A 72,089-nucleotide genomic window follows, 5' to 3' on the forward strand; every position below is an offset into this window, starting at 1 on the left:
TGGGAGACTTAAGGGAGGGTGCAGATGCACCTCTCAGTTAACAATTGTGTTGGATCCTGGTGGTGTAAGAAGAGATAAGGATGTTTTAGAAGCTCCTGTGATTTTAATTGATGTTTCCATAGTTAATTAGGCAGATTCTTTCTGGACTCTAGAAGGAACAACCTTATGCTAAACACTTATTTTCTCTTTTACAAGACTTCCGCAGAGGTCTATGCTATGTTCACACCTTCTATGCTTACTAAATAGAAATCATAGTTAGTCCATTTTGTAGTCAATCTATGTTTAGAAGAGAGAACTGAAGTTTTGGAACACTTCGTTGTGACACTTTGTTTTATCATTGTTATGGCTGTTTTTTTTTGTACCCCACATTATTACAGCTTAACCTATTGAGACATTTCAATCGACATACTGCTATATCTTGTGAACTTACTCTTATTTTGCTTACATACTGGATTGGTTAATCTCTTACAATAAAATTCCTTAAATCATAATTAGTGAATCTTGGCCCTTATTGTGGAGTCACATTGGCTTCACCAGTTGGAAATTTGGAAATGTATTTCTGATGTCTTCTAATTTACAGCACTTCAAGTCAACTAACAAATGTCCATACAACTAATGATAAAAATCTTTGATAACTTTAATAATAGATTAAGGTGTGAGTATCACACTCCATAGGATGATAACACATCAAGTCGTTGGTTAGTGAAGCAAAGGGAGCTTGAATATTCCTGTGGGAACCCCTGTCTGGCCCAAGCCCAATCCTAGAATTAAAGCCCATATCTCGGTTCCGAGGCTCAGCAGCATTCCAGTGGCTTGTAATAGATTTGTAAAGGCAGAGGAGAGTGACTATTAATAGGGTGAGACATTGCAATTGTGTATGTTAAGATTGTGGTATTTTGCTAATATTGTGTGGAGTGGTAAGATGGTGTTTTAGTTGTTGTTAGATGTAAGTGTGCTTAATGCTGAGCAGTTGAAGTTGATTTCCAATGGTTGAGATTTCATGTATGTGTGTGTGAGAAGGTTGAAGTAGGTTGCAAAATGTTACTCTAGGCCACTTCTTTTGTGATTGAATACTTTGAATTCTTTAGTGGAGCAGAGAAAAAGTTGTTTATTGAAATTATATAGTGTGTTGTTTAATATGCTTACTTAGTGTTGTAGAAAAGGGTGCATCTTTGAAAATTGAAAAGGCGGGTGAACTGCTGCAAGAACTGAGTAGTAGTCATAGGGTGCCACTCTGGGATTGAGTGGTTGATGTCAGTGCCAAGCTGCTATTGGCCGATTCCATCATAGTGAGCCATGCTGTGATAGCTGTGAACAAGAGGTGGCGTGCTGAGTTTGGCTATTAGTGCTAAATGAGAGTTGCTGTTAAAAAATATTTTCTGATTTGAAATGCAATTTCCTCTTTGCAATCGTTGATACTGTTGTTGAAAATTAAACTTTTTAATACTATCAGAGATTTGAAAAGGGGAGATGTGAGGGTGTCTGTTTGAGAAGGTGAAGAGGCAACACCAAAAGGTACAGCCAGTCATAATGTGACTATATATTTGGGGCTCAACACATGTACTTGGCTCCACCAGTAGCATAAAATCCCTGAAAATGAAGGTGCTTTCAAGGTTTTCTCACTATGGCACATTCCATTTGAGAGTAATTGAAGATATGAGAAGGGTATTGAATGAAATGAAGCCACCCCCTAGTCCCACACCATACGAGGAACTTCATGCTTGGGAATATGCAGCCCATCCTAAAGAAAAGGGCATTGCGCAACTGTGTTGAAGCCTAATTGGATGTGAAAAAACAAAAATGTCAAACAGAAATAATTGAAAGAACAAATAATACCCGGTATTGGTGAGTGAGGAACCTTAGAAAGAGAAGAAGAAAAAAAGAGGACAACACTGAGAATAAAGAGGGCGCAGGCAAAGATAGTGATTCCAGTGGTGACTTTTTTAATATGCTGTTGTCAACCCATCTGTCACCTTCTAAAGAGATGGGTAGAGCTGTTACATGTGAAAACTCAGAGGAAGCTGCATTAACTGTAATTGTAAATCAGATCCCCAGGGTAGAGACTTTGGGGTTTTGTGCTCCTATGAACTCCCCTGTTCTCAACACAGAAGACTCAATATCCATCCATGTTACTATTGGTCCAGCAGTTCCTTTATAGAAACCTGAGTCGCTTGGGGCCATGACAAATGCCTTTCCAGGTTCCTACTGCAGTAAATACATCAACCACTCTTCCTGCTTCCCCAGGATGGGGGGGAATGGGAAGACCTCCTTTGGTCCCAAATATTGGCAATTATAAGTAGCTTAATTTGCATATCTACTTTACACAGCGCAGTGGCCCTGGGACTGGTAGGCAATACCCAGGGCATAGCAAAGAGTCAGTAACCACCAGCATCTGTCCAAAATGTTTGTGGGTGACCAGGGGAAAAAGGAAGACTTTCCTACAGGTACTTACCGCTACATTTCTGCTGGCCCATAATGAACAAGTTACATTTCCTCCCCATTATCTCCTTCAGAATGCCCTGCTGTTTCATTGGAGTAATCCCATCTATTGTTCTGGGTGTTAAATTGTACTGAGGCATTCTTGGATACACAGCAATAGGTTTAACATTTAAGCAGACTGGTTCAGAACTCCTTTTATGAGACCTGTGTCCTTCTCTGAAAAGTCCCAGAATTCAAGCTTTACCCTATTCTTATGATTTAGTGGCAAAAATTGGTTGTCATCAAAGGGTGTGATCCAATGGCTGATCCTTGACTCACCAATTTGAAATCAACACCCTCATCATGGGTTTGAAACACCACACCTTTTGAGGGGCTGTAAATGGTGCAATTTGACTTATGCAGTAAATCTCGGCCTAAAAGATTTCACAGAACTAGAATCACACAATACAAACTGATTTCTTTCTTCAAAGGACCCTATTTTAAATGGGACCTCTTGTGTAACAGGGATTGTCATTTGCATATTTACAACTCCTACAACTTGGATTCTTTTCCCTGAAAGGGATAGGTTTGTAAATTCTGCTGTAGTAGTGTGGGTAGACCTTGTGTTGATCTCAAAAATCACATGGGATGGCCATTCACCTCACCTCCCACAAATGGACCATCTAGTCTTCCTCTAAGATTGTACAATGCTTTTTCTCCCTCAGGCACCGTCCTTGTGACAGGTCAGAGCTATAACACTCAATTGAGTCAAATACTGCAATTCTTTCAAATAGATTTTGGTTTTGGAAACAATTCTGATTTTAATTTGGAAGGTGGTTGTTATTAAATCATAGACCATTTTTGTTGTTGTTGTGGCACAGGGGCTTGAGGGACCTGCATCACTGGAGCTTATGGCATACAAATACCTTAGATCCTTGGCCTTGGCACATTCTGTGGCTGTACAGGTTTACCAATCTGAGTATGCACAACCCCTGAATTATAGACTTGATTCTCAAGCATTCCCCTATTAGAATGTAGGGAGCATTCCATTTTCCAATGCCCCAGCCTATTACAATAATGACAAGAATTAGATTTCTTCAACTTTGCCACATCAACCCCGGTGGTCAGGTTTATTAAAACACCATGACCTCAACCTTGTGGAACACTATTTCCGCTCTGCATTATAGATGTTCCTTACTGTTACACACCACATTGCACACCACCAGCATTTCCTGCATATTTTTGACTCTGACTTCCCCTTTGTGCTGCCTTGATCTGGGCCAGCATAAAAATGTAATTCATCACTGCAATGCTAAGCGTACCTCAGGATCTCATCAATTGACTGATTTTGCCAACAAATGAAATGCTGCCAGATTACTAAGCTATTCTCACCCTCAGTTCTGTCATAAACTGAGACACAACTTCCCATGCCCTTGGTTTCAGGATTTTCCTTCCCAATGTGCTGCTTAAACACTTGCAACAATCGCTCATAAACCACATGCAGTTTCTTTAGGTTTTTCAGTTGTTCAATTGACCTTAACCCAATCAATGTCCTTTGCTGACACCTTTCCTTTCAAAAAGGTAATCACCTGTTGATACTTTTACATCACTATGGTTGACAGGGCATGAGATATTAGGCCCCATATTTATACTTTTTGACGCAAAACTGCGCCATCGCAGTTTTGCGTAAAAAAAATTTGCGCCGTCTAACGCCATTTGGATGCGCCATTCGGGCGTCAAATTTATACTTTGACGTACGGCGGCGCAACCAACAGGTGGGAGTCATTATTTCGTGACGTAAACAGCGTCGGTCTGTCGTAAGGCAAACCCACGTAAAAGTGACGCAAATCACTGTGGGTCGATTTACGACAGCGCTATCGTGAATACGCCGTTTTTTTTCACGCTATTGCGTGACATTTTTGCGCGAAAACTGCACTTACAGGAGAGGAGACCCAAAATGGATCCCAGATGCCCCAACAGACCCCAGGAGGATGAGAGCAGACCAGGACCCAGCCAGGAGGAAGCACACAGGAACCAGGACATGTTAAAGAAAAAAAGAAAGTGTCGCTTCAGTGCAGAGGAGCAGGAAATCCTGGTGAAAGAGGTGACGGAACACCAGCACCAACTTTTCATATCCTCAAAATTGCCACTCAGTAGGAGAGAGGCCATCTGGAAAGAAATTGTGGACAAGATAAACAGTGTGGCTGAAGAACGCCGGACAGTCACCGAGTGTAAGAAACGCTGGCATGACTGTAAACGTAGGACCAAAGAGAAAATGGCCAGGAACAGGAAGGCAGCAATGCAGACTGGAGGGGGGAGTCCAGCACAACAGGAGGCTCTGGACCACATGGAGGAGATGGTCGCAGCCGTCATCCCAGAGGAGATCGTCACAGGGATACAAGGACTGGACAGCGCAGACTACCACGACACTACGCACATGCAGGGTAAGTCGCATGGGGAATTACAATGCAATAATGGGGACTGTAAGCAGGGGGGGGATACCTACTACACAATGCATGTAACTTAGCACATATATGAAGTGGCATGGGGAAAGGGGCACGGCAGGGGGGAATGCCCAGTACTGACCATAGCCGGGGCACGACAAAATACTGCCACCACTACAGTCCCATGGGGACATCCTGTAATTACAACAAGAGAGCCAAGGGAAACCAGTGACAGGTGGGAAGGACACTACCCTGAATCCATATCCAGGCACTTGTTTTGCACAAACTATTCCCCATCAACTAGGTCCCTACCTGTAATGCAGTAGCAAATACAACAACTGCAACTTAACTGCCACCACAGTTGACAATAACACCTCTCATCTCTGGGCAGCTATAGTACCAAATGGCAGGAACCCCACCCTGGAACATACATTCCTAAATTAGGGGGTGAGGATGACATCTGCAACTACTCCTAGAAATAAGACAAAGCTACCAGTACACTTAAATGCCGAATGTCCATAACTGACACATACATAAGCCTAAGTAAACAGCAATAGGAGCCACACAGCACTAACGACACACACATGCTGCATACGTCAGGGTCCCTCACGTGCCTGCCTAACAATGCTACATCACAAATGTCATACTGCTCAGACAACAACATTGACGAGGGGACACAGGCAACTGGTCAATGAAACACATCTGCACAGTCTAACCAAAAAATAGGACATTCATACGATAAACAGGCCAATCCAGTAAGACACACATGAGACCCCATCAGATACAAACATCAACAATGTTTACATCCATACCACATCCTAACATTGACATACATAGGTCATGCCACCTAACATGTACAGATCATGCAATGTGAATAAAAAGTGTATGGTGCAGGGCCTGTGAGGCAAGTGTGCTGGCAGGGCAGTCACAACACCCACAGTCAGTCAAAGTGTAGCGTGGCAAGTGAAACGTATACTTTGCGCAATAGCCTCAGGCTGGAGGCCTTTGTGCATCTTACTCTGAATGTACTTATACTCATTTGCTCACATCTAAGTGCCTCAGAGCACTTTGCACTAAATGAATCTCATTGCCCTTCCTATCAGTTAATGTAGCAAATAGTCAGTCCTAAGGTGTTGGCAATTAGTCAAATCACCCTGTTTTGCCTACTTCTGCACTGGAGTTTGCCAGAACATATTCACTCTGTGGCCCAGTCAAGGATACCGTCTGGTTCGCTGATGATAGATGTGGTAGGGGTTAAGGTTTGCCATTCCTGCGTAGGGAAACTTTGTCATCACAATGACATATGTCTTTTAAATTCACTTCCTCGTCCCAAGACACGCATGGGGGAGTTTACAAACAGAAAATCACATCTAGATGCTGCCTGCCTTGCTGCTGATGCACAACCAGATCCCAGCCCATTCCTCTGATATGAGGGATGATGTCTCCCCTGTGATTCAGACAGCCAAGCTCCAAACTTAACATGCAGTGCTATATATAGAACAAGCAGAGGGAGAGTAGAAACTGTTAGGCACCATGATAGCTGTGTACCAATGTATTACTCTCCTGCGGACTATTTCAGTTCTAACTGTGTGTATTGTTTTGGTTATTGGGGCTCACACCGAAATTCCTACAAGTCAGTTGTACAATGAAACTTCATATCCAACAAATACTGTCTGTGTCATTTGTGTATGGGAACATACCGGAAAAGATAGAAATGTGTAGGACCTGAGTGACCACCACTTCCCTGAGAAGTCCCAAAGATGTCATGGGCATGGACTTCTAAACATTCCTCTGTTGTGGGAGACCAGAGGCACTGCTAGTCTGTCTGAGCTAAATACAATATCTGGGTGACAGAGTTATTTACAAGTGGGTCAAACTTAGTCCCCCACACCATTAGCTATCCTGCTGCCTAGAAAGCCAAGAATCACATGTAGGATAATGAGAGCCCACCCAAACAAATGTCCCTCCATAACAATAGCGAAACACCGAGGGAGGAGTAGGACAAAAAAATGCATATTCCAAAATAATTACAAATCAACACCTAGATATGTCCTGGCAGGCATGTCTGATAGCTCCATATCATATATGTGACACACAGGTGGGCCATAGGCCTACAACAATGCCCTATGACAGACAGCAGATACCAAGACAAAATCAGAGTACAAAGTAAAGGCATCCAAAGGCTTGTATCTTAGTGCTAAATGATCTCAACACAGACACACTAATTGTACCCTGTTTCTTTGCAGAGGAACACGGATCTCCTGCCGATATGCCTGTCCATGAGTTCCCTGATGACATGGATGACGAGAACATCAACCTCACACAAGAGACCATTGACATGGTCCTCGAAAGCCTCCAAACCCCCCCTTCAGTAACAAGGAGGAGCCAAGATGAAGCAGCCACCACAGTAGAACCACCCGCCACCCCAATTGTAAGACCTGCCAGCTCCAACACAGCTGAGGACTCTGACGACACTGGCACCAGCTTCGAAAGAACAGTTGTTGGGGTCCAGCGGGAGCTGGCCAAGGAGGTGCGGGTGGGGATGCAAACTATGGCAGCCAGCCTTGAGGGGGTGCGTTCGTGCATGCTGTCAACTGCTGATCAGGCAGCTGCAATGCAAGCCAGAACATCGCTGTTGGAGGAACTTTTAGTAACACAGAAGGCAATCTGCACAGCTGTCATACAGTTGACCAAACAACTCCAACAGCAAGCCAGTCAGCGTGTGCACGAATGCAACATCGAACCCCTCAGGGCAGACCTGGCTGCCTACCATCGGGATGTGGCTGCCATTCTGAAAAACCAGCACGCTCTCCTTGCTGCAGTACTGCCCTTCATAACTGGACAGGGATCAGCCCCCGGGATGTCTGCCTCCATGTCTTCTGACACTGAGGTGTGTGTTGCCCCTTCAAAACCAACAACAACAAGGACACACCAGGCAACACACACATCAGAAGAAGAAGACATGGAACAGATAACATTCACACGCAAGAGTACCCGGAAGCCCTAGTCCCTGCACCATGCCCCACTCTGACCAAGGTCCTACGTTTTGACACATGCCAGCCTCACTCCAACTACCCTCAATGACTGTTCGGCAATCTACTGTTTAACTTGTCCACATTGGCTGTAAATGTTTCTCTCCTACCATTTGGCAATTCCTGTTCCTCTGCACCGTCTGTGACATCACCCCAGCATGTCAGGAGCATCATCCACACCCTGTAAATAGGATCACCATTTAAGAATGCACCAGAACGGACTCACCTAACATTGTTAATGGACTTTTTGCACTACTCCACCTAAAAATAAATATCACTTGCACACCAATTGTGTCTCTGTGTCATTTCACACTTCAACTGTGCAGTACATAACTCCAAAGTGGCTGTGTGGCAACCATGTTGATTCTCTAGACTACTGTCCTGATTTCATGTCTACTGAAACATCTGTGCAGTGGCCAGGATTGCATCATAGCTTTACGAGACTGAGGAAAATAACTGATGTAGGGACTAAGCACACACAATCATGCTGTGTTGGACAGAATGAGGCCCCATCCATAGCTATTCTAGACAACTAATGGTGGATGAGAAATGTAGGCACCTTGCGATACTAACACAATACATTATGCTGTAAAATGAAAGGAATGATAACCAAATTACACTGCATCAATCACCCTTACAGCGTATACTACCATGAAGGAAAGTCATGCTCAAGCAGTACACACATGATGTAGGTCAGCAATGACAGCAACAAGACAAGAGTGTGAACAAATACTCATCTACAAAGCTCTCCCTGAACTTCACAATGCTGTCCGACCTATCTATTTACCTACAAAATCAACTCTGGAAGCACTCTTTGTGAAGTAGGATACATACCAACCCCAAATCTTGATGATCTATGCACACTACCAATGGTGGCTCTCCCACACGGTGGATACTTACCAAGTTAGCACACGGGTAGCTGGCATGTTAAACCTCAATAGCCTGGGGATAGCGAGCATAGGACACAAATGTCATACTAAAACTTTCTGCTACACTGATGTCAAGGCCATGAAAAGGTAGCACCTAACGCATCTGGTAAAGGGTTAACAATTTTTTTATTTCCAATAAGTAAGAAAAGAGGCAACTAAGGGAAAGATAAACCTACACTAATCTAACCTGACTACTACTAACCCACAACTGTCCCTAACTAACCTAAGCTAAACTTACTCTACACATGTAACGAAACGATCTAAACATCAACCCCCCACCCACCATTATGAGACAAGACACATGCAGGACAACACTTACTAACCTACACACATACTATACTATCCTAAACAAACATATATATATATATATATATTTTTTTTTTTTATCAAACAGGAATCCCAACATTGCCCACCACCCACCCACCCACACAAAAATATTAGATAGAAAGTATAAGGACCCCCCACCCTCTTACCTAACACTAACTAAGCTAATTACCTATACTTATCCTACAACTAACCCCCCAAACCCAACTAACAGTATGAAAAGAGGAAAGAGGGGAGAGGGGAGGGGTAAAAGTTCAGGAGGGCAAAATAACTAAGGATTTGCCCTCTGAAGTGTGCGCCGGATGGAGCGCACCTTCTTTTTAACCTCCGCCATGTCCTCCGTCAGGTTGTCAACCTTTTGAATTAACCTGTCCAGTTTCCTAGACAATGCCTGGAAGGCTGCAGGGTCAATTGGAGGGTCACTGCTGGTCTGCGTGCCGGTGGAGGTGGAGATTGTTGCTGGAGTGGAGTGGCCACGGGACAGCCCTGCTCCCAACACACGGCTGGGTCCAGGTCTTGAGGAAGATGGCTGGTCCGTCGCTGGGTCCCCTTGGGCAGACCTGGTGGTTGTAGGTGGCACCGTTGGTGGAGCCTGTGGTGTGGCATACCACGCCCCGGAGGCCCGTTCCGAATTGTATCTGCGGGCCATCCTCCGATACCCACACTGCACCTGCAGGATGTGCCTGTACCTCATTGCACGGCGCTCAAACTGGTTGCGAGCTGCGGCACTCAGGTTTGCAGCTGTGAAGGGAAAAGGCAAATATTGAGCATAGAATTTACAGTGGGTTGAATACCACAATGGGTAATTTGACCATTACTAGCAATGTTTTGGTTGCAGCAATTGTTACAACATATGTCACGGGAAGGCTCAGAGGAAGTACATGTGAATCATGCATACTGAAGGGCATATCACATATAGCATATCCATGTCTCTACATGATGGATAACATCACCCTAAACTACTCCTACAATTCATACCTAAGCCATTATACATTATGGCACCAGCTCGTCCGCATACTGACTTCACTACATATGTCATTCTATGTGATAAGAATCACACTCCTCACTCAATGGCATTTCGAAATAGTTGTGTGCTAAGATTGAACCCCTGGCCATGAATCATATGTCGACACTATGGGCCAGATGTAGGAATTGATGGGAAATCAACTAGCAAATTGCAAAGCTGAACGGTGTCTCTGACACCGTCTGCGAGTCACTATGGGGTCCCTAAATCCCACCTCATGAACATCAATGATGTGGGTTCCAACTTGCACCACCTTAGCAACTATGGGCACTCACGGGGATGGAGGCCTGCTGGGAACAGCAGAACTCCATAGACGTGACTGCTTTTAAATGAAGCAAGTTATTTTTCACCAAGTGTAGGCCCTTTATCTGAAAGGAAAATGAGCTGCGATTTGTTTAAATTCACAACAATTGATTGTTCGTAATTTACACAATAATTATTGCTCCCCTAGACCACTGGCTGTTTTGTGCAGGAGTATTTTGGTCCACTCACAAAGGTGAAGGTTCACAATGAGGACCCCTTCCAGTCAGCAAGTTGGTTAGCAGCCACTTCAAGTGGATGATAACAGCTACTCACTTTGCAACCACGTACTCGTTAGCAAATGGGATTGCCTAACACTGTGATTTGCAAGTAGGGCTGGTAAACTCCTTTATTTTTTTACTTTAGAAAAGCATTTTGCGAATATGTACATGACCACCAAAAACATTTCGGATTAGGAAACAGACGTTTGCAACTCACTAACATCAAATTATGCTATTTGCAATGTGGAGACATTTTGCTACATCTGGACCTAGGTACAAACTCAAGTCACAAAAGGTGTTAAGTACGTGTAATATACTGGTTGCTACAGTCCTAGGTACCCTGTTTCACAGTAACATCCCAGTCTTTGTGGGTGGTGTGGGAAGAACAAACAACAATCCCATGATCAATGCACAACCAGGAGTGTACAGAAAGTGCAACAAGCATGTGCCTTCACACACAACACCTATGAAGGGCTAGCAACACGTTGGAGTCAGCCCAACCTTGTCACATCCCAGGTCCACACATGTCAAAATGATATGACTTAGCCAAACATAACATACTATTAGTGAGGCATGTTTTACAACACACACAGAGGAGGTAAAACACCCATTCACATGATTCAACAGAACACCTAGGCCATTGCACTCAAGTCACACACACTTCGAGGTCACCTTGTGGAAGTACATGCCCCCGGAAGATCCGACCTACAGTGTACACAGTCCATCCTCAACTAGGAAGAAGCACTTGTCATCGAAGCCATGTGCCTAAGCTATCTGGGAGACTGTCAGTCTGATATGCTGACTCAGTTAATGGCAAGTTCCTGACCAAGTCTAACATTGACCAGTGTGTTCAAAATGAGTCATGCTATTCCCAATAGTCGCACTAATTGAATGACCTACTGCCCCTCAATCTGAGAGATGACTAGGGATTGCTTTACCGAAACATTATTCCAATTTGATATCACACCAAAACAACAAAGCCAATGAACGGCCAGCACATCATATCATGAATTGTCCTGAACACACAGTAATCCATCATGCTTCATTTCCAAACAATGTAAATAGCACTTAGGCAACACTCACTGTAGGTATCGGGGTCGTCAAAATGGGCTACCTCACCAACGGTGTACGGGGCTGGTCCACCTGTAAAGCATGAAAGGAAGATTATACTCAGACTGGGTGAACAGACAAATAATTTCTGTTACAATGACAGTGTGTGAATATTACATGGTAATGATACACTTTCACACATGCTCATCCTGCCTGGCTGACTTTGTATTCTAGATTATCATTGGATGAGTCTCCTGTTCCAGTGACACACCCTACTACACTCATGCAGTGGCCAGGACAGTCATGTGTCGTCCAAGTTACTCCTCCATTAGTAGGCCCGAACAATCATGTGATCCATACATCTCAGCATGTGCATCCCAGAGAGAAACATTTCACAACTGGTTCCATGAGGACTGCATGACCACTCACAATCAAACAGGCTATGGGGACAGGTTCAACACACAGCAACCAGACACACATGTGACATATGTGTGGACAACATGACTAACTTCATGTGACGTGAAGGCAACACACAGGTGTTGCATCATCATGTGTTTGCAATTTTCGGTCTAGCTATGGCGTCTACATATGTAGGTATGTTGTTTCTACATGACGTACTCACTGGCCATTATGACCAGTAGAGTACAAATTGAGCAGTTCACGTGTTGCTTTTCAGACACAAATGCAACACTACATTCCATGCAGCTACAGCCATCTGGTATGTGTTGCAAAGATAAGGCATCGGCCTGGTAGCATAGGTCTTCATACACACCCGGCAACAAATACACATTTGGACACATATGTATACCTTTGTAGCGCAGCATTTGCATCATTTTGTGACGCAGAGAGGGGGCTACTTAGCAAAATACAAATAGATGTTGCATTTTACTGCTGTTATTGGGTGTACATGTGTAGCAAAAATGGGGATTTATGTGTATGCCCATGGGCCTAGGTTTCCCTAGTATAACACGCCGTCAGCTACTTATTTTGCAGATTGGCTACCAATCATCACATGTTCACGCACACATTCCTATTATTCCCATGTAATTGATTATTACTCACCAACATAGCCACCAATCCGGAGTCCCAGGTGGTCCAGCAGGTCCTGTTCCCTGCTGATCAGATCTGCCCAGCGGTGCTTGAGTTGATGGACATTCCTCATACTCCCGTAGACCCGGACCATGTGATGGCGCACCTTCTCCCAACGTATTTTCCTCGCCTCCGTGTGATACCCCTGTATCACACGGCCCCCAGCCTCCAGCATCAGTGGGAGGAAATGGCTTACGAGCCATATGAAGCCCCCAATTCGTCCTCACCCATCCTGGACAGGCGAGGCCTACCTGACATGATGCGAGGTGTAAAAAAGTACCAAAGAAAAATGAAAGAAAAAGTGGGAAATGGGGAAAGGTAGAAGTGTGAAAGAAAAAGAAGAAGGAGAAAAATAGCCCAACTAACACCCCAAACTATGCTACCCACAACAGACTCCCACAGACAATACAAACTATCACAGGTATAGACAAAACAACACTAAACAGACTGAGACAATGTTTGACAACAATAAAAGATTGACACAAAGACAAAATACAAGGCACACAGGACACTAAAGCAGTAAAACACAGGACAACACCTTTCACACAACTCCCAGTACAGATTTGGTAAACAGGATATCCTATTACATCACTTCCTGCATAAAATGGCCGCCGTTTTTATTTTCGCGTAATGCGTCATATTTTCACGCATACACAGATGTGCGTCATATTTTTTTGACGCATTACAGTGCACATGATGCGGAGTGTAAAAATATGCTATGAATATTAATATTTCAAATTGTACATGAGATGACCAACATATTGTGCATGTAGCGTCAATTACACCACGCATACATCATGGGCGTCGTTTTTTTTACACGTACAGTGGTGCACATGATGCGGAGTCAAAAAATATGATATGAATATTAATAATTGATAATGTACATGAGATGACCAACATATTGTCCATGTAGCGTCATTTTGACCACGCATACATCATGTGCGTGGTTTTTATTACACGTACAGTGGTGCACATGATGCGGAGTCAAAAAATATGATATGAATATTAATAATTGATAATGTACATGAGATGACCAACATATTGTGCATATAGCGTCATTTTGACCACGCATACATCATGTGCGTGGTTTTTATTACACGTACAGTGGTGCACATGATGCGGAGTCAAAAAAAATGCTATTAATATTAATAATTAATACTGTACATGAAATGAGCAATATATTGTGCATATAGCGTCATTTTGACCACGCATACATCATGTGCGTGGTTTTTATTACACGTACAGTGGTGCACATGATGCGGAGTCAAAAAAAAGGCTATTAATATTAATAATTAATACTGTACATGAAATGAGCAATATATTGTGCATATAGCGTCATTTTGACCACGCATACATCATGTGCGTGGTTTTTATTACACGTACAGTGGTGCACATGATGCGGAGTAAAAAAAAATGCTATTAATATTAATAATTAATACTGTACATGAAATGAGCAATATATTGTGCATATAGCGTCATTTTGACCACGCATACATCATGTGCGTGGTTTTTATTACACGTACAGTAGTGCACATGATGCAGAGTCAAAAATATTGTGGATGTAAATAATAATTTGAAGGTGAAATATCAAGACACTTTTGGATACATTTGTATCTGACTCTGCATTGTGTGCACTCATGTACATGAACAAATTATGACGGCCATGCTGTATGCGTAGAATATGGAGCAAATTGATCCAAATGTCTTCATGTGTTTAGCTTTGGAAAGGTGATTTGTCATGGTAAAACGGTGCGATGTGAGACACATTTGTGTTTGTATCTGACAAATGTCCGTACTTTTATGTATAGACGGCCTTCACACTTCACACTGTGATGTTTGGGATACGTTAACTAATGTATTGACCATATTTGACAACATATTTGGTGTAATTGCTGATGGCTATTTTGAAATGAGGTTTTTGATACCATTATGTATTCCGTCTCCAAAATGTCCCCACCTTTATGATGGGGATGCTTTTATCTGTAGTCCTAACAGGGAGTGGGAGAGTCACTTTCAGTTTTTAGGGGGCTGACCATGTCCCATTATGATTTTGTGTTTCATATTTGTGTAGGACTTGTGACATTGAGGCCACATATGTGCCTTATGCATGTGTTTAGTTCACAAGTACATGATTCCTGTATGTTTTGGGGGTGGTAGAGGTGGAGTTAGTCCCCCAGCACCCTAGGATTTGACCATCCAGAATAGCTACTGTATCCATGGAGTATTTTTATCATATCCTGGCAAACCTGCAGCAGCGGGCGAATGTAAGGCCATATGGTATGAATGACTGTTGACCATTCATTCATCTCATTAGCCCATTTGACGTTTGCAGTATTGATGATTTGGAGCTAAGTTGCATACCATTTTCATATGACTAAGGGGGTCATTCTGACCGCGGCGGGCGGCGGTCGCCGCCCGCCAAGCGGTTCCCGCCGAAAGACCGCGGCGGTCATTCTGGCTTTCCCACTGGGCTGGCGGGCAATCGCCAAAAGTCGGCCCGCCCGCCCAGCGGGAAACATCCTTCCCACGAGGACGCCGGCTCAGAATGGAGCCGGCGGAGTGGGAAGGTGCGACGGGTGCAGTTGCACCCGTGGTGAATTTCTGTGTCTGCAAAGCAGACACTGAAATTCTTTGTGGGTCCCTCTTACGGGGGCCCCTGCAGTGCCCATGCCATTGGCATGGGCACTGCAGGGGCCACCAGGGGCCCCGCGGCACCCCCTACCGCCATCCTGTTCCTGGCGGAAGACCTGCCAGGAACAGGATGGCGGTAGGGGGTGTCAGAATCCCCATGGCGGCGGAGCGCGCTCTGCCGCCATGGCGGATTCTGAAGGGCAGCGGGAAGTCCGTTTCTGGCCGCGGCTGAACCGCCGCGGTCAGAATGCCCATCGGTGCACCGCCAGCCTGTTGGCGGTGCTACCGCCGACCTCCGCCAGGGCGGTAATTACCGCCAGGGTCCGAATGACCCCCTAAGTTTGCAAGACTCTCAGCGTTCACGATGTGATAATGCGAAGATTTTTTTGCTTGTCTGTGTCCCTTTCTGCATAAACTGGTTTAGTGTCATGTTACAATCTTCCTGCTAGGTTCAAACTGGGACACAACTGTGATGGTCTACTTTCAAATATTAGGTTGGTTGTATGACATATGTGTACATGTGTGTGGGAATGTGGATCCAGTATGACCTGTCTGTGTGTATGTTGTCACTGTAACTTCAAGGTCTCCTCCTGAGTTAGTGGCAGCTGATGGTGTTGCAATTGTGTATTGCTCACATCATACACTTGAGAGAAGCCATTGATGACATGTTCACGTACACATGGATGGTCCCACCCTGTCTCTGAACCCGTGTGATGTGACTTTCAAATGATCTCCAATTTTGGGCTGGATGAGAGACTGTTTCAGTTGTTTGGATCCGGCATGTCTAATTGTCACATTTGTACTCTTGTTGGGCTCTGTGTATGGTAATGTAACATGTCACATCCTACCCTCTGTGCATACAGTTGTGATGTTTATTTTTGGTGTGATGATTTTTAATGGCATTCTTGATCAATGAGACGACATTCATCTTCAGCTATTTCAAACTAAAGGTGGTCAGAAATGAATAGGCCAAAGCATGATGTGGTGTTTGTGATCTGTGTTTATTTACAAGTGTGGAATACAAGTGATTATAATGACTTAAGTAAAAAAATTGTTCACAAGCTGTTGGCGCCTACGCACTCCTGCTGCGGTGTTAGGTTGTTCCCCCTCCTGTTGCAGGCCAGCATCCTCCTCATCATCATCCTCAGGCATGTCTGGGTCCGGTTCAAGGAGGGGAATGTTCCTTTGTACACAAATATTGTGTAATATGGCACAAGTGAGTATAATTTTGCATACCATCTCTGGGGAGTATAGTAGGCTTCCGCCAGTGATGTCAAGGCAGCGGAACCTTGACTTTAGGATCCCAAAGGTCCTCTCCACAATGCTGCGTGTCCTCTTGTGGGCGTCATTGTATGCCCGCTCAGCAGCAGTATTTGGGTTCCCATATGGTGTCATTATCCAAGGCTGGATGCCATACCCCTGATCAGCTGAAAGAGAAACACAGAATGGTATCAATTAGATGTAGGAGGCACTGTTGTACGTATCTTTGATGGCAGTAGTTGTGTTGTGTTGTCTGTGACTATTTTGTGTACTAATGTGACAACCTATGGTTGTTGGTGGAAACTTTGGCATTGTTTTTTTTCCTTGGCTGAGCAAGTGTTTGTTGTCTAACTGTTTGTCAGCAGGATGTATTGGTTTCTCAAGTACAGTGTGCCCTCCCTTGCATTGTGACTTGTGACACAGGTGTCCGTGTGTCCTCACTGGGGGTGTGATGATAGTTCCATGCAGAGTTGAAACATGAAAGGGTATTAGAAACGTCCATATGAACATAGCCAGGTCATACCATCCCTTAAAAGTTATGCATTGTATTAGTGTACAGGTTATTGTGAGACTTCCAATTTGCAAGGTGACATTTAGGCAACCACAGTCATGAATGTCTTCACACTAAGCTGTGGAGTAAATTCAAATGTGTGAGAGGTTCAATGGTGACTTGTGACACATGGCTAGTGATGTGAGTACCTCAGTGTGTTCCTGTCTAGGTGTTGCTATTGTGGTGTATGTGTTGTTTATCCTAGAGGGTTTCTGTGCAGTGAGTATATAAGTAGATTTTTGTCCTTACCAACAAGTAGTCCATTGCCATACCGTCCATCCTGGAAGTGTTGGTTGATGGTGCAGTGACGGAAGATGAATGCATCATGTACACTCCCAGGATATTTAGCCACGATGTTGCTGATCAGTCCTTGGTGATCGACTATGGCCTGCACGTTGATGGAATGTGTGTGCTTCCTGTTGCGGTACAGGTGTTCACTCGCAGCAGGTGGCACAAGGCGTACGTGTGTGCAGTCGATTGCACCAAGGACGTGCGGAAAGCCACTGATGGCGTAGAACCCCTGTTTTGTTTCCTGCTGCTTCTGCAGTGTGTTAGGGAAGCAGATGTGGCGGGGTGTCAGTCCAATGATGGCATCCAGTACTTTAGGCAGGAATGCGGAGAAAGATGGTTGTGAGATTCCACCAACCAGGGCACCAGTTGTCTGAAAGGAGCCACTTGCCAGCAGGTGAAGTACGGCAAGCAGCTTTGTTTCTGTTGGGATAGTGCGTGGAGTCACTAAAGTGGGGGCCAATTGCTGTTCAATATTTGTCAGCAGCTGCTGAATGGCCTGCCAGTTCAACCGGTACCTCTGGATGATGTCTCGTTCCCTGAGGCCATGCAGGGTTGTTCTTGGGCGGAATATCCTCTCCTGCCTTCTGCGCTGTCTTTGGGGTCCCTGCTGTTGTTGTTGTGGCTGCTGTTGTTGCTGCAGGGCTCTGCGTCTACGTGCACGTTGAAGAAAAAGCACCTCCATGTCTCCCTGTTGCTGCTCTGCTGCTCTGTTGTTTGTTCTGTGTGTTCTGATTAAGTACAGGTGTGTTTGCCCCATTTTAACGCCTGCCCTGACCCAGGCGTTAAAATGTCACGCTATTCATGCTTTGCGCCATTTTTTTGCGCCGCCTGCCGCGCGGGAGTGATTTTTGCCCTGGAGCATAAATACCACGCACCGCTATGACGCTATTTGCCAATACTTTGGCGCTAGACGCGTCTAACGCCAAAGTATAAATATGGCGTTAGTTTTGCGCCGAATTTGCGTCGAAAAAAACGACGCAAATTCGGCGCAAACGGAGTATAAATACGGGCCTAGGTTTATTCAAGGCTCCTTCTCTGGCCACTGTATAGCCACTTTTCACTGTGCCCAAAGTCACTCTGTACCAAAATGTCAAGGAGAGTATTCAAATCCACCCACAGCACCTGAACATTTTTAAAAAATCTGTCAACCTGAGTGTTCAAAAACACTGGATTCTCTCTCAACTTGGGAAAATAGTTTGCACAAGCAGCAAGATCACCTGTACTCCAAAGGTACGTGGATATAACCACCAATTGGCACTTCCCTCATTGGGGAATTTGAGACCCCATCTTCGCTCAGCGAAGAAGGAGGTGGCTCGCCTTTGCTCTCTGTTGGAGATATTACCTTAAACTTCTTCTGATCTTTCTTTTTAGCCCACCTGCCTTCCCACTTACTTAACTCACTCCACTTCCATATACTAACAATCGGTTCCTTAATTTGTAACTTCTTCCCTGACGCCCTCATACTGGTTAGATCACTTTCATCAAAACATACACAATAGCTCTGCTATCAGGATTTTTGCTTGTTTAACTCTATGTTAAACATGTGGGCTAAATCATAAAGCTTATCATGTGCTTCTCCTGCACTCCTAGTATTGTTGTTGCACATGTATATAAGATAATTTTCTATACGTCCCTAGTATATGGCAGGTGTTGGACTTTTGCTTATGCAGGGTCATCCCCAGTCTTTTTGCCTCCTGCCTCCTATTTTTTTCTGACCTGTTGCTGTTGGCTTTTCAACTCTGAGCACTTTACCACTGCTAACCAGTGCTAAAGTGCATATGCTCTCCGTGTAAATTGTATGTAATTGGTTTATCCATGATTGGCATATTTGATTTACTAGTAAGTCCCTAGTAAGGTGCACTAGAGGTGCCAGGGCCTGTAAATCAAATGCTACTAGTGGGCCTGCAGCACTGGTTGTGCCACCCACATAAGTAGCTCTGTAATCAAGTCTCAGACCTGCCACTGCAGTGTCTGTGTGTGTATTTTTACACTGTAAATTCGACTTGGCAAGTGTACCCACTTGCCAGGCCTAAACCTTCCCTTTTCTTACATGTAAGGCACCCCTAAGGTAGGCCCTAGGTAGCCCCATGGGCAGGGTGCAGTGTATGGATAAGGTAGGACATATAGTAATGTGGTTTATATGTCCTGACAGTGAAATACTGCTAAATTCGTTTTTCACTGTTGCAAGGACTGTCTCTCTCATAGGATAATATGGGGGCTACCTTTAAATATGATTAAAGCGTAGATTCCCCTAGAGAGTAGATGGACATGTGGAGTTTGGGGTCCCTGAGCTCACAATTTAAAAATACATCTTTTAGTAAAGTTGATTTTAAGATTGTGCGTTTGAAAATGCCACTTTTAGAAAGTGAGCATTTTCTTGCTTAAACCATTCTGTGACTCTGCCTTGTTTGTGGATTCCCTGTCTGGGTCAGTTTGACAGTTGGGTTGTTTTTCACCTCACACCAGACAGTGACACAAAGGGAGCTGGGGTGTAACCTGCATTTCCTGATTAGCCATCTCTGCTAGGAGGGAGGGGTGGAGTGGTCACTCTCATCTGAAAGGACTGTGCCTGCCTCTAACAATGCCGGCTCCAACCCCCTGGTGTGTGTCTGAGGCCTTGCCTGGGCAAGGCAGGATTTCACAAGTAGGTGTAAGTCCCCTTTGAAGAAAGGTGACTTCAAAGACTAAAATGGGTATAAGAAGGGCATCCAAATCTACAGACTTTAGAAACACTTCTGGAACCAAGAGGAACCCCTGCCTGGAGAAGAGCTGATAGCTGAGGAAAACGTGCTGCCCTGCCTGTGACTGTGCTTTGTGGAGCTTTCCTGCAGTGCTGCTTCTGCCAGAGTAAGAGGGCAAAGACTGGACTTTGTGTGCCTTCCATCTTGAAGAAGAAATCTCCAAGGGCTTGATGTAGAGCTTGCCTCCTGTTGTTGAAGTCTCAGGGATAGCAAAGACTTCTTCCTGCCAGCACCTGGAGTCTCTGGAGAGACCCCTACTCTGCTCTGTGGTGCCCTTCCAGTTCCTGGGACCCTGAAAGGAGAGGCTGGCAGCCTAAGGACAAAAATACACGCACCGAGCGCCGTGCGGAGAAAAGATCGACGCGAATCCGATCGCGGCTGAGAAAACGACGCGACGCCGGTTCCGCAGCTGAGAAACGACGCCGCAGGAAACGCGACCGAAAAACCGACGCCCGGAGCAGGAGAAACGACGCGCAGCATCGCTGACGGAGGCTGAGAGATCGCACCCTGCGCCGCGGGACTTTCGGATCGTCGTGTGGTTGGCTTTTTCAACGCGCACCGCCGTGCCGAGTTGTTTTCGACGCACACAGCCGTGCAGGGTTACTTTCGACGCACACCGCCCGTGCGGGGTTATTTTTGACGCAAACCAGGTACATTTTCACGCTAGCAGCGCTAGTGTGGTGTTACAACTACCTAAAGACTCTTTTTATTTTAAACCTTTAAAAAAATCACTACTTGACTGGTGTATGTTGGATTTTTGTCGTTTTGGTCTTGTTTTGTCTAGATAAATATTTCCTATTTTTCTAAACTGGTGTTGTGTCATTTTGTAGTGTTTTCATTGAGTTACTGTGTGTGTTGGTACAAATACTTTACACCTAGCACTCTGAGGTTAAGCCTACTGCTCTGCCAAGCTACCAAGGGGGTAAGCAGGGGTTAGCTGAGGGTGATTCTCTTTTATCCTAACTAGAGTGAGGGTCCTTGCTTGAACAGGGGGTAACCAGACTGTCAACCAAAGACCCCATTTCTAACATTGGTGACCAGCGGTCGGGATTGGACTTGTATTTGTACTTGACATACAGTAATTAAGTGTACACTACTGTTTTGATCTCAGACCACTACGTGACCACATACTACTTGTTTGGTGATCTTTTGATTTTTCTCTTAAGGACTCTTTTTATTCTACTTCCATGATTTTGCTGATCCCTTGACTGATTCTTTTTACTTCATTGGGAAATTATTTTTTTCTGCCTTTTGGAACTTTGCACTTGTGACCATCATGTCTCAATCTGGAGATGCAACAGCTGGAGCTGTGTTTGAAATGGAGAAACTGAAGGAGTACTCAGTTGCTCAATTGAAACAGTTCCTTAAAGATCTTGACTGTCCCACTGAGAGCTCCACCAGGGAGGGGGAGCTGCAACAGGCACAGAGGGCTTGGGTGACAATCAAGAAGGCTGGAGGGCACACAGAGGAGGAGAATATGGGTGGGGAAGTGCAGAGGATACACAGTGGTGTAGTGGAGGAACCTGTTACGCCTGGGGGGAGGGTCCCCAGGAGGGATGGCAGGGTGTCACCCAAGGGTCTGACTCCTGAAGAGTTACAGGACAGACAGGCAGAGAGGGAGTACCAATGGGAGCTGAAAAAGCTCGATTGGGAGTTGGAAGAAAGGAGGAGGAACTTAGAGATTAAAAAAATGATTTATGCTTACGAGCTTAAATTGAAAGAGCTGGAAGTCATGAGGGCTGAGTCCAGCTGGAATGGGGGCAGCAACAATTGTATATCCAGTGCTGCTGAAGAAGTGCACATGCCCAGAGATGTGGTGCCCTACTTGAAGGAGGCAGTTAACACACACCAGGAGGTTCAGGGGTATGAGGTAGCTCCAGTGATGCACAGGGTCCCTGAGGTGGATTGGGGAACTGGCAGGGAGAGTCATATTCCTACTGGTGGGAGGGACACTCTACTGACTCTAGGTGAGAGTGACAGGGAGAGGGGTTCCCCCCAGATAGAAGTCCTGGTTATGGAGTGTGAAAACATCCCAGAAGAGTGTGGGTTGAGTGTCAGGGACAGTCAGGTACTGTCTCACCAGTCTCAGGAGGGTGATGTGGGGTGCTTTTTCAAAGCAGAGTCACTGGATGGTTGGGTGAAGGGTACTTTGGTTAATTCATGTGAGGGGCTGAGTGATGTAATTGCTGGAGAGCATATGTCTAGTCCTTATTTTCCAGAGCTATGCCAACACCAGGTGGAGTGTGAGTTCTCTGACCCCAGGGAGCTTACAATGGAGGCAGACTTCTGGGTGAGTACCAGAGAGTCTGAAGAGGCATTTGGGGGTGCTCCTGAGAGGAGTGGTCTAGGTAGTTCCCAACCAGGTGGGGTAGGGAAGGATTGTAGTGTCCCAGGTAGGTCCCAGTGTAGTGGGATGGGTGAGGGACCCCATGTCCAGTCTCAGAGGAGAGGGAATGGGGATGGGTTGAGGCCCAAGGTGCCCGAGATCCGGTCCCAGGTCCTGGAGGGTTCCCTGCGGGAACACCAGGAGGGGAGCCTAGCCTGTACCATAGGGCCATCTGTTGAGGGAGACCCCACAGTGTCAGGAGAACTTGGGGGGGTGGCTGTAGCCAGCGTCCCACCAGTTCTGGTGTCTGGCAGTACCACTCCTAGTGAGGGGGTGCAGAAGTCCAGACAGAGGGTTGAGAGGGGGTTGCGGACCCCAGTGGAGAACCTGGAGGGTCAGGGGTCAGCTCTGAGAGCAGAGCCCCCCATGAATGACCTTGGTGAGACCATTTCTGGGTTGGGGGGAATCCAGACTCTGTCAGATGGGCAGAGGTCAGGAGACCTGCGCCAGCCAGACTCTTGTGTGGCCCTTCGGGACAGTGTGTCCCTTGAGGGGGGTAAGTGTGCCCCCCTGGAAGTCCTGGTGTGCCAGGCAGTGGTTCAACCGCAGGGTGGTGACCCTGGGTTGGATGACCAGGTTCAGAGGGTAAACTCTGACCTGGTAGGGGGTAGGTATGCCCCCCAGGAAGTCCTGGTTTGCCAGGCAGTGATCCAGTCTGTGGGTACAGACCCTGGATTGGGAGGCCAGGTTAAGGGTGTCCCCCCTGACCTGGAGGAAGGGGCTACTGCTAACAGTGCCCCTACCATGTTGTCTTCTGGGGGGGCCACTCCTAGTTGGGTGGTCCAGGACCCCAGAGGAGAGGGCAGGGGGAGGGAAGCCTCACCCCTGGCCCTGGTCCAACCTGAAGGTACAGACCCCAGGTTGGAGGATCAGTTGCAGGTTAACATCCCTGCACTGGTGGAAGAATTGTGCAGGACTGCTTCTACAAGCACCCTGACAGTTTTTGACTCTGGGGGTGCCGCTTCTGCAGGGAGGTTACAGAGCCCCAGAGGGGAGGACCAGGGTCAGGTTGTCATCCCTGACCTGGTGGAAGAGAGAGTGGTCAAAGGGTGCCAGGCACCTGAGGCTACCACCCCCCACTCTCCACAGTCACAGTGGTTAGAGAGGCCTGAGGTCGGGCTCTCATCCCTGACAGTTGTCTGGGGCCACTGTGGCTTGCTGTCCTGGTGGACAGAGTTGCCCCTGGGGGGGGGAGGACGAGAGTCACACCCCGGGGGTGGAGTGGGCAACACCACTGTGTTGGCCCTGGTGGTACTATCTGCCCATTGCAATACATCTGTGAGCAAAGTAAAGTTAGGTGTTGCACAGATAGTGTCTGTAGATGTGGAGAAGGGTTCCCCATGGGTTAGCTTAGTGGGCCCTGAGAGTATGGACAGAGGGATCCAACTGGAGTCAGGAAGGCGTAGAACTGGAACATGCCCCTGCTGTTGTGGGCCTGGGTCCTTGTTCTATCGCCCCAATCAGGGAAGTACATCAAGGTATTGATTGTTCTCCCCTGGCTTTAGGCTGGTAGGGGGTCGTGTTGGACTTTTGCTTATGCAGGGTCATCCCCAGTCTTTTTGCCTCCTGCCTCCTATTTTTTTCTGACCTGTTGCTGTTGGCTTTTCAACTCTGAGCACTTTACCACTGCTAACCAGTGCTAAAGTGCATATGCTCTCCGTGTAAATTGTATGTAATTGGTTTATCCATGATTGGCATATTTGATTTACTAGTAAGTCCCTAGTAAGGTGCACTAGAGGTGCCAGGGCCTGTAAATCAAATGCTACTAGTGGGCCTGCAGCACTGGTTGTGCCACCCACATAAGTAGCTCTGTAATCAAGTCTCAGACCTGCCACTGCAGTGTCTGTGTGTGTATTTTTACACTGTAAATTCGACTTGGCAAGTGTACCCACTTGCCAGGCCTAAACCTTCCCTTTTCTTACATGTAAGGCACCCCTAAGGTAGGCCCTAGGTAGCCCCATGGGCAGGGTGCAGTGTATGGATAAGGTAGGACATATAGTAATGTGGTTTATATGTCCTGACAGTGAAATACTGCTAAATTCGTTTTTCACTGTTGCAAGGACTGTCTCTCTCATAGGATAATATGGGGGCTACCTTTAAATATGATTAAAGCGTAGATTCCCCTAGAGAGTAGATGGACATGTGGAGTTTGGGGTCCCTGAGCTCACAATTTAAAAATACATCTTTTAGTAAAGTTGATTTTAAGATTGTGCGTTTGAAAATGCCACTTTTAGAAAGTGAGCATTTTCTTGCTTAAACCATTCTGTGACTCTGCCTTGTTTGTGGATTCCCTGTCTGGGTCAGTTTGACAGTTGGGTTGTTTTTCACCTCACACCAGACAGTGACACAAAGGGAGCTGGGGTGTAACCTGCATTTCCTGATTAGCCATCTCTGCTAGGAGGGAGGGGTGGAGTGGTCACTCTCATCTGAAAGGACTGTGCCTGCCTCTAACAATGCCGGCTCCAACCCCCTGGTGTGTGTCTGAGGCCTTGCCTGGGCAAGGCAGGATTTCACAAGTAGGTGTAAGTCCCCTTTGAAGAAAGGTGACTTCAAAGACTAAAATGGGTATAAGAAGGGCATCCAAATCTACAGACTTTAGAAACACTTCTGGAACCAAGAGGAACCCCTGCCTGGAGAAGAGCTGATAGCTGAGGAAAACGTGCTGCCCTGCCTGTGACTGTGCTTTGTGGAGCTTTCCTGCAGTGCTGCTTCTGCCAGAGTAAGAGGGCAAAGACTGGACTTTGTGTGCCTTCCATCTTGAAGAAGAAATCTCCAAGGGCTTGATGTAGAGCTTGCCTCCTGTTGTTGAAGTCTCAGGGATAGCAAAGACTTCTTCCTGCCAGCACCTGGAGTCTCTGGAGAGACCCCTACTCTGCTCTGTGGTGCCCTTCCAGTTCCTGGGACCCTGAAAGGAGAGGCTGGCAGCCTAAGGACAAAAATACACGCACCGAGCGCCGTGCGGAGAAAAGATCGACGCGAATCCGATCGCGGCTGAGAAAACGACGCGACGCCGGTTCCGCAGCTGAGAAACGACGCCGCAGGAAACGCGACCGAAAAACCGACGCCCGGAGCAGGAGAAACGACGCGCAGCATCGCTGACGGAGGCTGAGAGATCGCACCCTGCGCCGCGGGACTTTCGGATCGTCGTGTGGTTGGCTTTTTCAACGCGCACCGCCGTGCCGAGTTGTTTTCGACGCACACAGCCGTGCAGGGTTACTTTCGACGCACACCGCCCGTGCGGGGTTATTTTTGACGCAAACCAGGTACATTTTCACGCTAGCAGCGCTAGTGTGGTGTTACAACTACCTAAAGACTCTTTTTATTTTAAACCTTTAAAAAAATCACTACTTGACTGGTGTATGTTGGATTTTTGTCGTTTTGGTCTTGTTTTGTCTAGATAAATATTTCCTATTTTTCTAAACTGGTGTTGTGTCATTTTGTAGTGTTTTCATTGAGTTACTGTGTGTGTTGGTACAAATACTTTACACCTAGCACTCTGAGGTTAAGCCTACTGCTCTGCCAAGCTACCAAGGGGGTAAGCAGGGGTTAGCTGAGGGTGATTCTCTTTTATCCTAACTAGAGTGAGGGTCCTTGCTTGAACAGGGGGTAACCAGACTGTCAACCAAAGACCCCATTTCTAACAGCAGGGCATGAAGGTTTAGGGACCCCAGCATCGGTAGTGCACCAAAGGTCCACTGCTGAGGGGACCAGTGTCATTTTAAAGGCAGGCCTGCCTTGCAGGCTGCTTTTAAACTAAAGGTACATGCAAATTCGACTTTGGAATTCAAAGTATTTCCAAAGTCTTAAACTGCCTTATTTTTACATATATGTCACCCCTTAAGGTATGCCCTAGGTTCTCCTAGGGTTGGGTGCCATGTAACTATGAGCGGGGACCTAAATAAAATAGTTTTATAAGCCCTGGTGAGGTAAAACAGACAAATTTGTTGTGGTGAATGGCCTCCATAGGCTAGAATGGGAGACTTAATTTTAATTTATAAAGTCCCCTTAAGTGTCAGATACCTCAAGTTTGGTATAAAGTAATTATTATAATAAATCTCACAACTTTTAAACTCTACTTAAAAAGTTGCCAGCTTCCGCCCTGTAGTGCTCTGCTGTGACTGGCCAGCCTCTGACAGCCTGGCTAGGATGCCTTGATGAGGTGTGAAGTCGCCTGGGCTGAACACAAAGAGATGTGCTTGGGGGAGGAGAACTTCCCTTAGCAGATGGAGAAGCAGGAAGGGGGGAGAGCCGCCAAACTGGTATTCAAAGGCAGGGAAGGACATTTGGAGCAACCAAGTGCCTCCCTCATATCCTGCAAACCCAGACAATTAGGTGCCCCCTTCATTAGATTAGGAGAGGGCAGGAGAGGGGCGTGTTTAGGATTTTTAGCCACACCAATGGGTGGGCTCAGCCAGATGTAACCACCAAAAATAATTATCAGCCATGATGGATTTTTGAGGAATGTTGCTCCCTGGGATTGATTTTTGCCACACTTCCCAGGAAGTGGTCATCACAAGGGGAAGGACCCTTCACCTGATTGGAGAACCAGGACCCCCCTGTTTTTCACCCAGGAGCAAGGATAAAACTGGCAGACCTGCACCCACATCTCAGATCTCTACAAGGAAGTACTACAGGAGAAGAAGGACTGCCCTGCTGGACCCCTGACCTGCACCTGGACAGTGTACTCTGGAGGACTGCACCAGCTGCACACTTGGGCTTCACCACAAGAAAGACTTTGCCTGGCTTCAACTGGTTCAAGGAGGAACTCATTTAATTGCTAACCAGAGTCACCTGCACCAACTCCTGAAGAAGCTGACCAATGTCCAGTGGCCAAATTGGAGTTTGTGCCTGGAGCATTCTGGAAGTTGTAGTCTGCACCCTCAAGAGCTTCTGGAACCTTGGGGTGAGCTGTGGACCGCAAAAGAACCTCAAAAGAACACCTGGGAGAAGATCCAGATGTTTGGAGAAGTTTGGAGAACTTTTTTAAAAAAGCTCCATAAAGACACCGACTCACCACAGCAACTCTAGCAGGCTTGCCTCAACCACGACCCAGCATAACCTACAGGTTCGACCGGTGAAGAAAATGTCAGAAAAAGTGACTAAGTCCGAATGTAGAAAGTTGACTGGGATCTCCCAGGCAGTGTATCTGAAGAGGGTTCCAAGGATGTCAGATCAAGATTCAGGTTTGCCCTGGTCGGAGGATTTTCATCTCAGAAAAATGACTAAGGCCCATATTTATACTCTGTTTGCGCCAGATTTAAGTCATTTATTTTGTAGCAAATTCGGTGAAAACCTAACTCCATATTTATACTTTGGCCCTAGACCCGTCTAGTTCCAAAGTTATGGAGTTTGAGTCATTTTTTGTGCCTTATTTATCCTCCAGCGTCAAAATGACAAACAGGAGGAGGCGGGCCTTAAAACAAGGCACCCAGCCTGATTTGCGCTGTTTTTTAACACCTGGGTCAGGACAGGCGTTAAGGGACCTGTGGGCTCATTTCCATGGTGGGAGACCATGGAAGCAGTCCACAGGTGCCCTTTCCTGCGCCCAGGGACACTCCCTGCCACCTTCGCCCACCCCTGGTGGACACCCATGGATGGGGGACCCATTTATGGTGAGTGCAAGTAAGTGCAGGTAAGTATATATATATCTTTTTTTTTATTAACTTGGGCCCCCCTACATGCCACTGTGCCCAATGGCCATGCCCAGGGGACAGAAGTTCCCTGGGCATGGCCATTGAGCTGGGGGGCATGACTCCTGTCTTTGCTAAGACAGGAGTCCTTTCCTTGGGGGTTGTGCGTCAAAAAATGGCAATAGTAAGGTTAGAGCCAATATTTTTGCCTCTAACCTGACTTGCACCATTCTTTTGCGCACAACCCCTAGCCTTCCCTTTCCCTCCGCTGCTCGGTTACCATCATTTATTTTGACGCTAACCACGCTGCAGCGCCGGCTAACTTCATTCCATAAATAAGGCGCACAGCTGGCGCGCTGGAACGACGTTAGCCGGCAGTAAACTTTTTGATGCAAACCTGCGCTAGCGCTGAGTTGCGTCGAAAAGTATAAATATGGGCCTAAGTCCGAAGGTAAAAGTTTCCACTACGGGCTCCTGCGACGCATGTCTGAGGAAGAGTTCCAGGAGGTTAGCTTGGACTGGCGACTTGGTCCCGCTGAAGAAAATCTTCAAGAAAATGACTAAGTCCGAAAGTAAACATTTGACCGAGGCCTCCCATGGGCTGTAGCTGAGTAGGACTCCATTGCGATCGGCCTTAAACTTTCACTTTGCCCCGGTCGAGGTGCGACCAGATGACCAGATTGGCGCTATTTGTTTCTAAGCGCTTAAAAGCATTACTTTTTTTGAAATTCATATCTCCGGTTCCCTTTCTCCAATTGTATCCGTTTTGGTGTCATTTTAAAGCTAAAAATATTTCCTATGTCTATAAACTAGTTTCGAATTTTTAAACTGTTTCCTGTGTTTTATTTAATTACTGTCTTGTGATATTTGAATGCTTTACGATTTGTCTCCTAAACTAAGCCTTATCACTCATTGCCAAGCTACCAAGGGTTGAGCTAGGTGTCATTTATTGAGACCTAGCTGGTCCTAAGTGGAGGTTAGCGGCATATTTCTAAGTCTAGGTACTTACCTTCCCCTACCAATAACCCATTTTCCAACAGTACTGCATTGTGCAGGACCAGAGAAACATTAATAACATTGCTGTTCCTTGTCCTGTAATACCAAATCCAACTGTGATACTATTTCAAATTGGCTGAGTGGTTTACTACAATCAATTAATGCGAAGCGTTTTTCTCTATAGCCCTGCATGAGGACAGGCAGTACCTTTTCACCTTCCAATTCCATAAAAGAGTTTTGGCATGGTGCCAAGTTCAACAAGGGTTATCAGAGAGCACTTCAATCTATAATCACATCCTTAAAAATAACCTTGAGTCCCTGGCAATGTCAAAGACCTGTTAGTGGTAAACAAGGCACTATTGTATTGTTGAACCACCTAGCTGAGAATGGACATGAAGTATCCCCAAGTAAGTTGCAATATTGTGAAAGAAAAGTTCTGTATTTCAGACATCACATGAAGGAGGGAGCGTGGGAGGTGCCACAAGAAAGAATCTCATTGATTCTGAAAAGAAAACTGCCAAAAACCCAAAGGGAAGACAGAGTGTTTCTAGGAAAGATGGGCTACTGTTGACAGTGGATACCCATTTGTTCCCTAATCGCCGACCCTTTACAAAGGCTGACACATAAGGATGTATCAGATCCAATACCAAGGGATAATGACTGTTTGACTGGCTTCCCAGAGCTGAGAGAATATTTCCCCCATGCCCCAGCGTTGGGAATGTCCAAGTACAACACAACCTTTATGCTTTTCTGCAGTGAGAGAGAGGGCTGTGCTCTCTCAAGTGCTTACACAGATGCATGGGGATGCACAGATACATGTGGCTTATTTTTCTGCATTTCTTGATCTTGTAGTCGCTGGGATGCATGGATGCTTTAAAGCTGTAGTGGCAATAGGTGTCAACATTAGAAGATGTTAAAGCACTGTTAACTGACACCTTGTTAAGGGCATACTTTCAAGAGGGTTGCAGCATATTTGCACCATGCAATGTGGTACATGTGTGGCGCAAACTTCTAAGTAATATTTTTGAAGCTACACAAAGCCACTTTGAGTCGTTTTGAATGGCTCCAAAAATATGAAGTAATGCAAGGTAACCCAAAATCTCTGCATTGTATTATTCTGTGCAAAAGAAGATGTTCCATGGGCATTGCAGGGTTGTGCCCACTCTACTCCTGTGGTTTTAGATGCATTTTCAGATTTTCAAGACCATGAAAACCTGGGAATGCTTCAAAAAGATATGCCTCCCAAGGAAGGCATAACATTAAGAAATATCTTTATTTCTCCTCTTCTGGTTGTTTCCTCTTTCAATATGTGCTGTAATCACCAGCACCTACAGAAAGAGGACAATGCCACTCAGGATTGTTTTTGTGCAGGAAGATGGGGAAGACTGAGTTTGCATGCAGAACATGCACAACATACTGTCCCAGAAGATAATGAGGATTCTGATCTGAGTGGCAGTGAAGACAAACAATCTAAGCTCAGATGATTGAAATGACCTAGAGTACCATGTTGGAGGTACGCAGCCCCTGAGTAGACATATTTTGTGACAAATGACAGCAAAACGGAATTTTGTGGTTTGGATGATAATTGTGAGGTATCAGCTACACCTCCATGAATCTGAGTTTATCACTGAACGCCTACCATAGAATTAACTGACCAGAGCTACAGCTGGCATGGTATATAAATTGAACTCTGAACTTTATTGTCATTTGAGACAATAACATTAACAAGAAGATTCCCTAGGCCCAAGGCTCCTGAAGAGGCATAGAGTCTTATTTTAGAGGAAAACAGAGTAGGGTCAGGAAAGACTAACAAAAACGTTGTAAATACATTTATCATAGACTTCATGATTTTGGTTTTGCCTTTTGCACAAGTAGAAAATGTATGGAGAAAATCAGCTTGCTGCTATTTTCTACTTAACAGTTTGATTTTAGTGAAGTCATGGAAGCTAGTAATACATTTAGATGTAGGTTTATAGTAGCTTGAGTGTTAGTGGCTTTGGTGGTAGGGTTAATTGTTTTGCATCCTGGACTTTATTTGCCTACGTCTACAAAATCAACTAAACCTAAGCTTAAATCTGTCCCTGGTGCTCCGGTTTCCACTGAGAGTAGTTTGTGCACCTATGATTTGAAAGCATTAGATATTGATTCATCAAGAGGACATTCTTCCTCAAATGCTTATTTTATGTTGCTTTATAAATATATTGATACTATGGAGGGTAATGCTTGCATGCAGTTGCCTGCCTCAGCAGCGGACGGGATTACGTACCACCACATTCCCCTCACGTGTCATATTGTAGTCTTATGCTCACCTTTCCATATGGACAAGGCCATTTCCAGTATTATTTTTCAAATTATGATTTTGTCCTTTCTGAAGTCGCTATGTTTAAACATTTGAATCCCCATTCACCATCCAAACGTTAAATAAATGGACACTGCTGTAATTTCTTTAAACCCATTATGAGGCTAGATACTACTTATGTTCATAGGCATCATTTGATTTGTTCCCTGGCATTGAGAAAGGCTTTTTACATTTTGTGGATGGCAGGAGGGCAATAGATACAAGCAGAATGGGTAAAGCACAAAAGTACAAAAACAATTAGGCTAAAGAGAAATTAGAGCATTAACAGATAAGGGTGCATTAACCCTAGACTGGAAACACAAAGGAAACTATGTGTGCTTAGAAGGTAATCTGTCATGGACACAACATTGATGCAAAGGAGTGATTGTAAACACATCTTTAAATATGGAGATAATTGGCCTTTTCTATGGGATGACATGTTCTTGTTGTTACTGGAGTTTATTATATTGTTAAGAAGTGCATATATTTTACATTGCTGTGAAGCTGGTAAGGCACATGTTAGTTAGCAATAGTTTTCTCCAAGATGTATCATGTAGATCATCCTAAGGACCCATTGTGGGAGTCACATGCTAGGCCAAAATGGAGCAGTAATGCTTCTGAAATAGTAGGATATCTATATGGCCTGTTGGAGTGGTTTTGATTGATCTCAAAATCAGAAGTGGTTTGCTATACTTGATAAGCTAGCCACCAGTACAGCCACTTCATTGTTAGTCATTAGCATTAAAATGAGAGCTATAAAGTTTATGGTGATGCTGACATCAATCTCACAAAGGGTGGAGTCTTTAACATGAAAAAAGTCCAACAATGTTGTACCCATATTCCCAACAAGAATGAGGAGTTAAAGAAGTATATTAAAAACATTACAGATTTAAAGGGTGATTTTGGAGGAGTTAGAAGCTATAGGTGATGGGAAACAGTTGGAAATGGGTTTGCTGCAGTAGGAAAGTGGTTTGGAAATTTAGGGAGTTGAATCTGGCTCCATTGTGACGTCCCCTACATTCATTGTTATTGTTGTTTTTATTGAGTTTTCTAATAACCACTACAGGTCTAAAACAAAACAAATACAACCAAAAGCTATACTCAAAAACATTAAAAACTCTCCCCCAGACAGACCATTGTATCACATGACTGAATATAAGCCAGGTATGCCCAATCGATGTGCATGTTAATATCTGCTTTTGGACAAGATTACAATGAACTAGGCCAGCTCCATCCCCAGTGTGTGTCCATTCTAGTTAAGTAATAATTGCTAAATTTGAATTTAATTAACTTCCAACCAGTCCCGTCTGTAGGTTCATTCGAGCACCACGAAGGGAGGGGAGGCAATCAGAAATCAGAGTGATCCCTATAGAATGTTTACACATAGTCCACATTAGAGTCTTTTTATCTCCGTGCGCACAAATATTCCTTCTGAGGGGGGCAAATATTATTCAGCCTGCTCTTCGGGCCCAAATATTTTCAGTCTGCTCTTCGGGGGAAGCAAAAGGTAATATGTATCCACATGTTCCTGGCAATATGTTAGGTTATGAATCCATGCTTTCACTTTAGGTCAATACAACTTTTCCCAATGACACACCACCCCCCTTTTCGACATCAGTCAGACAATAGATATATGTTGTCTGTCCTCACATGCAAGCTCAAGTGAATAGCAAATCAATGCTAACTTCGGTGATGGTGACAATGTTTTCCCTATCATTTCTGAAAGAGTTTAAAAATGTTTGGCCCAATATTCAGTTATCGGGCAGCCCCAGGCATAACATATAATGTCAGCCTCAGTGGCCCCAGATTTTTTTTTTAACAGTTTTTATTAGAGCGAGATGCGGGATCAAAATCAACATTCCGTACCATATTGAGTCCATTACATTTCAGCAGCTGAACAGCTCTGTTCTGTTATAAGAATAACATTTATCAAGCAGCAATACGTTTAAACAGAATCACTACATCATAGTATGTCAAATTCCATAACTTGCAAACATTTAAACAATTCCATTCTGCAATAAAAATAATCTATTTAACAAGCAGCAATGAACTTAAAGTGCCGAAAAATATGTTTTAAAATGCAAACAGTACATCTAACAAACTAGCTAAGCAGACATTTCCCATGTGTACCTTGCGCCTCCCAAAACCCTAAAAAAGTGTAAATAGTATTTGTCCATCCCTTTTATTAAGCTAGCTGATTTCCCTATCTCGATTCCAGAAGCATCTTGTACTTTAAAACATTGCCCAAAGAGCTCTCTTACTCCTTCCTAGACCGCCTCTTTCAGCTGAATCCTAGTCTAGCCAAACCCCTCTCACCTCAAATTAAATCTCCAAAGCCTCCTCAAAAGTCTGAGTCCTGATCATTTTATTATGCCAACGCTCATACGTGGGTGCCACTTCCATTTTCCATCTTTGAAGGATCAAAGAACGTACCACTGCTACAGCTATGGAAAATAAATGTTGGCTACATTTAGATAGATGATAAATGTCATAACCCAAAGAGTGCCAGCATTGATGAAGGAGGGATTCTTACTCACAAGGTTTCACTACTTGCTAGAAAAACCTCTTCCCAAAAAATTCGGTGCTCTGGACATTCATGAAAGATAATAATCCATCCTCCCCCATTTACCAATCCACATCTGAAACACTGATCTGGACATGAGGTGATCATCTTTTGCAACTTTGCTGGTGTATAATAGGCTACCCAACGAGATATGAACGCCATTCGCTTAAAGTTTGCTACTCGAATGGACCTATAGCCTATTTCTGAGAGGTATTGTCACCCTTTAATGTTATATCTACAATTTTATAGCTGGTACACCTTAAGCAATGGGTCAGGAAGTGTAGCCTCACTCATCTGTTGACGTAGTAATCTGTACCAATTACCTACATCTCCCAACATTTTTTATATAAACAATAGGCAGTGTCATGCACTTTTTCTTTCAATTTCAATTGTATTTATTTATGTCACGGAACTCCTCTGGAGTGACCATAAAATAAGTAACATAAAAACCTCCCAAACAGTTTGGGTACCCCAGTTCTTACAAAATAATTCAATAATATGAATAATACAGTTTTAAAAAACACGGATTTTGTAAAAAAAAATCTATAGGAAAACATTTCATTTGGATGGACATAAAAGGTCTGCAATATGTCGGAAACAGTAAGTAAGGAAATTTGAAGGGAGATTAAGCATAACTATTTACAACAGTATGACAGCAAGGCCGGGCAAATAAAAAGAACATGGTTCAAGTCTTGGATGGCATTTTTCCATTTTGCCAATACCATTGTACTACAAATCGCCGGAGATTCATACCATTGTGCCCACAATACATTGAGCGGAAGCAGCCCCTGCTGTAATAGGAGCCAGAACCGTCTAATCCCATGTGGTAGGTTCCGAATAAGATAGAGCTGCATTTCCTTCAATAGTACAGAATCTAATACAGATTGGAAACCCTGCCTGTATGCATAGGCCTTTCTATCCAAGCAAAAGCTTGCAGACCAAGTGTAGGAAAGTACCCTCTTTTTGCCATTGTTATCCCAATTTTCTGCCTAATGTCATTGTGCTTGACTCTGTTCACTGGGATCCTGCTAACCGGGGTCCCAGTGATTATGCTCTCTTCCCTCTAAGGTTCACCCACAATTGGCATACTGGTGTCCCCTTATAAGTCCCTAGTATATGGTAACTAGGTACCCAGGGCATTGGGGTTCCAAGGAATTCCTATGGGCTGCAGCACATCTTTTGCCAACCATAGGGAGCCCATGCATAGTCTTCTGCAGGACTGCCACTGCAGCCTGTGTGAAAAGGTGCATGCATCCTTTCACTGCCATTTACACTGCACCAGGTCACTTATCAGTCACCCTTATAGCAAGCCCTCCAGCCCTGAGGGCAGGGTGCAGAGTATCTGTTTATGAGGGCACCCCTGCACTAGCAGAGGTGCCCCCACGACCTCCAGGACCATTTTACCGGACTTCGTGAGTGCGGGACGCCATTTTACGGGTGTACTGAACATAGGTCACTCCCTATGTCCAGCTACATAATAGTAACTCCGAACATAGATATGTTTGGTATCAAACATGTAGGAATAATACCCCTATGTTTGATACCAAGCATTGGTTGTATGATTCCATGCACTCTGGGGGCTCCTTAGGGGACCCTCAGTACTGTCATTACAGCCTTCTGAGGTTTTCCAGGCAGCCCCAGCTGTTGCCACCTCTCAGACAGGTTTCCACCCTCCTGTTGCTCGAGCAGCTCAAGCCCATGGAGGCAGAACAAAGCATTTTTTGGGAGAGGGGTGTTACACCCTCTCCTTTTGGAAACAGGTGTTACAGGCGTGGGAGGGGTAGCCTCCCCAAGCCACTGGAAATACTCTGAAGGGCACATTTGGTACCCTCTTTGCATAATCCATTCTACACCGGTTCAGGGACCCCCAGTCAGTGCACTGGTGTGAAACTGGACAAAGGAAAGGAGAGTGACCACTCCCTTGTCCAACACCACCCCAGTGGTGGTGCTCAGAGTTCCTCCAGAGGTTGCTTGGGGTTTGCCATCTTGGATTCAAGGTTGGCAGGGAACTCTGGGAGCATCTGAGTGGCCAGTGCAAGCAGGTGACATCAGATCCCTCCCCTCATAGGTGCTTAGCTGGTTAGGTGACAAATCCCCCTTTCAGGACTATTTAGGGTCTCTCTTTTGGGTGGTTCTTCAGATTGCAAGACTCTAGCAGGAATCCTCTGCATCCTCCACTTCAAGTTCTCACTGAAGAAACTGCATCTGGACACTCCAGAACTATACAAACTGCAACAAAGAAGCAAGATGCCTTCTGCAACTTTTTATCTTCAGCTCCGGCCAGCAACTGTTTCCCATTGTGCATCCTCTGAGGTCATCCCGTCTTCAGCCTGCACCAGAAGAGCGAAGGAATCTCTCCCTTGGGTTGAAAGAGCCACTCCCCTGCTTCTGGAGGCACCTACTGTAACGATGACCAGCTGCGTGGATCCCCTCTCTTGCTGAGCTGCGTGGCTCCTGCATCACGGGTGGTAGACTGAAGTAGTCCAGATGGTCCTGACATCCTACTGTCCAGCTTTGGTGGAGGTAAGAGCTTGCCTCCCCAAGTAAGACAGTACCCCCAAGCACTGCATGTTTTGCAGTTGCCAAGACTTGTTGGCATCCTTCCATGAAGTTCTTCATGCATCTTGCAGCTCCAGCCCCCAGCACTCTATCCTGTGACTCACAGCTTCCTGAGTGGTTTTCCAGCGGCGTGGGAGCCTTTGTCATCATGCTGCGTGGGCCTCTTTTGAACCTTCTTTGTCCCTGTGCTATGGGACTCCTGTGCCTGATGCCTGGTCTTCTGTGGGCTCTCTGAGTTGCTGAGAACCCCCCTTTACTCCCCCTCCTGGGTAGAGTCCACCTGGTCATTCCAGGTCCAGAGCGGCGCCATTTTCTGCTAACCGCAAGCTTTGCATGTGCCAAAGCCTGTTGGCAGACTCTAGTGGCGCAAACCAGACGGCAACCATCCATCCGGCATGTGACATCATTTGCACTAACCAGGAGCCCGCCTCCGTCTTCTTGGGTGCAGTACTGACTGTTCTTCTTCACCGGTGGTTCTTCTTTTGCACCTTCATCTGGGTTAGCAGGGGCTCCTATTCTCCTTGGACTCTTCCATGTTTCTTGGACTTGGTCCCCCTCTTCCACAGGTCTTCAGGTCTAGGTATCCACTTTTGGTGTCTTACAGTCTCTTCTGGTTCTTGCATAATCTTCTTTCTCTTGTTTTTCTGTCTGTTCTGGGAAAATCACTGTGATTTACACCTGCTTTCCTGGTCACTGGGGTGGGTTCTAATCCTTACCTTTGGGGTTTTATAGTATTCCTAGCTCCCCTCTACACACTACACTTGTCTAGGTGGGAAACCAAAATTCGTATTCAACTTTTTTAGTATATGGATTGTGTTCCCCCAGGCCCATTTCTAACTATTGTGATTGTTATTATTTGCACTGTTTTCTAACTGTTTTTACACCTGTTTTTGCATACTGGGGTATATAATTTGTGCATTACTTACCTACTAAGGGAGTACAGTCTCTATGGTATTTTTGGCATTTGTGTCACCAAAATAAAGTACCTTTATTTTTGTAACACTGAGTATTTTCTTTCATATGTTTGAATACTGTGTGACTACAGTGGTATTGCATGAGCTTTGCATGTCTCCTAGATAAGCCTTGGCTGCTCCGCTACAGCTACCTCTAGAGAGCCTGGATTCAAGACACTGCTCTACAATTCACTAATAAGGGATACCTGGACCTGGTGTAAGGCATGTAAGGCATAAGTATCATAGGTACCCACTGAAAACCAGGCCAGCCTCCTACACCAAGTTCCTTGTCCTTGGTTTTTACCTGTAAGGGAGAGAGTGTAAAAATATTATCAGGATCTAAATGCAGCAAGTCTAGGGCATATGTGAAATTCCTACCAATAGCATATTTTGCCCTACTGCCGGCCAAGATTTCTATCTAACAGAGACCTCAAAGAATCGTCACCACTCTTCTCCAAACTAACCACCCAGCGTACAACCCCGGCCAGCCCTAGCACAAATGTGCTTCTTAGACCCATCTCTAGCCTTAAAATTACTAGTGAGGAAGCCAAGCTAACAAATGTTAATATTCTAAGGGTTCAACCCTCCAACTTATCTAAAAACCCTTATTGAAAGACTGCTACTTGCTTCAAACCATAGAGTAAAGAGGGTGGGATCTTTAACCCTGTATACCTCTAAGAGGTGTTTAAAATGTCTCCTGCCTGTCGACCTATAGAGGGCGTTCAGGCCATTAACTTAAGATTGCGCCTTGCTTAAATTATGTTCTATGTGGCCTCTGTCATTGAAGTTCCCACAAACTATTTTTCCTAAAACAAGTCATGAGTTTACTCTTTCTAGCTTCAGTGTTCCCAATGACCCACAGAATTTGTCATATTTAAACTTCTTCTTGTCGTGGAAGAACACAATTTTACTTTTAGAGCAGTTGAATTTTAGAAAGTGGGCCTCTGAGAAACTGCTGTAAGGCCTGCAGGTGATTACTTAGCCCTTATGAGGTCAGTCCAAAATGATTATATCATCAGCATAAAGTAAGCAGATTATCGGCCTCCCCACCAGTTTCGCCATAAGCTTGCCTGAGGCCTTCTGGCGGGTGTTCACAGGCAACTGCTACATAATCTCTGAGAACGTCTACAGAACATTTCCTGCCCAGCTTTCAAGATTGCCTAAGGCAGTCTCTAATTTATTTTCCAGCCCTTTAATCCTGCCATGGGTCTAATGTGTTCTTCCATTTTTAATATCAAATTTTGATTTTGACCCATCAAAACCCCGAGGGTCAGCGGGAAGCACTTTTAAGTTAAGTGACACTACCAGAGTATTATGAGTACTAAACACTGTCTTTATCACTTTTACATTGTGTACCAAAAAGAATGCCTGATAACTGGTCACCACATAGGGGGTCATTCTGACCCCCGCCGGCGGCGGAAGCCGCCGGCCTGGCGGGAACCGGCAGAAGACCATCCGCGGCGGTCATTCTGAGTTTCCCGCTGGGCTGGCGGGCGACCGCCAGAAGGCCGCCCGCCCGCCCAGCGGGAAACCCCCTTCCACGAGGATGCCGGCTCCGAATGGAGCCGGCGGAGTGGAAGGGGTGCGACGGGTGCAGTTGCACCCGTCGCGATTTTCAGTGTCTGACACGCAGACACTGAAAATCTATGTGGGGCCCTGTTAGGGGGCCCCTGCACTGCCCATGCCGGGCCCCACGACACCCGTTCCCGCCAGCCAGGTTCTGGCGGTGAAAACCGCCAGAACCAGGCTGGCGGGAAGGGGGTCGGAATCCCCATGGCGGCGCTGCATGCAGCGACGCCGTGGAGGATTCCCTGGGGCAGCGGGAAGCCGGCGGGAAACTGTCGGCTTCCCTTTTCTGACCGCGGCTTTACGGCCGCGGTCAGAATGCCCCCGGAAGCACCGCCAGCCTATTGGCGGTGCTTCCACGGTCGTTGGCCCTGGCGGTCCATGACCCCCATAGTCTAAAATTGCCCCTCCACCTGATTTGTGTGTGTTTTGAGCTGGTGAATCAGAGGAAAGTCTACCATTCTCAATGATACAGTCACTCATTTTCAAGGAGCTTCCCTCGCTTAGCTGTTATTTTATGGGAAAAAACTCAAGTGGGGATTCTATAGGTTTCCTCTGTTTCCTCATCCCAAAATTGGAGTGGGGCAGGATTCGAAATCAAGTCTCTTGAAGGCAGCATTTAATGAATTCAGAAACTCCTGTTTTCCCCATATTTTTTATGCCAGCAATGTTCCAGTAAGGGACAATAAGCTCATTGCTAGTATAATAATACTGATGGATGAGAACTTAAGGAAGAATTGCTTAAATTGCCCAGTAACCATTTCCAGGAGTAGATGCTGGCTCTTGATTCTTGGGGTAGACACTTCTGGAGTTCCTTAGGTGTCACGTGCCTGCTGTGCCTCTCTAGAGAAACTTTCAGTCCCTGTGGACTTAAGGGGAGGCTGTTGATATTACATAGAGGTTGGGGAACGGACACCTTCCCAACTACACCTTCCTGGGGTTGCTGTATATCCCTACTAGCAAACTTACACGCTGCCTTCCCCGGGATAGGAACAACATCAATCCATTTACATTGCAACCTTTTTGAATTATTTAAAATGTTGTTAACTATAAGTTTCAAATAAAATGACACCCTTGTTATAGGACCATAGTCCAAATCCTCCATGGATACCAAATGTAGATCATTACTTTCAATTAACCTAAGTGACTCTCTCGCAGGAAAACATTTTAGAAGAAAAGCTATATTCAAATTAAATATGTATCAAAAAGAAGAATAAAATCTAAAACCAAAGTGTCCACATAATATGGCCTCTGCTTCCTTCCCTTGGAAGGCAACCGGTCCGACCTGAGCTTGAGCCATGTTGGATCCACAAATGGTTGCACCAGAGGGTTCAAGGGCAATGTACTTGATTCAGACTCGGTTGGGCCTAGATGTAATTTCCCACATAAAGGTGACGTGAGTGATAGTTGGAGAGGAAAAAAGTGAGCGAGAAAAAGGTTATACTACTCCCCCAGAAGCCAGAATGTGGGAATACCAATATACATGGGCTAAACTCTATTGCACAGACTGTGGATGGTGAAGGGTCCTCCCCACAGTATTGGCAGAAGGTATTTTGGAATGTGGCTGGTAGTGGGGAGAAATATCTCAACTGTAATTGGCTTGCGTTGATAAAAAGTAAGCAGTTAGTTTGCCTTCAGGAAAAATGGGCTAATAGAAGGATCCATATCAATGGATTTCAGTCAATCACAACCCTGGCAGCACGAACACCTGCAGGATGAAGCAGTGGGGGTCTGCTGACTTTGATTAATATCTCCTCATGGCTAAAGTGATTAAATATAGAACTGACTTTCCTTACTATCAACTAATGATGCTACTTGTAAAGGGAAGTTCGATAATGCTGCATGTTGATTTTTATTATTAGATTATACAAGCCCTAGACAAGGCCATTAAGGAGATGATGTGCTGTAGGGATAAGGATTATATAATTGTGTGCGGGGGATTTTAATGTCTCCCTCTGTAGTGTAGGGGATGAGAAGATCTGTGGAACATTCTGTGAAAATTATTGTAATTACTCACATTGTACTCATAATCCCTGTGGTGTTAAATTAAACAATCTGATGTGCATTAACGATATAGTAATCACAAGTGACATCTCATTGAATCACCCCTCCAAATATCACCTTCACTGGGAGGGGGCGTGGGACAGTATTGATCATATTATGTTGTCAAGGTCATGGATGCATAAATTGGGTGCTTTCCAGGTAATTCCCAGTGGCTTCAGGGATCATAACCCATTGGCCATAACAATCCAAATCAGTTTTCAGAAGAGAAGTTCACAGAATATGGGAGATCCTATTGAATACCACAGAAATAAGGGTGTGCTATGCAAATGGCAAAAAGTGGATACAGAGGCTCTCTTATCTTCTGTACTGGGTAAATATCGGACATATTTTGAAGCTTCTTTAGATACTGAATCATCCCCAGCTCAGGTCCTGGGAGTATTTGTAGATGTTTGTACGTCCTTAAGGGTTTACTTAACACTTCCAGCCCAATCTGATAGAATTAAACCAGTAAAGTGGTTTGACAAAATAAGTACACATGCCCACGCTAATCTTAAAGTGTTAAAGGCCACTCCGAGGAACCAGACAGAAGTTATAAAATGTAGAGTCCAGTGTAAGATTGCAATCTCAACAAGGAAAAAGACCATTAGAGAAGCAACATGGGAGACGTTAGTAGCTACCTCAGCTGCAAATGATCGGGCCCAATTTTGGAAAGTAGTTAATACCTCCTTTTTTAGCCCCTGACACAAACAAGGGTGTTGAGGTTCACATCGCAGCGCCCAGCTGGGTTACTCATTTTTCAAAGATGTATGCATGTAATATGGAAGAGTGTGAAAACAATGGTGCTAATAGCGTTGATAATTATATCAGTGAGGAGCTGTATATACAGTTGAGTGAGGTGCTTCCGGCAATTAATGGTCTATCCCCTAATAAAGCCCCACCGACCAGATGGTGTGCCAGTTAACCTCTATAAGAATAACTTAGAACTATGAGTGCCAATTTTGGTTCATGTTTGTGCAGCTGCACTAGGCACTGCTCCTTTTCTATCATGGACTAAAGCCACTATTGTCCCAATTTTCCAAAAGGGAGACCGGATTGATCCTGTGTGATATTGCCCTATTTCCTTGATCAACGCCACTGCAAAAATATTTGGAAGAATCCTTTTGGACCACTTTGAAGCATAGGCTTTTGATAATAATATCATTTCAGAGTCACAGTATGGCTTCCGGAAGGGGGTGGGGACAGTTTATCAATGTCTGAATCTCTATTTAATTAGGGAAAGGTATGTGGGGCTAAACATGGGTGTTTAACCTGCTATTCATGGATCTAACAGTGGCAATTTATAACGTGGTTCGAACCAAATTATGGGCAATGTTGATTAATAAAGGGACAAACCCAAAGATAGTATCTCTGCTGGCGCAACTTCATAGAAATGTGGAAGCTAAGGTCAGAATTGGGCAATGAGGGTATGCCCTAGCTCCTTCAAGGTTGGGAAAGGGGTTACACAGGGATGTGTTCTGGCCCCCTTTCTGTTTACATTCAACATAAATGGCTTAGAAGAAGCCTTGATTGATGAAAAGGAAGACCCCCTAAGATTGCAGATAGACCACAACCTGTTTTTATGTTTGCCGATGATTGTGTTCAGATGTCCAGAGCCAGGAGGGGCTGCAAAATTTGTTAGGAAAATTTGTGGAGTTCATGACTGCGTTGAGTCTGACCACTAACAAAGTGTCAACATCAGGACAGTGCGTACTCTATGGGCGACTCAAAAGCAAAAACCCAGTCTTTATGCAAAGGCATAATTCATGCATTATGTTTGTTTATATGCAGTTTGTTAACCTTTTGCATTGCAGATTTTAACCTTGAAAACCACTATTAATGATGTTTGTAATAACTGTTCATTTGCAAGTTATTGCTGCAGGCTTACCAAGTGTGTCAGGGTGTGGTCCCTTTCTAGGACCTTCTAGAAGCTTTCCCTCCCCCATGACTGGGTGTGGTCTGTGGGCTGGGCTTGACTCTATATAAGGGAGTCAGCCCAGCTCCACATGCTCACTATTCAGAGGTCCCGCTGCAGAGCAGCAGCAACTTCCTGAGCTCCAGTTCCGGAGGCCTACAATGATATTTACAGGCCTGCCCTCATCATATTGGCGATCCTTTAGCAGGGCAGTAGTCGGAGGTCGGGCTGGGCCCCCGTCCCCCGTTTTCAAAGAAATTTGAGTTTTTGGGCCTAGTTGTGAAACTCCTTGTGTGCGTGATTGTGTTTTCATGACATTTACATATTCTTGTTTGAATCGGCAAGGTGCGAGATTCAATTCTGGGATATGATTCTTGACATTCAGATCGGCAACAGTGTGCATGATCATTTCATGATATTTGCATTGTGTATTTCGAATCGGCAAGGTGCGCAATTCGTTTCCTGGCATTTAACTTTGACATTCAGATCGGCAACAGTCTGCGCGATCATTTCATGATATTTGTATTGTGTATTTCGAATCGGCAAGGTGTGCAAATCATTTCCAGACATAAAAACTCGTGACATTCAGAGCGGCAGTGTGCGCGATCATTTCATGACATTAGCATTGAGAAACTTCGAATCGGCAGCAAGGAGCGCGATTCTTTTCTGGCAGTAAACTCTTGATTTTCAGATCGGCTGTGCGCGCGATCTTTTCATGGTATTGAATACTTTGGTGTGCAGTGCTGCTCACACTGGACATCTGCTCACTGTCCTGAGTGGTGTCACCTGTGCGCCTTGCTGCCTGGGAAGTTTGAAGCAGGTCCACAGCTGCAGTAATGCGGCCTAGCCACCTGGCCACATCTCCAACAAAGTGTCCCAATTCCACCTGAAAGGTGACTGTGCATCGTTATAGGCATGTGGTAGTTGTGGCTAGACAGCCAATGGACTGACTTAGCCTGTCCATTCATGCAGCAGTGCTGCACTCCTGACGCCTTATATGGGCATGATCTGCCAACATTTCCGTGCATAGATCACTGATGGCAGTGGTGAGGCTGTGGTAGTTGTGGCTAGACAGCCAATGGACTGACTTAGCCTGTCCATTCATGCAGCAGTGCTGCACTCCTGACGCCTTATATGGGCATGATCTGCCAACATTTCCGTGCATAGATCACTGATGGCAGTGGTGAGGCTGACAATGTTGCCATTCATGATGGCCAATTGTGTTTGCACATTCCCCAATCCCTGTGTTAGAGTTTGTTTTATCTGTTTTAAATTTCTGCTCATTAAGCACATCTGTTTTGTAGACATTGACCAGAGGGTAGGGATGTCTCCAGGCCCAGGAAAAGCTGAGTACTGTTGCCCTCATCACCCACATCACTCTCCAGAGGGCACCTTCTATGCCCACGCCCTACAGCTCTCTGTGGGTGGCTTTCACCCATCTGTGGACTGGGAGGCAGCTGTACAATCTGATGGAACAGGGTCAATACCAACTATGGTTTGTGGGTTGCACACCTCTGTGGCAATGCTGACTGCCTCATTTGCTGTCATTTTGGCATCATCTCCTCCCTCCTATCGGGGGGAATCAGTAGATACATGAGGAAGACTTATGTGACTCAAGGGATACAGTGTCAATACCTATCATATGTTTGGTACAATACATTTCTTTATCCATCACTATTTCGACTACTGGACTACCTTACCTATAATACACTATAATTGTACTGGAAATATATACATGCACTACTCAGAATGATGCATGCTTTTGTGAATTAAGGATGTCTGCATAGTGGCCTGACAAGTGTCAACATGTGATATGTGCTACTTACTTTTTGCGGTTCCTGGTGCTGAACTGTCCAGGTCTTCTATTACCACAACAGCCTCCGGCTCCAGTGTGGTCTCCACCATACTTTCAATTGCTCTGGGTGGTGGTACTGTGGATGGCCCCCCACCTTTTCCACGTGCCTCCTTCAGCCACTCTTTGTTTCTAGACCTGAGGTCATACCACCTTTTGCAAACTTTATCAATGGAGCAATGGCTGACTCCATTAGCATTTATTTTGGCCTGTATGTCCAGACATATTTTCTTTTTTTCTGACTCAGATACAGTCATTGCTGCACCCCCAAACAGGACCTCATGATGTGAGCAGCACTCCTCAGTGAGTATTTCCAACTCTTTTTCAGATAATTTTAACTTTCCCTTCCTCCCTGCTGTGTTTGTCGCCTTGGTTTGGCTAGCCATGGCTCCAATTGCCCTTCTCTGCTTGGTGAGCCTCTGCTGTGTGTGCTGCCTAGACCCCTCCCACAGTCATGGAAGCCACTTCCTGGTTCAAAGGACATTACCCAGCACCAGGAAACTATTTTTTTCTCTTTTTGCTCCCCGGTCGCTAATTGCGACTCAATCGCAGTTTGAAATTCTGGATTGCAAAATGGGCATCGGTTTCAATCACAGTCGCAATTTTGAGAGTCTCAAATTGCGATTTCGCAAATTGCAATGCAAACCACCACTGAATCACTAAGTTGGTGTTCCCTTCCTACGTACATACCGATTTGTGACTCCCATTGATTTGCAATTACTGTGTCGCAAATCTTGGCTTTTGTACATCTGGCCCGTAATACCTTGTCTGTGTGACATGCGTTCAGAGCAATCACAAATGCACATGTTTCTATTTTGTAAATTATACAAAGAGCAGAGAAGGGCTTATTTAACTCCAACTCTTAGGTTATTATACATTAGCATGTGCAAGGAAGCTATTTTCTACCTGCAGCTACTACAGTCCGATAGGGTTGTTTACCATTTTATTGCTTCATCGATAAAAGGGAGGAGAAGATGGAGCACTTACTGCTAAACCCTTGATACTTTTGCTGGCAATTTGCACACACTATCATATTATCCATTTTAATTCTATCTGATTCAGTGACCATTTTGACAGATGAATTGTATGTAATTTTATAATGATGTATTTATTGTTTTTAACTTATTGATATAATGTTTTGTGTATGCTCTTTTATGGATATTTTTAAAAAGATCTGAAAAAAGATTTTTGACTGACTGAATGTAGTGATGACGTGATATGACCCATGGTTAGACCATCTTTGCCTGACCCAAAAGAGGTACATGATGAAACATCCAATATTTTAGACTCTAAGGTGCACATTTATACTCCATTTGTGTAGAATTTGCGTCATTTTTTAACGCAAATTCAGCGCAAAACTAGCTCCATGTTTATATTTTAACGTTAGACATGTCCAATGTCCAAATATTGAGGTTTGCACCATTTTTTAGATGTGTGAACCTACCTTGGGTCAATGAGATGCACAGTAGGCATTCACATTTAAAAAATGGTGCCACCCCCCATATTTATCCCCCAGTGCTAAAATGATGCACTGGTGGGAGGAGGGACAAAATATTGGTGCAAAGCTTGCTTTGTACCATTATTTTCCACCTGGGTACGACCAAGCGTTAGGAGACCTGTGGACCCATTCCATGGTTAAACACCATGGAATGGGTCCACAGGTGCCCTCCTCAAGCCCCAGGAACACCCTTACCCACACAAGAGGGACACTGGAGGATGGGGGGCCCCATCCCAGGTAAGTATGGTAAGTATATGTAAGTATATATATTTTTTAATTAAAGTAACATTGGGGCCCCAAATTAGGGCCCCCTGCATGACACAGTCTACAATGGCCATGATCAAGGGACACTGGTTCCCTGTGGTGGCCACTGGGGTGGTAGGCATGACTCTTGGCTTTTCTAAGACAGGAGTCATGTGGTATGGATGGTTTTGCATCAGAAAATGACGCTAGGTTGGTTAACCAGCCTAATGTCATTTTTTGGTGAAAAACACCCTTCTATGGTAGCCCACCCTTTGCGCCGGCTTGCGGCATTCCATAAATATGGCGCCCGGCTGGCACTCTGGAATGGCGCAAGCTGGTGCTATACTTTTTGAGGCTAAACTGCATTAGTGCAGTTTTGCATCAAAAAGTATAAATATGCTCTCAAGTTTGCAAGATTCATTATTATGGTATAATTATCCTTCAAAACAGTGGATATCTAAAGGAAGCTGAACCACAATGGAATAATCTGACTGCCAAATCGTAGGATTAATAAATCCTACATTATCAAATTTGAACCATTGTAATAATCCCCAAATTTACTAAAGCCTAGATTTTAGTCCCCAAACTTCACCATCTGAAAGTGGTATAAAAAGATGACATTGGAGAATTTCCAAAACCTTTAAAAAGATCTGCAGACAAGAAGCAAGAAGGGTTTATACCGCGTTGGGGAGTTTGACTGGCCTAAGAAAAACAGATAAGTGTACATGACTCTCCTCAGCCATGCAACTCATGAAACAATTACCACAGACTAAGTTGTTTATCAATTTGTGGACCAACTGATCTACTAAGGCAGTCTGAGAATATGTTTTAAAATATGACAAAGCCAGCCCCCTTGCCTAGTATCCAGTTGCAGATTTGGCATTCTGACTCATGGTTGTTTTTTTGCCCAGATAAAGTTTCTAATTGTAATGTCTACCTCTTTAAAATAAGCACCCGTATTTTTTAAAGGTAGATTTGAGAAGAGAAAAAAAAATAAAGAGAGAACAGACATTTTAATTATTTGCCACTCTGCCAACTATGGAAAGGTGCAGTGAGGCCCATCTTTCCAACCGTTTTCTAGTTTTGGAAAGGGGTGCGCAATAATTCAACAAGAATAACTGTGAAAAATCATCTGTCACATGAATACCCAAATATCTTGCGGGCCACTGTGGAACCTTCTGTAGGACCGAGGAAGCTTAGCGCGAGGCACATTAAATAATAAGAGTTCAGTTTTAGCTTGATTAACCTTATAACCTCCTATTCACATGAAACAACTAATTTCGTTCATGGCATTCATAATATTGCCATCCAAAGCTTTTAAATAAGGAATCATATTGTCAGCAAATAGCTTAATGGTAGCCATCCCCTCAAAAAGTCATAAAATTATTTGGTTCTAATTGATCCTGGAGGCCAGGGGCTTTAAAAATAAAAAAAGAAGTAGTGGTGAAAGAGGGCAGCCTTGATGGATGCCTCGCTTGCTAGTAGCCACCCTCGCCTTGTGGATATTGATAATAATTTTAGCTTCAGCTCCCTGATAAAGCTTCTGAAATCATCTCAATAAAAAACTTGCTCAAAATATAAAATGGAGCTACCCAATTAAAAAGGTCAAAAGCCATTGCTGCGTCCATTATAAGTATAAGTACTTTTTCCTTATTAACAGAGAAATAGTCAATAGCTTGCATCAATTGATGGGTATTCAAAGCCATAAACCTTCCTGATCAGGATGAATTACTGACTGTGAACATAACGCGGACCTATTTGCCCAAATTTTCATGAAAAGTTTATAATCAGCATTCAATAAGCTTATGGGGCGGTAGGAGCTAAGATTTGTAGAATCCTTACCCTGTTTTATAAAGCTGATCACAACTGAAACTTGAACACTTTTAGAAATAACCTCCCCAGCTTGACTACTGAGATAAAAGGTTAGAAGAAATCACAAAAGTTCCTCTAAGAATATTTTATATACTTCTATGGAATGCTGTCCCCTCCACACGTCTTTGTGTTACCCATGCTACTAAGGGCTGTAGTCATATCTCAAGGCAATATTATTCCAAGTAATCTATCTTTCTGAGTATCTAGGGTTTGTCGGAGCTGTGGATCCTCAAAATACCTTTCTAACTCAGTTTCAGAAACCATCTCTGCCTCCTCATAAATATGTGTATAATGCTTGAAAAAGACATCTGCAATTCTGGTAGATTCCGTCTCCAGGGTCCTGGTAATGGGATCTCTGATTTTATTAACCAGTTGTTTATTTCTTCTGGACTTAGCCATCGATGTCAGGAATGTCCCCACTGCTGTCTCTCTTCATAGAGCTTCTGCTGATACGCCCTTCCTCTTGCTATTTCCTCCAAAAGGAAAAAATCCCTCAATTCCTGCTCTGCTTTGTACACCTGATTCTGAGATGTCTGATAGATTAATCTAGAAGAGAGATGCCCTGCTAGCCCCCATATGTGTCTTCAAACATTCTCCAAGGCTCCCTGAAGCTCCTGGATCCTGACCATATTAGCCTATCTCTGTTCTGACTTTTATGCAATAGCCAGCCCCCTAAAAGTATCTTTAAGAGCTTTCCAAACTGAGAGGAATGGGGCCAAATAAACATTAATCATAAAGAATTTGTGAATAAATTGCTTAGTAACCTCCACCCTTGTCTGATCTGAGAGCAATGCTGTGTCAAATTGCCACTGTGGTCGAGTCCTTGGTTTAATATCTAAAATTAAGGTTAAAGAAACTATTGAATGGTCTGAAAAAGGATTCACTCTTATCTCAATAATGTCCTTTCTCAGCATTAGTGGAACAAGAAAACAATCTAGCCAAGAGGTTGTCTGAAATCTTGAAGAGCAGTAGATATATTGGGAGTGTGAGCAGCCCGCCATGGGTCTTCCAATGCAAGGTCCTGTTTAATTATGGACATAAATTTGGCAGTTCTGCGGTTTGCTAGTCTCCTAATATTATTCAAACTATGAATGAAATTAAAATCCCCACTTAAAACCAGTGGGCCCGCTTCCTGTAAAGCCAGATCGTAACTTTGCTACAAAGTCTCTGTGTCATCTACTAAAGGACCATAGTAATTACAGAGATTAAGGGTCTCCCCTGATATACTCACTACAACCCAGATCCATCTACCCTTATGATCCCCAATTAGTGACTTTATCTCCCTGGGGACTGACTTCGAAAGCAATATAGTCAACCCAAACTTCACCACCACTTCTGAAGCATAAAAAGAAGGAGAATAATTTGGAGGAATATTTATCCTGGGCACATTGCTTTTAAAGTGTGTTTGCTGCAAATAGATCACCCCAGGATTAAAAGAAGCAAGCTATTTCAATAATGCTCCTGGCTTCTGCTTGTTCAACAGCCTTTTCGCATTACATGTAATCATTTTTATCTGTTGACCCATTATTCAAACAGTCAATGGCCCCTCCCCATTTGAAAAAATTAAGGCTCCCCCCTGGATATACATTGCCTTCAATATCTTTCTTGCCCTAACTTCTGCCCCACCTAAGTCTAACTGTTTGCTTGTTGATTGCAGTAGATGCACAATAAACTAAATCTAGAACAGGCCACACCAAACCCCCTTCCACATCTTGCTCATTTTACTGCTACCATTCCCCCTGAATTCCCGACTCCCTGAACCCATTACTTCCCAACACACCCTCTCTGCACTTGGCAAAGGGTTTGACCCACCATCCCTCCCAAGGCACCCCTTCCTCACCAGGTGCCGCTTGTCACACCCTTTCCTTTCATGATCCCATCACCACTCAAGACTCCCCTTAAAAAAGGGGCAACAGACAGCGCTCAGTTGTTCTTGGCCAAGCCTGTCTTGAACCATGGGGAGCCAGGGAGAGCCCTCATTGCGCGGCCGTTCAATGCTTCAATACTTCACTCAGCGCTCAACGTCCGACTTAGAATGTGCCTTCCTTTCCCAGGATGCCATCATGGAGCTCAAAGGAGGGGGGAGGAGGGGGGAGGAGTCACACGAGTACACTAGTTGTCGGTCATGTGGGCCACCGGCGGATTGCTCCCTTGCTCCTTCCCCTCAGTGGCCCCACATCTGATACATGTGGAGTCTGCCCTCAGACCCCATGTACAAAGTTGGAGTGGAGTTCAGTACAACTGATGCAAGAATTTAAAATGAATAAGCTAAAGCCAGCAACTAGGAGCCAGTGTTCCAGTTTAGGGGAGAGTGGGTTTCCTAAGTCTCTCTCTCTCACTCTCTTATGCAGCTTTTGTCCCTGGCAGTAATAATGGTGCTGTCTTCTGTGTTGTCATGTATAAACGAGTACCCAAATGTCTACAAGACATAGCTGTTAGCAGGACAGTCAGTGTCTGGCACTCAGGAGGTGCCACTGGGAAGGTGGGATAGATTCCCTAAACTATCCATGGGGGCTGTGGACCCTTCTCTGTCCATCACAGCTGACACCAGTAAAAAGACACCTTCCAGCAATAAATCACCCACTGACTTCAACTCACAAATAGCCAACCTAGCCAAGGTACGGGATCCAAATGTACTTAGTATCAAAGGGTAGTGTGTGAGGACTTGATGTGATGAATATAATTCTCCTTCTGCATGCTGTTTACGTATGCCCACCCATGCATGGTATTTACCATGTAAATCTCAACATACCTTTGCAGTGGTACCTGATGAGTGTGGGAAGCTGAGCTCAGAAGCGTAAATCAGACTCTATTTCAGTGTGCACCACATAGGGTTGGGATGCAGCCAGTAGTGGAAATACTGTGCCTTTGAACCTAGATAGTATACTTCAAAATCGTGTGCCGCCAGGTGTCCTTGTTTATAGGGCGGCGTAAGAGAATTAAAATTGACTCGGGGTGACTTATTGGCCCAGGCCAGTTTGATCATGAATGTTCTGTGTAGTGAAAAATTGCTTATTGAGTTTGATTGGCATGTTATTAAATAAATAGAGGTGTTTCTGCAAGATGATCATCTTCATCAGGGCGATTCAGCCATGTAAAGATAAAGGGAGCCAATTTCAGCATTGCACTTGATCCTCTATTTTGGACATGGTGACCCCATAGCTCTCAGTAATTCAGTAAAGTAGTGCACAACGATAGGGGGTAATCAAGTTGTTGATGCTGCTATGCAGGGTTAAGCAAATCCACTGCAGATTCATTCCATTTTATTGCAATGCCAGATTGTATTCTATACAAGGTGAATTCTTGTACAATAAGTGTAAGGTTTCGACTGGAGTTACAAAGATAAATAGTAATCTCCTCTACATACAGCGATATAATTAAATTGCGTGGTGAAAGGGCTATACCCCGCTTTCCGTGCTACTGCCGAATAGCACAGGTTTATGGCTCTGCTGACAACATAAGTATTATGGAGATAAGGCGCAGCCCTCTCGGGTGCCCTGTGTGATCGAGGCAGCTTTAGGAGGGCGGGGGTGGGCAGGAAACACACACACACTCATTCTTTCACACACACACACGCACGCTCGCACATCCATTAACAACACTCATAACATTCAAACATGCACGCAGGCACCAAACATTCATTTGAAAAGATCACACACACACTCATTCTGTCACACACACATGCATGCACATCCTTTAACAACACTCATAACATTCAAACATGCATGCACGCACAAAACATTCATTTTACAAGATCACACACACACACATTCTTTCACACACACACATGCACATCCATTAACAACACTCATAACATTCAAACATGCACCCATGCACCAAACATTCATTTTAAAAGATCGATCACACACACACACACACTTACCTTCAGCCTCCGAGGTCCCAGGAGGGAAGGCAGCAGTCCCAGCCTTGTCACAGAGTGGGATGGGGTCAGTGAGACTGCTGATCCCACCCCACTCTGTGACAAAGTGTCACTGACTGACACTCGCTCTGGGCACTTCAGGACTTAAACCTGAAGCACCCAGGTTGAAGTCAATGGGTGACACTTTCCTCGTCACCCAAGGGTGGGCCTCAAGGCACCTTTGCTGAGCTGAGGAGGTCACGCCCAAGGAGCTGTGACCTCCTCAGCCCAGCAAAGTTCAGCTCAGGCAGCCAGGAGTATGCGCAAATCGCGCATGTCTGCTCCTGGCTGCCTGACCTGAACATGAAGAGTGTCCGTCAGGCTGACATTTGTTCAGCTTGACAGTAACTCTTCATGAGGGACAAAAGGTGGGGGGGCGTGGCCCCTCCGCCCTAAAGGACGGGCTTTGCCTGCTGTGATCTCAAACAGGTCAGATGTCAGGCAATTTACCCGCACACGCACTTTAGGAGCAGAGTAAAGCAGACACACCAATTACAGAAAACTGGTGTGAAATCTCCTATGAACCCATTCTATTCTATTGAATCAAATGCTTTGGTAGTGCCCAACATCACTGCCACTGCTTCTTGCTTTTGGTCAATTTGATGTAATAATGTACCCAGTGTGCATAATTTAAGCGATTCAGAGTGCCCAGGTATAAAGCCCACCTGATCATGAAGAACTAGGTTGGGCAATAAAAGCAGGAGTCTGTTAGCGAGGATCTTTGAGAAAGTTTTCTCATCAGTATTAATAAGTGATAATGGATGATAATATTCTGGGTATTGTGGTTGTTTTATAGGCTTTAAGAGTGTAATTAGGACAGCCAATTTAAAAGAAGGGGGGAGGGAACCAGTCTCCCATGCCTTTGGATATATAAGCTGGAGCTGGAGCACCAGTAGGGGTGCATATGTTTTATTAAACTCAGCAGTGAACCCTTTTTCTCCTGAAGACTTGTCTGTAAGAAGGCTAGAACCAGCTTCAATTAATTTCATCTAATGTAATCGGCTCATCTAAAAAGATGCAACGTGGTACCTCCAGCCAAGCCAATGTAATCTGCTCAAAATAAGCAGTATATTCCTTAGCAAGGACATGACTTTGTATTGCATATAAGTGAGAACAGTATCCCACAAATGTGTGCACGATGGTCTACGACTCCCAATGCATCACTCTATCTTTACTCTGCAATTGTGCCACAAAAAAGAGATTTCCTACTTTGGCTCACTAGGCGGGCAACAGTTCTTCACAAATGGTCCCCAATAGAAATGTTAGAGAGATGCTTCCCCTCTACATTTGCCTCCTCCCTAAACTCCTCAATTGTGGGCTGCACGTCTGCTTGCATATCAGAGGAGGGGTTATGATTGCATTGGTGTTCTACATTACATAGAGCTGTTGCTAGAAAATGTAACTGCTGACAAACAGCCATTCTCACATAATGCTGCTTGGCAATAAATCTCCCCCTGATAAAAGCTTTAAATGTCTACCACAAAAGCCCGGGGAAAGCAACAGAGCCCTCATTAGTAGAAAAATACACCAAAATCTCCTCCTTTGTCTCCTCCACAGATGCTGTGTCTGTGAGTGCTAGTGAGGGAAGTCACAACGTGAAATCAGACTACGCGCGTGGGAGGTCTTTAGTAGTTGTACTCCACCCTCTGTGTCACTGGTACCCAGCGAATAACATAATCTGACCCAACTGCCATGTGCTGTAGAGACATGTGTGCCTTCTTTGTGGTGTGAGTTTATATCACTCCACAGGTCGATCAGACCATAGGTCACTATGAGGTCCTGAAGCGTGCTAGCCACTGCATTATGTGTGCATGTAGAGGGATGAGAGCAGTCAAGGTGTTTATCTATTACCAAATTGAAGTCCATCTGAGGGGACTGCATCTCACATCACTTGCACACTTATATAAACCCTGGGTCATCTAAGTTAGGTCCATATGTGTTAACTTTTGTAATATGTTGTGTAGCTATTCAAGCCTAGATAATAGTGTATCTGCCCTGGAGATCATTGCCCTCTGCTCCAACAGTGAAGGGCACCCCACGGCAAACAAACATTACTTTCCCTCTTGCATAAGTTGAGTATCAGGCAAAAGACAGATTCCTGCTCCAACGCACTGCAAATCTTGGAGGTGTCTGTGCCCCCAGGGGAGCCTCCTGCAGGAGCATAATGCCAATATGATGTCCATTTGAATAAGCTAAACATTTTCGGGCTTTTCATGATTCCTTACACCCGAATGTCCCAGGTGAGTAAATTTATCATAGATTTTCCCAGCTCCAGCACAGCCATAAGTTCAATCGGGTTCTGATATTTGCAGGCAGGTTGTTGTAAGACAACTGCAGCCCACCATAAGTCTGGAAACCTAGATATCCAAATAGGCTTGTGATATCTTGCAATTACAACTGTTTACCTCACCCCACCCAAACTAGCTATTCCAACTTGTCAGTAAAGTATACCCACCCGAAACTGTCCCATATCAATACGTTTAAAAAAAATGCCTTTATCATTCATACGCAGTAGTTAGAGCTATCAAGGGAGCTCCCTACGAAGGCAGCCAGAGAGCCTGCATAAAGTACCACCTTGATATTGGTGGTGTCTGCCAGGTGTATATTGAGGCATCTCAGACCCATAACTGGAGAATAAACAGAGGCACGTACGTGCTGCATCAAATTGTGAGATTAGAGGAGAAAATTTGTAAAATCCAGATATAACAGCTCAGCTGCAGGTTGCTGAAGGCACCCATCTTGATTCCAGATATAGCAAGTCAGGACAAGGGGACCAGACAATATTCAGGGCAGTCTTAAACAACAACCCCCTAAAATCAGTAACATCTGTCTTAATTCTACATCACTCATCTCTGCAGTGCTCTGCAGTAGAGTGGCGCGATGAACTGTTGTGGGGTGGGGGCATCTCCATTCCTTAAGTTTGTTCAGGAATCATGCAGCAGTCTTATAATCAGAGAAAATATGCATCTTATTTATGTAGGTGACATTCAGTTGTACAGCATGGTATATGGGATGCCTTCTTATTGTAACTGATGCTTGATTGGGAGATAGACCTGACCTCCTGGACTTTCTGGGTAAAGTCCAAGTAAATAATGATCTGATATCCCATGGACAAGCAGCTGATGTTCCCAGACCAGTTTCAAAACCACATTCTTATCTCAGTAATTGAAAGGTTTAGCTACAATGGTTCAAGATGGAGCTCCTGGAGGTTGCCAGAGACCCACAATCAATGGGCTCTCTCCTCTGCAAAAAAAGAAGAGAAGGTATCACCACCAAACAAGTTTTGAGGAGATCTTCAACAATGGTGGGGATGTTTCCTTTGTTAGTGGATTCTGGAAGTCGCATCAGCCCCACATATTTTACAGGATCTGGCCTCCAGGCCTTAACTTTTCACCTGAATGGCATCAAGGATCTTCTGCATATCCAGTAGTTTGTCATTTGCTCCACCCACTATGTTTCTACGTACGGATTCCTACATCAGTGATGTGCAAGTCCTGTTTCTTCAGGGTTGATGCCATTGTGTCAACTTGTTGCGTTAATGTATCAAGCCAAGCTCACTGAGACTCTGATTGGTGTCTCACTGCCTCTGCTGCAGCCTGCCCAGACACATCACCACACAAGGTCCACCAAGGCACACCACTCCTCTCAGGTGGGTAAGATGAAGGCACACAAGTGCAGCCACCTCCATAATTGAGGTGGGAACTTGGTCACCTCCAGGCAGCCGACACACGCTTCATATGAGAGTAGAATTAGTGGGGACAATGGATGCCTCATGTAGGTAGAGATTTTTGGGGATGTTATTGTCTATGTGAGGGGCCTTACATGAGCACACCCATCTAGATTCCAGGCACTCTAGCAGTCCCAGAGTCATTTTTATTTGTGCAATTAGTTTGGTTATCATTTAAAGGGGTACAATTGTATAAAAGTGGAGAGGGAATAGCAGCATTGATGGGATTAAAGAGAACGAGAAAGAAAGTAGAGCTGCAGGACAGTCAGTGTAGGTTCTATGATATGATGAAACATCTGGAAAATGCTGAAAAATGTTGAAAACATTAAGGTTTTGAGCTAGTCTCCTGAGATAAGTTTAATCTGTTATTGTGATGGCTATCATAACCATCAGAGGGGGGGCTGGAGCAGCATAATTTAGTGCTGATTTAGAGCTTGGCAGATAGGTTACTCCGTCCCCAAAAATTCACCATATTACAATTACCGAAGGATATAATGAGATCATAATACAACGGGACATCCATCACATTTGTGAAGGAGTAGCCCCATCCACCAAACTCAAAATCAGGCCTTTAGTTTCCACCCTTTACCCATTACAATCAGGCCATTATATATACATATACAACATTTATATTCTCTGTATGACTTGATTTCTTTTGCGTGTGTAATGCACTTAGAGCCATTCATTGAAAGTAATCATCTTAGGGACTAGGGATTCAAATATAAGTGTATGAGTGTTTCACTGAACAATGTAAACATGTTGGGCCAGATGTATGAAAAAGGCCTTTTGCGAATCGGAAATAGCGATTTTTAAGAAATCGCTATTTCTGATTCTCAAAATGCAATGTATCATATTTGCAATTCGGTAATAGCGATTTCTTAAAAATCGCAAATTCTATATCCGAATCGCAAATTGCGATACAGCCTCCATTGGCATCTACGGGCCTGTCGGCCCATATTTGCGAATATTTTTAGCATGTCCCAAATTGCGAATTCCTAACTGGAATTCGCAATTTTGGGAAATGCAAAGTCCAGGGTGCTGGGGGCCTAAGGCCCCCTCTGCTGCACCCCAAAACATTTTTAAACAACATGTAAGGTGCACACATGCCAAGTTCAACTTGGTGGTAATAGCGATTCCTTAATGTCCAATTTGCATTAAGGAATTGCTTTAAACATGTGCTTTAGAAATCGCAAATAAGGATTCCTTATCTGCGATTTCTTATTTAGAGAGTCGCAATTTGCTACTATCTAAACAGGGTCACAATTTTAAGGAATCGCTATATTAGCGATTTCTTAAAAATACATTCAGAATGCCTTTGATACATTCTGAAATAGCTTTTTGCATTCACAAACGGGCATCAGCACAGTTTGCGAATGCAAAAAACTTTGATACATCTGGCCCGTTGTCTTTTTATTCACATTTCACATTTATCCTCAAATATATACTTGTGTATATATAATCATGTAAGCAAAGATTATGTTGACTACTGAGTTCACTTAGCCTGACTACAGGCCTTACTTGAAATGTGCTTAGCCTTGCCATAATGATGTTTGTTTTAGGTTTGAGCGCTCAAAGGCCCATATTTATACTTTTTGATGCTAAAATACGCTAACGCAGTTTAGCGTCAAAAAATTTAGCGCCGTCTAACGCCATTCTGAAGCACCATGCGGGCGCCGTATTTATGGAATGGCGTTAGCCGGCGCTAGCAGACTGGCGCTGCCTGGTGTGCGTGGAAAAAAAACACGTAGACCTGGCAGCGCAGGCGTAGGGGGAAAATGGCGTTAGGGCGTCTTAAAATGGGGCAAGTCAGGTTGAGGCAAAAAAATCGCCTCAACCCGATTTGCGCCATTTTTTTCGACGCCCAGACGCCATTTAAATGACTCCTGTCTTAGTAAAGACAGGAGTCATGCCCCCTTGCCCAATGGCCATGCCCAGGGGACTTATGTCCCCTGGGCATGGTCATTGGGCATAGTGGCATGTAGGGGGGCACAAATAAGGCCCCCCTATGCCACCCAAAAAAATGAAAAAAAATAAAAAATTATACTTACCTGAACTTACCTGAATGTCCCTGGGATGGGTCCCTCCATCCTTGGGTGTCCTCCTGGGGTGGGCAAGGGTGGCAGGGGGGGTCCCTGGGGGCATGGGAGGGCACCTGTGGGCTCATTTTGAGCCCACAGGCCCCTTAACGCCTACCCTGACCCAGGCGTTAAAAAGTGGCGCAAATGCGGGGTTTTTTGACCCGACCACTCCCGGGCGTGATTTTTGCCCGGGAGTATAAATACGACGCATTTGCGTCGCCGTCATTCTTTTAGACGGGAACGCCTTCCTTGCATCTCATTAACGCAAGGAAGGCGTTCACGCAAAAAAATGACGCTATTTGCCCATACTTTGGCGCTAGACGCGTCTAACGTCAAAGTATAAATATGGCGTTAGTTTTGCGCCGAATTTGCGTCGAAAAAAACGACGCTAATTCGGCGCAAACGGAGTATAAATACGGGCCAAAGCGTTCTGTCCCTGTTGTAATCCCTCTGTGGGCTTTTAACCACACCCATTTCACGCTCATCAGTTTGGTTGGTTTTTGGGCTTGCCTTTTAAAATTAGCTTGATTTCATTAGTGAAAGGCATGCATATGTCATGCCTTTTCTGGTGTTTGGCCCTCCTCGAGCGCACTAGCCAACTACTGAAAACATACGAGGCTCTGTGTTTTCCATATGGTTTCTGGACTACTTTTTTTTTTTATTTTATTTCTTTTTCTTTTTATTACCTAGGCATCTAGATCTCGCTGGGCAGTAGTCAAGTGCTTTGCATGACATTGGCCCTGTTACATGGATAATTGCACTTTTGCCGGTTACATTGATACTTGCATTTTTGCCGGCTACATGGATGATTGCACTTTTACTGATATGTTTGACTGTGAGCGAACTTCTGTTTTCTTTTGCGTGTCTGCTTCATGCTCATGGCAGCCATCGGCTCACGTATGTGAAACTGTTTTACTTTTCATTTATGTGGCAAGAAAAGTCTGGTTAGCAGTTTACATTGGTAATAGCTCTAACTCAAGCAAACACGAGACCCATTGCATTGCAAATGCTTGTCTTCTTTTTCAGGTGCATTATCATGCCTCTCACTGGCTAGACAAAGGCTAATTGTTCATATTAAACTGTCATAGGGAGGTCTGCAGGGAGGAATCTGGCAACAAACTTGGAGAAATAATAGTCAAAGGAGGCCTTCTGGTTATCACGTACCTTTAAGGTGAGACGCTCTAGGTTGTGGTCTGCAGTCCCCATTTGAATAAGATGGGAAACTTAAGAGTTTAGTTTAGTTTAATGTATTTGTACAGTGCATTGCTACCAGATGGGCCTCCCAGCGCTGATATGGTTCACAACAGACCAACAAAGCGGTTAAACTCTAAATAACCACGTGTTAAGCGATCTGTGGAAGGAGAGTTCTTGGCTGGTCAGACAGATTTCTGAATGGAGGGAGTTCCAAAGTTTAGCTCCTAAGTACGACATGGACCTACCACCCCACCTAAGAAGCTGCAGATGTTCATCTTAGTAGAGAATGTGGTTGGTTCCTGCTGGTGGAAGCAGAGATAAGGATGTTTTTGAAGTTTCTGTTATTTTAGTTGGTGTTTCCATAGTTAAATAGGCAGATTCTTTCTGAACTTGGAGAGGGGAAATCCTCTCTGAGTTTTCCTGAAGTATAAAGCCTTCTACTAAAAACTTATTTTCACTTTTCAAGACTTCTGCATAGGTCTATGCTATGATGACATCTTTTATGCTCCCTAACTAGAAATACTGGTTAAACCATTTTGCAGTTGAAGAGAGAAGGGAAGTTTCTTCAATGAACACCTATTGGCAACAATTTGTTTTATCATTCTTGAGGTTCTTACTATTCTATAGCTCATATTATTACGACTTAATCGTTTGAGACATTCAGCCTAACAGCCTTACTGCTCTATCTTGTGAATTTACTCTTATTTTGCTTATATACTGTGTTAGAAATTGAGTTAATGGTTAACTGGTGTGTGAGGCCTGGTCAAGCAGCAAACATAAGGCATAAGCAAACCACAAATTAACCTGTGCTTGGCACACAGAAATTATGCTTAACTTAGAAACATTGTGCAGGGTATTAGTGCAATGTTTCAAACAGTAAAACAGTGAAAATGCCAAACAAAATTAAGCCTACATAACTTAGGAAAGTAGAGCAAACTTTAATAAATAAAATGTACAGAAAACCAAACAGTGCAACCGGAGTTATGAATTTTTACAGAATAAATTGCAACATAGCACCTAAAAACTAAAAGTGCCAACCACAGCTGTCTGGCCACTTGAAGTGTATAAAAGTTAAAAGGTCAGGCTGACTGTGATGTAATGTGTGTCAGATACAGTCCAGGATTAGTCTCACAGAAGTTTTACCTTTTCAAGTTTTGCACCAGGAGTCAGGTTCCCATTGTAGAAGGTCATCAGGAGCAAGGAGAGCATCGAGGGCAGTGATCAGTGTGCCGTGAAGACCAGGCCAAATGTCATGGCTGGAGCTTTGTGGTGGCAGTCTTCCATGGGCTTACAATGCTGCTGTGCAAAGAGATGGGCTAGTGGCAGCTCGCAATAATTTTCAGAGTGAGCAGGATGGTTCAGGTGCGAAAGGGCCTGTTCAAGGTCACAAAGAGTCGAAAGCTTGATTTCAAGAGCTTAAGAGCCACCACCAAGGGTTTAGCACCTGGGAGGTACCAATTGGGAATCAGGAACTCGCTGAATACCGGTCCAGCTGCTATTGGGGAGTCTTTATTGTCCCTGAGATTCAGATCAGGAGGCCAGCAGACTAGCCCTTTGAGTCACTCTGGGGCCAAGGTTTAAGATGGCTTTCATGCCCAGTTCATATTCCACAGGCAGGAGGGTAGCAGGCAGCATGTTAGCACAGCAGGACAAACAGTCCAGCAAAGTGGCAGTCCTTGTAGGAGAACAGCAGTCCTTCTTCCTGGTTGAGGAAACACAGCTCCAGAAGTGTACAGAAGAGTAGGTGTCTGAGGTCCTTCTTTTATACACAGTTGTGCCTTTGAAATGGGGAGACGCTTCTAGAGGCATGCCTTTGAAGTGCATAGATGCCCTGCCTTCCTGGCCCCGGCTCCAGACTAACTACAAAGGTTATACAGCCCTTTATGTAGAGACAGGACACAGCCTATTCAGGCGTACGTGAGGCTGGGCCCAGCTCCTCCCTTTCATCCTGCCAGTGATGGCCAATCCACTCACTCCTAAGTCTCCATTGTGTGTGGCTGTCTAGGAGGAATACACAAAGCCCAACAGCCAACTCTACTCACTTATGTGACCAGAGACAGGCTGGATAAGGCAAGAAAATGCCAACTTTCTAAGAGTGGCATTCTCAGAATAGTAATTTGAAATCCAACTTCATCATAAGTTAGGATTGTAAAGTAGGATTCCAGAGACACCAAGCATGACCCAGTTATCTCCTCCCATTTGGAAATGACACTTATAAAATATAATAAGGCAATTATAATGTTATCCTAGAGGAGAGATAGGAAAAATATCAAATTTAAGAATGTTCCACTACCAGGACATGTAAAACCTTAAAGTGCATGTCCAACTTTTTTAATTCACTGTACCCTGTCCTTAGGGCTGTCTGGGTCCACCTTGAGGGTGGCTTATAGGTATTAAAAAGGAGGTTTTTGGGTCTGGCAAGAGGTCTATTTTGCCAGGTCAAAATGGCAGTTTAAACTGCACACACAGGCTCTGCAATGCGAGGCACTGGGCATGTTTACAGGGTTACTTAAGTGGGTGGCACAGTCAGTGCTTCAGGGCCACTAGTGCCATTTTATTTACGGGCCCTGGGCTCATGTAGTGTGCTTTTATGAAAACATATACCTAAGTTAAATATGCCAGTTTGGTATGAGCCAATATAACATGTTTTAAAGAGAAAGCACAAGCACTTTAGCACTGGCTAGCAGTGGTATAGCGCACAGTGTCATTTGGCCAACAAAAATAAATTTAGCAACAAAAAAAAAGGGGAAGAAGAAAAAAGCTTTAGGGATGACCCTGCAGAATGGGCCAAGTCTAACATACTTTATTGATTAATATCTTTAAATAAAATTAGTGATTCCTAGCCTTTATTTTAGAATCACATTGGCTTAACAATTTGGAAATGTATTTCTAATATCTTTCTCTTCCAGAGCTTCAAGTCAAACCAACAAAGGTCCATGCAACTAATGGGGAAAACTTTTTGATGCCGTTACTAAAAGATTAAGATTTAAGTATCAACACGCCATTCAGACCTGTGTTAGTAAATATATTCAGAACATCAAGATGAGGGCCTTTAAATACTCAAACTAAATATATTTAAGTGGCCCAATCACAGTAACATTTTTATTTTTAGCTTGAGTTGCAGACTGATGCAGAAATCATTTTCATCTATAAATGTATGAGCCAAATCAGGTCAATCTTCTGATAAGCCTGGAACTTATGTGTTCTTATAGGGGGCTGAAACAGCTGCAGGCTTGTTGGTGCTAAAATACAGATCTTTATGATGAAGTAACCAACCAGCAACACAGCATCAGCCTCCAAATTCTAACTTAATACCACAAACAGAATTGTCCCAGAAAGGTTACAATAAATCTACAGAAAGGCCAAAACAAAGAGATGGAGTAAGAACTCCATCTTGAGAAATGGTAACAAATTAAGTCAATGGTGAAACACACCAAATGAATGTGATCATTGTTTTGAGACAATATGCATGTGGCAATTGTTTTGAGTATATAAGGCTGAAATGGGTTGAGCACTGTCCATGTTCACAGTGTAACCATAATGACCGCTGCTGAACTAGCAAATAATTCCACATATAATGGGGAGCAGATCATGTTTCAACGGTCAGCAGTGATAGATTCCTGATCGTGGGCATTGTGGCTTTTTTTTATTTCTAGTGAGCAAAAGTATCAATGATTTTGGAACCCTTTGTTCTCATACATTAAAAATTATTGGACACAAGAGATTTTTCTGAGCCACCTTGTCCACTTTATTTCTAAAAAATGTTATCATCCCGAGTAAAGAAAATGTGTATTGCCATCTTTCGACAGTAACGTCTATATTCATAAAAAAATATAAATATAAGTGAAACAAATTTTTGGAACAGTTTTAACTGCTGACTATTGTAAAGGAACATTGGATGATTACTCGTCATATGTTGCTCAATAGAGCTAATTCAGACCGAATGAGGTACTTACAAAGAACTAATCATACCCCCGTTTGCAACATACTGCTAAACTTACATTATACCCTCAAGAAGCAAGTGGCGTATGTAAGCAGCTGAACTAGGAACACAAAAGATCCTGACAGTGGTTTTATTTTCACTAACACCTCACTGATCATAGCCCCTAACTCAGACACATATACAAGCAGTTGTTCCTTTGGTACATCCGTCTGTAAAAATACAGAGAACCCTGGATTAATAAATATGTATAGTGGATGGAGATGGTTTAAACATCTGACAGTAGTCAGCTGTCATGAACTTTGAGTTCTTTGACTTGCAATGTTTATTTCTTTATTCTTATTCAAACAACTGTTTTTTAATTATTTTAGATATGCACACCGTAACATATCGTCATCCCTAAAATTGCAAGAAGAAAGGGGCATCAGTGAGCCAAGATGACCGCTTAGCCAAGACATCAGACTGTGACGGGGGTGGAAAATCTGAAAATATCCTCACCCTTCGATAGCCTGTCATCTAAATGATCAATCGGCAGAGACCACATAAATGATGCATCAGCAGAAGTCCTTAGGGTGACTGCTGGATTTAATTTCCTGTAAAGATCAACAGACTATTCAAAGCCTAGTTGAAGCATGTAACTGACACAGGGCTAATGCTGCGGCCATGAGATGGTGAAACTGAACACCACCCATAATTAGGGGACCTGGGAGGCAGCTAAGAGAGTGCCGGGAGCTAATGAGTTCTCTTGAAGATGGCCAATTCCACTTTGCCTTCTAAGAAGAGTAATATCATTACAGTCTGTATTGCGAGCCAGCTGCCCTGTAAAACAATCAGTGAGACAGCAGTTCTCCGCATGGTGAAGGGGATGCTGAACACGTGTACTACCTCTAGGCTGCGGGGACTCTGCACTCACAGTAAGAGGGAGGGGAGACTTTAAAAGATCAGTGCAGAGGGCCAATGAAACACCTAGATGGTACTCCACCCTCCCCCTCATTCTTCAAGACTTCACAATAGTTCACAGAGCAGAAATAGGAGGCGGGCACATCACACCAATAAATAATACAAAAAAGTTATGTCTACCTCCTGGGGGCTTTCCCACCCTCCTACAGGACTGAACATAATTGTAAACTAAATCAGCTGGGAGCTAAGATAAGCAGATATAAGGGACCTGTTACGATAAAGGCATACACCAATTCTGCAACTGTGAAAACCTCTGTGCCCTTTTGGAAGAACATATAGTTTTATCAATAGCTATCACCCTGCATAATCCCTCAAAGAGAGCTTGGAGTAACACCCTTAGACGTGCCAAGGAATCCCAGTGTTACAAACCTGGTGCCATATGCTCTATCAGCTCCCGTTAAAATATGTAGAAGCAGCAGAAGCTACAATTCGAAAAGAGAGGCCAAAATTCCTCACAGGTAAATTCTCAGCCATAACAGAATAAGGGAATGAAAACAAATTGAAAGTGATGTTAAAGGAGTTGAAAACCAATTTGGCTACACTTGATGACAAAAAGCATTCATTGAGACTTTGGCTTGATCATATTGGAAGACAGAATTGACAAGATTGGTGTGAGTCAATGAAGTGTAGCATATTTCAGACACCGAGGACAGATAAAACACAGTGAATAGGGAAATTGACGACAATTCTAAAACTGGTGCTCATCAAAAGACCCCTTGAAAGAAGACCACAATAAATAACTTCTCATAATACTAGAGTTTGCCGAATCCCTTACAACTGGGAAAATGGAACACTGGATAGAGCGGACGATATGCTTGCTAGTTGCAAATAATCATTTTCTAATGTAATTGTTGGCTAATTGCTCCCTTACTTTTAATGTCGGCATTCTGATAATTGCAAGAATTACGAATTACAGAGACACAATTCTGAAGTTCGCTAGAATGAAAAATAATCCAGTCTGAGAATTCTGAGATCTCATTGTACCTAGATTGTACTGGTTCAACACAAAAGGCTAGGGGATTGTTCCTGGAGACTAAGATAAACTGTGGTCATTAAAATGAAATGCGAATTGTTGTGCCCAGCAAAACTTCAAACTAAGCACACTAGGGATAGACATTATTTTCAAACAGCAAAGGGACAATGGAATTTGTAAAATCCTTCATTAAGAAGCCCAAAAGTCCAGGTCCTTGCAATATCCCAGCAACTCCCTTGAACCACTGACATCAGCAAATTGGTAACATACAGTTTCGACAAAGAGAACAAATGCAATCTGGTGATAGGCACAATTATAACCATGTCTCATTACTTTTTATAACTAGGATGTATCCTGGTATTCTTCATTTGTTTGGGTATACTGTATTCAAGTAGGATGTATCCTGGTATTCTTCATTTGTTTGGGTATACTGTATTCAAGTAGGATGTATCCTGGTATTCTTCATTTGTTTGGGTATACTGTATTCAAGTAGGATGTATCCTGGTATTCTTCTATTTGTCTAAGCACCTGATTGATTGGTTTGTACTTCGAATGTTAACATTCAATAAATTACACTTTCCAAGTTCCCTTTTCTTTATCCCTTATTTTCTCCCGGTCACCTTGAAGCCAGACGATTTTGCAACCTGGGCATTAGGGAAGCACCAGGTCGGTGGTGTGATCATGGTTCACCACATGCATGTGCAGCAGTACAATGATTTAATGGAAAAGAGGAGACTATTCTAAACGTTTTAATGTTAGGAAGGGGGTTAGTTGGTGTTTGGCGCAATGGCTGAGGGGGGCTGAAAGTTGAAAGCATTAAGGACGTTAGTTTCCGGAAAGTTTATTAAGTATATCCAGCTACAGGAGAAGTATGACCAAGCAGAAAGCATGCGTTCAGCACTCTCACAGCTGCTGAACAAAACCATGCTACTAAAGACCTCTGAAGCAGAGCATCAATGAATCTGAAATACAAATACTAAGCTGGAAAGTGAAAGGCCTAAATAATAAAAAAAAACAAATGTGACAAATATTAGTCTACGTGGATACTGCATTATTGTAAGAAACATACTCAGACTTTGGGACACAGGTAAGATTTGCCCACAACCAGTGTAGATATAAATACCTTTCCTCACAGAATTCAGGTTTTAGTGGAGCAGCCACTGTAATCCACAAACCCTTCAGTCTTCACCTACTAAAAATATTCATCAGTGTTTACAAATAGTGATTGAAAAAGAAGAGGAAACAGAAATCTCCCAAACCAATATTTACATTCCAAAACTGGGCCTGGTTTAGAAGTTGGCAGATGGGTTACTCCATCACAAAAGTGACAAATATCCCATCCGCCACAGTACGAGGATATAGTGGGATCACAGACGAGATATCTATCACGTTTGTGATGGAGTAACTCCATCTACAAAACTCTAAATCAAGCACATAAACATTCTGGAGTTCTTTTGCTGAAATCTATGGAATTTGCAGCTCCAAGCGTACACCATTTATGATTTGGGTGGAGACCTCAACACAATATTATATACTTACCTTGACTGAACAATACAAAATCCTAGACCTTTATAGAAAGTGATGATGAAAATTCTAGGTGTAAGGCATGGATATACAGGTGCATGCTTTACTCAGCACCCAGCCAGCGTTAAGCACTGCACATTTTACTCTTCAGTATATGACTTCAGCTTGAGAATAGACTACTAGTTTCTACAGCTAACCCCATGGGCAGAAGAAACAGATTTATTATCTAGAACGCTGTCAGATAATTCACTAATCACACTCATTGTGAACAAACCCGCTTCCCTACCTCATTGGCACACGTAGAGCTTTGGTACAGAAGCCCTGCTGCATAAGTATTTGAGAAAGAAATGTGTTTAGCAGTTATAGCATATTTCAGAATGAGTGTAGAGTCTGTGGAGAGTGTTTTCACATTGTAGGTAGCATTTAAAACAAATGGATGGATTTATTTTCCAAAAAAAGCAGAAGTACTTTGAGCCATAGGAAATACATTTTCAAAACTCAAAACTAGGTAAACACACCTGGAACAAGAATATGCTGAGTCACACACTCATCCGATAGTGATCTTTTTAAATAACACCCTTCATGAATTCAGAAAAATTGAGTACCAATCCATGTTTGCAACTGGCACTTCAACTCTTTTTAACATACACACCCTGAAAGTGATACTACACCTCATACACCTGTCACTTCAGGCAGTCACCTTATTTCTAGAAGCAAAAAAGGGTTTGATTTACAACAATGTCCATTAATAGTTAACACTCTATGGGGTTTTGACTGAAGAAGAGATTCTTACACTTGATTGGATTGCTGTGCACACACTCAAAAGCCAGACTCAGCATCAACGGATTTATCTCTAACACTTTCCTATTGGAACATGGAACCCGTGAAGAATGCCAACTTCTGTAGTCCATTTGGCTCTAGTAATGGAGCCACTGGCTTGTGCACTGAGAGAACATCAAACAGATAGGGTGATTATGACTGGATCATTATTTTGTGATCTTACTTATTGTAGATGATGTAATGATCTTTATTTGAGACCCAGAGAAGAAAGCACAGCATATTGTCTGCAAGGTCATTAGATTCAAGGGACACTCTGACCTGCAGATCAACTGCCACAATCATGAAGTTTTCCCACAGATAGAAATCATTACCCAGGGAGAATACGGATTCCTTATTGAATAGTCTCCATACTCTTATCAATTGCTCGGGAATTTATGTATCTCGCAACACCAAAGACATGTGCTGGAATATTTTTTGTCAGACCGTTACAAACTAGAGACCAAATTGAGAAGTACATCACCTTATGAATCACAATAGCAGGCCAAATATCCAAAATATAAAATTAATCATACCCAAACTCTAATTTCTGTTTCAGAAAGTCCTGGCACAGGGTGTCATTATCAAACTTAAGATCTCTTCTCCTGAGGCACATATGGGTGAGATGGATTCCCAAAAATTTAATTTAGCAGTTCAGGCACAATTCTCATTTTATTGTCATAATTATGTGTGCAAAATACATGGTAAAACCAGAAGAAATAGATGCTCTATTATTCACACAATTAGCTTAGAAATCAAATTAAATAACCCAAATAATTTATTACTACTGTAGAATATATATGTAACTAAATAAATCAAGAATGTGTAAAGAGAGACAAATCACCAGTGAGGGTCTCAAGGCTCTGATAAGGCGCTAGGAGATTATGGCCCTTATTACAACCCTGGCGGTCGGTGTTAAAGCGGCGGTAAGACCGCCAACAGGCCGGCGGTAAAAAAAATGGAATCACGACCATGGCGTAAACCGCCAACATAGACATCCACTTTAACACTCCGACCGCCACGGCGGTAGAAACAAACACAGCGGTGGTCACCGCCAACAGACAGGCTGAATACAATGTACCGTCCACATTATTATGACCGGCCAATCTGCCACCTTTTCTGGGGCGGATTCAACGCGAACAAAAACATGTCAGAAACAGGACTTGGAAGGGTAAACTCACCTCTACACAACCCACGAGGAACCAGGACGCCATGGAGCCAGAACTCCAAATACTCCCTGCAATAGTATTCCTGCTCCTCTACCAGGAGGACGAAAGACGGCGGCGACGACCACGGTGAGTACTGCACCTAAAACACAGGGGAGGGGGGAGGGAAAAGAGAGTGACACACACACGCAGCTCGCAACACCCCCACTCTCACTCTCACCCACAACAACATACACACAAATACATTCTGCAACATTACATTTACACCCCCCAACCCCCACTGGAAGAACGCAATGACAAAAGGAAATGATGGTAACCAGTGTAATCAATAAAAATCCATTATTCAAAACTTTAAATACAGTATAAACAATTATGTACACCAACTATTCAAGTCTGGGTAGTGCACCATTCATAGTCCGTGGAACACTGGGCCCAAAATGCATGGGCGAGGCCCACACTGGATACCAGACTTGAAACGGAGAGAACACTGCTGGGGCATCAGATCGAAATGAAACAGGCACCTTGGGGGGAAGGGAAGGGGGGCACCTCAGCCGGATGAGTGCACAATGCCAGCTCCACGAGGGGGCTCCATGCCCATTGATGTATCCTGGGGAGTGCAAAGCCACAGTCTCTCAAGTCTTTTCAGTAGGTGGGTTGCCCACTGCTTTATCCTGGGGAGTGCAAAGCCACAGTCTCTCAAGTCTCTCCAGTGGGTGGGTTGCCCACTGCTTTATCCTGGGGAGTGCAAAGCCACAGTCTCTCAAGTCTTTTCAGTGGGTGGCTTGCCCACTGCTTTATCCTGGGAAGTGCACAGGCACAGTCTCTCAAGTCTTTTCAGTGGGTGGGTTGCCCACTGCTTTATCCTGGGGTGTGCAAAGCCACAGTCTCTCAAGTGGATAACAGTCTCCACTGGTTCTGGAGGGTGCCCAGAGTGCTTCATCCTGCCAAGGACTGAGGTAGTGGATGTGATACTCCACTGGTTCTGGAGGGGGCTTTGTGCCCAGAGTGCTTCATCCTGCAAAGGACTAAGGTAGTGGATGTATCTCTCCACTGGATCTGGAGGGGGCTTTGTGCCCAGTGTGCTTCATCCTGCCAAGGACTGAGGTAGTGGATGTGTCTCTCCACTGACGGTGGTGCAACATGCAAGCTGCCCAGGCTCCTGGAACTGACCACCAGCCTCGTACGACTGACCACTGGGGATGGCAGCCATGTCTGCGGTGGTGCCACTGGCTCAGGATGTTGCGGGGCCGCTGGGGGTGCTGGCGGCAGGGTCAGTAGCGGCGGTGCTTGCGACGGGCTTTGTGGCATCAGTGCTGGCAGCGGTCTTTGTGGCGGCGGTGCTGGTGAGGGCCTCACTGACTGCGCTGCTGGTGGAGGCCTCCCTGATTACGGTGCTGGTGGCAGCCTCACTGACTGTGGTGCTGGCGGCGGTGTCAGTAGCGGCAGTGCTGGTGGCAGGCTCACTGACTGCGGTGCTGGTGAAGGGCTGAGTGTCTGCGGTGCTGGTGAAGAGCTCAGTGTCTGGGGTGCTGGAGACGGTGTCTGTGGCGGCGGTGCAGGTGGCGGTGCCGGTGGCGGTCTTGTCCACCGCACAGGTTGGTGTCGATGTGGACCTGCCTTTGATTTTCAGGCCCTTCCCCACCTTGGATGGTGGCACATCTGTCTTGCCACTTTCAACTTTTGTCTTGCCTGAGCCCTTGGTGGAAGGTGTTTTCGCCTTCTCCCTCCGGGATGTGGGCAACTTTTTCAGTTTTGGAGGTGGAAAAATGTCCTTTCCCTCGCTCATTGGGACACTGGCAGCCCTGTTGCTTGGCGCACTCCAAAAGCCCGCTATTGCTGGCACCACTGTGCCCGGTGATGTGGTGGCTGAGGTGCTGGGTTGGGACCTGGAAAGGCGGGCCCTAGGGGACGGACAGGGGGGAGGTGTAGGGAAGAGGTCAACATTTGATAGGAAAAGCTTTTTAGACACACTGGGACGGGTAGATGGAGGGGGTTTGGGAGTGGAGGAAGAGGTAGTGCTTGTAGGAGGTGTTCGTTTGGTGACATTGGGTGAAGGTGCATGGGCTGTAGGCTGTTGTGAGGTGGATGGCTGTTGCGTGGGTGTTTGACTGTGTTTGTGTACTTTGGGAGGAGGGCTCACAGACACTGGGAGAGGACACAGGGGATGTGTGAATGGTAGTGGGGTGGTGAGTGCACGTGAGTGGTGTGTGGTGATGGGTGTGCTGGTGATGGAGGTAGTGGCTGAGGATGTAGTGCATGGAGGTGTGAGTGGAGACATGACAGGGAGGGAGGAGGGAGACGTGGAGGAGGGGGACACATTGGAGGCAGTGGATGTTGGTATGTGTGCATGGGTATGATGGTTGTGTGAGTGCCTGTGGGATGTGTGGTGCTTATGTTTGCCTGAGCCACCCTTGTGTGTTGAGGTGTGTGCATGCTGGTCTGATGGTGTGCTTGGGATAGGCTGATGTACAGGGGATTGGGTCTGGATGGAGGAAGTTGGAGGGGGAGGCTGGACACAGGGACAATGGCTGCCATCAGTGCAGAGGCCAGAGCCTGAAATGCTCGCTGTTGGGCTGCCTGGCCAGAATGAATGCCCTCCAGGTATGCATTTGTTTGTTGCAACTGCCTCTCTACACCCTGGATGGCATTCAGAATGGTAGACTGCCCAACAGTGAGGGATCTCAGGAGGTCAATGGCCTCCTCACTGAGGGCAGCAGGGCTGACTGGGGCAGGGCCTGAGGTGCCTGGGGCGAAGGAGATGCCCACCCTCCTGGGTGAGCGACCATGGGTCACACGCTGAGGGGCTCCTGGGAGGCTGGTGCTGGTAGGGGGGTGGCGTCTGTACCTGTGGATGTGGTGGGCACAGAGGGATCTCCCATCAGAGGAGGAGTCGGTGTCGCTGGTCTCTGCTCCTGTCCCCGTCGTGGAGCTCCCCGTACCCTCCGTCCCACTGGTGACTTCAGACTCTGTTGTCTTACCCACCAGAGCCATGTGGGATGCAGCTCCCTCCTGCTCCGGTGGCACTGCTCCTCCACCTGATGATGCTAATGCACACAAGAACAGGGAGACCACAAAAG

This window comes from Pleurodeles waltl, chromosome 9 (genome assembly GCF_031143425.1).
Source record: "Pleurodeles waltl isolate 20211129_DDA chromosome 9, aPleWal1.hap1.20221129, whole genome shotgun sequence".
Lineage (NCBI taxonomy): Eukaryota > Metazoa > Chordata > Amphibia > Caudata > Salamandridae > Pleurodeles > Pleurodeles waltl.